This window comes from Paramacrobiotus metropolitanus, unplaced genomic scaffold, assembly GCF_019649055.1.
Source record: "Paramacrobiotus metropolitanus isolate TYO unplaced genomic scaffold, Prichtersi_v1.0 Parri_scaffold0000017, whole genome shotgun sequence".
Taxonomy (NCBI): domain Eukaryota; kingdom Metazoa; phylum Tardigrada; class Eutardigrada; order Parachela; family Macrobiotidae; genus Paramacrobiotus; species Paramacrobiotus metropolitanus.
Window position 1 is genome coordinate 203893 of NW_026570237.1, and position 70556 is coordinate 274448.

The 70556-nt window shown below is 43.2% G+C and overlaps 6 protein-coding genes across 6 annotated transcripts; 5 read left to right on the plus strand and 1 right to left on the minus strand.

The window, feature by feature from the left end:
* Positions 1-13308: 13308 nt before the first annotated feature.
* Positions 13309-22822, minus strand: LOC129585527 (zinc finger MYM-type protein 1-like). Its single transcript, XM_055478241.1, has 6 exons — positions 22348-22822; positions 21766-22280; positions 21264-21704; positions 19966-20193; positions 13454-13537; positions 13309-13398 (listed from the first exon to the last, which is right to left on the minus strand). The coding sequence occupies exons 1-6, from the start codon at positions 22820-22822 to the stop codon at positions 13309-13311; spliced, it is 1833 nt and encodes a 610-aa protein (XP_055334216.1).
* Positions 22823-25206: 2384 nt separating this feature from the next.
* On the plus strand, positions 25207-27869 carry LOC129585528 (uncharacterized). The gene is made up of 5 exons (XM_055478242.1): positions 25207-25340; positions 26876-27001; positions 27085-27465; positions 27544-27663; positions 27729-27869. Exons 1-5 carry the CDS (start codon positions 25326-25328, stop codon positions 27867-27869), a joined length of 783 nt encoding a protein of 260 aa, XP_055334217.1. The 5' UTR covers positions 25207-25325.
* Positions 27670-30693, plus strand: LOC129585596 (uncharacterized). Its single transcript, XM_055478339.1, has 3 exons — positions 27670-27852; positions 28261-29169; positions 29241-30693. The coding sequence occupies exons 2-3, from the start codon at positions 28469-28471 to the stop codon at positions 29716-29718; spliced, it is 1179 nt and encodes a 392-aa protein (XP_055334314.1). The 5' UTR covers positions 27670-27852; positions 28261-28468; the 3' UTR covers positions 29719-30693.
* LOC129585529 (uncharacterized) lies at positions 30223-31975 on the plus strand. Its single transcript, XM_055478243.1, has 2 exons — positions 30223-31499; positions 31588-31975. Exons 1-2 carry the CDS (start codon positions 30223-30225, stop codon positions 31973-31975), a joined length of 1665 nt encoding a protein of 554 aa, XP_055334218.1.
* Positions 31976-32383: 408 nt separating this feature from the next.
* LOC129585595 (uncharacterized) lies at positions 32384-34807 on the plus strand. The gene is made up of 4 exons (XM_055478338.1): positions 32384-33151; positions 33241-33444; positions 33522-33600; positions 33675-34807. The coding sequence occupies exons 1-4, from the start codon at positions 32391-32393 to the stop codon at positions 34122-34124; spliced, it is 1494 nt and encodes a 497-aa protein (XP_055334313.1). The 5' UTR covers positions 32384-32390; the 3' UTR covers positions 34125-34807.
* A 910-nt stretch (positions 34808-35717) lies between these two features.
* LOC129585530 (uncharacterized) lies at positions 35718-37235 on the plus strand. The gene is made up of 3 exons (XM_055478245.1): positions 35718-36388; positions 36473-36586; positions 36713-37235. Exons 1-3 carry the CDS (start codon positions 35871-35873, stop codon positions 37233-37235), a joined length of 1155 nt encoding a protein of 384 aa, XP_055334220.1. The 5' UTR covers positions 35718-35870.
* Positions 37236-70556: the final 33321 nt, after the last annotated feature.

The following is a 70556-nucleotide window of genomic DNA, read 5'->3' on the forward strand; positions in this document are numbered from 1 at the left end:
ACTTGTCTAAACACTCTCTGTGTACTATCATTTACACGGTATTCATAACCTGCGACCATCGACTTGCTTTGACGATCTGCCTTTTCGTGAGCTCACTCGGATGACCAGCAAGACATCGAGCAACAGATGCGGCCAGGGCTGACCGATTCATGAGTTCATTCACTTTCAGTTATGATCACTGATGCGGAAATCCTATTACAAATTAGGGGAAAAACACAGAGAAACATAGAGAACACTACTACTGCAAGCAGAACACTACTACTGCAATCCTTGTCGTAGTTACGGTCACCGTCTGGGTATCTGGTGTTGCGGCTGCTAGTGGTGCTGCTTGGAACGGCAGGAAGGCAAGTTACGTTGTTGTTGTCGTATGAGCTCCTGATGATGTCGGCTGTTGCTCCTGATAAAGGTGTGGTTGTTGCTTTATAATGCGACCCATCACTTGACAATCGTGTGTCGGTAGTGGTGGTGGTGGTGGTTGAGACACTCGGGTGTTGAGAACAGCTGCGGCGGGTGGCGGCGGCTTCGCCGATAGAAAATGCTCTGGGACACCGAGATGAATCCATTCCTGAACAAATTTAACAAAAGCTGAAATCACAGTTGAAAGGTGATTGAAATTTGCAGCTACGCGTCGTGAGCAGATTTGAAGAAGAATATCTGACTGACTGACTGACCGAATTCTGAATGTTCAGCGTGCAGGGCTTTTTAAACATACAAACATTATGAAAAATTTGCATCTGCGATACAAAGGGTGGACATACACAGGCAGGCAGGCAGCCCGGTATATATCAGGTAATGGTTGCGTGATAATGTTGTTCCGCTGTAATTATCTCAGATTGCTATATAATCCACTGCACATAAGCTTTTATTTTAAAACTTCGTTTCCAGTCTGTTAGCAATGGATGTCGCTACCGTTGATCTGAGTGACAACATGTGCACTCCGAATGGCCGCACTCTCAGCGACAAGGACGATGAATTTAACAGCAACAAAGTGATTGCTGCAGTAGCGGCAGGTGAGCCAGTTCTTCAGTCAACATGGAAAAGATATGTGTTATTCCCGATAGAACTAGACGGAGCCTGGCAGCTATACAAAAAGGCCGCAGCCTCTTTTTGGACGCTTGAATAGATCAACTTTGCGCATCACGTGCGACAGTGGCCGTCCCTGCTGGACCATGAAAAAACACTAATTCGTAATGTCTTATCATTTTTTATTTCTTCGGACGGACTAGCCATGGAAAATCTAGCGGAAAATGTTCTTACAGAAATACAATGCCCAGAGATTAGAACATTGTATGCTTATCAAACCTTTATGGAAAACATACACAGCGAAACGTATTCGCTTCTTATTTTAACCTATGCCCAGGACAGTATTCAACGGTTACAGTTGCTGCAAGCAATTATTAATAATAAAAATGTGGTTTAAAAGGCGGAATGGGCAACCCGGTACATAAAAGATCGTCAAAATCGGACATTTAGCGAACGTTTTGTTGCGATTGCCTGCTCAGAAATGCTGTTTTTTTTGCGGAGCATTTGCCGTTATCTACTGGTTTTAGGAACCTTTAGCAATGCTTGAATTTGCATGTTGGTTTTACCGTTAACTCCTGTACAAAGTTCCAGCGGAAAAAATCTATGAGATGGTACAAGAGGCAGTTGAAACCGAATCAAGGTTTTAGGAAAATGCGTTTCTCATCCGCTTCGCGGCCTCAACTGTACCATTATCAAAGGCTACGTGCAATTTGTACCTGATGTACTGTTAGAGATGCTAGAATTGGATGCTATTTTTCACACACCTTTTTTATGAAAAACATCTCGTTTGAGGGAAAAAGCGATTTTTTTGAGCGTCGTGTCTATGAATACCGCAAGGCGGATGTAGGAAGCAAGATGCAAGAATCAAACCATACATTTACGTCGGATGCTGAATTTTAAAATAGTTTTTTATTCAGTCATGTTTTTAAACGCCTCATTTTGAGATTTCATTAGAGATTTCACAACCGACAATTTTGGGCTTTTGCTATCGTAAGGAAAAACTTTATAACGATGTACTCGACCATGGCTGTAATTCTTGAGACAGTCAACACATCTAATATCTTCCCACTTTCTTGTCCATGTGCAGCCAGGATGTGCGCACTGGTTTTCTTTGGTGGGGTAATAATCTTCCTGTACCAAAAATTCAATATCTTGGAAATTCGGCAGGTCGGAAAAGGTGCGCATACGGTTGGGGTGAGTGCGGCGGCGTGATACGTGCCGTTCATGAGGATCAGTGTTTAACAGTGAATAAGCTTTCATATCCTGACGTTCCCGTTTAGCATGATGTAGGATAGATCTTTCTGACCATGCAAACAGCGCACAGCGCTTCTGAAGTTGTAGCCAATGCCCGATAAATAATAGCGTTTCCAGTGTGGCAGGTGGAACATGACGGTGTACATGTGTCGCAGGCGGTCCTTCACCGGATTGCTGTAAATAAGCGGGGCGTCTTTGTAGTCATCATGATCGTGAACGGCTTGGTCGTCATCGCTGTCACCGCTTGCGTTGCTATCACGACGATTATCCTCCTTGTTATTGTCGTTACCGTCGTTGTGCACGAACATATGCACGGTTAAACGATGATGATGATACGGCACCGCCGCTGCCGCAACTGCTTGCTAGAAGAGGAACGAAAACAAACCGAACCGAAGTAAGGGGATCCATTATAGCGCACGAAACCGATTAGCAAATAATAAGACCGCTTATCACTGGCGTTTATATGCAGCCACACTGGTAAATGATAATGACGCTTGCAACAGTCAAATGAGAGGAACGCACATATGCAAACATGATTGATTTAGTGATGCGTTATGGAGGCGGAGCAAGTTAAGTGAGCTGACCATCCGCCTACTGACCGCCTACCGCCTACCCAAATTATACCGCGCAGTTAAGCAGTAATTTTTGTGCATTCTGCTGTAACTAAGTTCCAGTCAATCACGTAGAGATTCGTTTAAATGGTTAAATGATGGTCCCTACAAGCATATAAACCCGCCAACAGCCGGCAGAGTTTAGTTAGTGCAGGCAGCTGCAAACAATTGTGCACTGCGTACACCTGTCTATGTTAAGTGTAATTTCAAGAGTTGCCTGTGCCATATTTCTAGTGATAACGACAACGTTAAAAGTTTTAAACAAGCGCGCCGTTGAAAGATTCTATCGAAGTTGTGCTATTCTGCGTACTAGTTATAGCATTGCTACGTTATTAGCAACCACATCAGCTTGAACACATTGTTTCACGCTAATGATTTGTCAATAACGGAGCAGTAGCACTCTTTTCATAACAGCACTACTAAAAATAGACAAAAAAACAAAGACTATTTCTTATTACTGTTTAGTGCCGAATGGAAGTCTAGGGAAATCGGCAAGAAGCATGCGATTATCGTGAACCATCCGCGGTTTTTTAAAAAGCTGTACGGTGTTTATTTCTTGGGTTTTCCCGTCCCGCTTTATGAACTCCGGAAAGATCACTTTGACGTGCTCGTCCTTTCCATCCAGCAGGCGCTTCAGGGCATCAAAGTCTAAAGTACGACCGCTTCGAACAAAAGACTTTTCCACTTCATCAAAATCAAGAATGTTTTCCGTGTACCCATTTTGTGCAATCCCTTTTGCCTGGAACAAAACCTAATTATTATATAAATTAAAAAATAACGCACGATATGCTCAATTTCAGCTCAATGCGCCCAGTGTCAGTCTTGTAACTGTAAACCTTTGGTCCACACGACACGGACTTCACGATGCGGCTTCCTCAGGCCAGCAATTGATTCTCCCAATCACCGAGAATGCTTCCGGTCTCTGGCAACCAGTCCCCGGGACGCTGAATAAATACGCCAGAATCGGTGTCATAGTACATCAACTGGTCACCCAACTTTCCCATCAAGTCCAGCAAAACATGTCGGGCGCTGGCTGTGGTGAAGGCGGCGACAGCTACATTAGTGGAATTGTTGCCTTCGTTGTAGTCTTCTCCTTGCGAATATGACACCATTAGACAGTCTTCGTTAATTGCATAAACTTCCTGAATTTCCACAGCATTTGTACGGATGAAATCCAGGTACGGCTTGATCTTGTGCAGGAACTTTGTTACAGAAAAATTATCCCTTTGACCCAGCTTGCCCCATAGAGAATTTAGACAGTTTTTGGCTACATTGCGCCGGCCTGCATCATAAATCATAGCTTCCGGATCCAGATCAATGCCCTCGCGTTCTTTTACTTGTCGAATGTATGCGTTTTTCTGTTTCTGAGTCTTGCACCAACTTCGCCATCCACTGGCTTCCATCTTGATTTTTAAGAACTTGTTGATATATTTGGCAAACAGATCAGATTCTTTTTCGTACCAGTGGTACACTTCGTGTACTTTCTGCACGGTATATTTCCGGTCCATGGCGTGGTGAAGTTCCGGTGTAGTCCATACCCCTTCGAAACAGCGATTCCCAACACCGTGCTGACAATAGTCGTTATTCTGAGTATCAGCGCAGGTCCGACACAAAGCAAAAACAAGGTTCTTGTTGATGGTAGCGAGTAAGACTGGGTACAGACACTGCGGTCTTGGAAGGACTTTACAGTATACAAGGCCAAAATACTTTCTAACGTCCTCCAAGTCCGAGAGAATAACTGTTGGGTGTCCGATCGGATACGCTTTCGTCTTGTTAACAAAAGGGTACAGGCTGACCACATCAAAGTGAAGGATTTTCTCTCCAGTTTTCACTTCATATTACAGTCGACTGGCGCTAGTCCGACCGCCTTTGAAGGAATCCCTAGGGTTCATGGGATTGTAAAGGCTTTGCTTGGATAGGAAATCAGCAATGTCTGGTTCCTTCCGCTCTTTCTTCCAATGGCATTCCCACATTGTTACCGCTTTGTAGTTCTCGTCCTCCAGATTGCGCACACGGCCCACGTACACTTCCCATACATCACGCATCAGCTTTCGCGAAAAATGTGACCGATCCTCCTGCTCCGCACACTCAGGGTGCCCATGGAATACGCAACCATTGTACTCATACACAGTACGCGTTACCGCATCGTAGCCGTCCACGTAGTACGGACCGATGTGCACTTGTTTGCCATTACGACCATGTTGAATGCGACCGCCCAAGTCTCGGTAAAGCGCTTCCAGCCACTGCGTTGCCTGCACACTGGTGCGCCGGTTACGGAGACGACCATGTGCAGACAAAACGCCCAATTTGTTAAGTTCCAGATGGAACGTACGGTAATACTTCTTGCGGGCGGATGACATGGTGATACTGGCCAGAGGGTTCAGTGACGGGAGACCCTGAAAATCCTGAGCAAACTGTAAAGCGCAACGGTGAAGGACAGTGACATCGTCGGAACAATAGGCCATGATTTCCGCTCGGAAGTCGAAGGGATTTTCAGACGCTGCCTTAGCCTTGGCATACCGCTGCAGGAATTCTTGCTTGTGCTTCCCTTTCAAACAATCAAAGAAATACATTTTCGGTTGTCATATAGAGAATGTATTTCCGTGTCACGTCTGTACATCTACATAGCCTCTTGTGTTATTTACCTAAATACCTTCACTCTTTTACTCGTATTTAAACGCTACCGTTTCTCTCATACGAGAATTCATGCTCTCATCATTCTACGATCATCTCGATGCTATTTCTCTACGATCATCACCGACTGTACGTTTACCATTAAAGCTATTTAGTATCATCCGCGTATTCTCAATTACTAGTAGAACCCTGTATTACAATGGTGGCTCCAGGGGTTGTCTAAATTCGGTTTAGACACTGTAGCTTTCATGTCATCTAAGCCAAAGCCGGACAAACGCAAGCACGCTGACCTTTCCATCTTACTGGATCATCAAAGGACATCACCGCAACAAACGAAGTACCAACACACTGACGAGCCTTCATCCGACAACACCGAGCACGCACTCCGTTCAACACACCGGATACCAAAGATCACTGGAGCGCAAGGATACGCTGCACTCGACCTTGCCGAAGGAAGAATACGAATCAATCGGGATCGCCCACCAATTACCATTCAACCTTCACCGGACACTCGAAACCCAGCTCCTTCGACATCCACTCACAGCGCGCAAGCCACGGGTCAAGAAGTATCAGAACGAAACCATCAGCTATTTAAAGATAACCTATCAAATTCCAGCCAATCATCGACTTCCGGGGAAGAATCCACACACTCACCACCACCTCGAACATCACCACTTCGGACAACTGCGCCTCAGATATCATCGCCCCGACCATCACCACCTCGGTCATCACCACCTAGGGTTATCCAGAACAACTCTCCAATCAAATCCACCATGGCATCCTCTGGCTCAAAATCAAATGAAATTGATTTGGTCAAGTATTTCTCGCGTCTTCATCTACTAGCTGCTCATTATCCGCTCATCAGGAGAGTAACGTACGATAATCTTCTGGAATTCCATCTGACAATGTTGTTCATATCGGCCAGTACGGATGCAGCTGTTCGGGAAGCAATCACGAATCGTACATTACAGTTCGAGCTAAACGAAGCGGAAGCGAGAGAAGCAAAAAGATTAACCGCAGATCTATCATACCGTCAGTTGGAGGAAAAATCCAGGAGATCCGCAAGCAACGTTCCTGTGCTAATGCAAATAACACCCAAGGATATGCCACACTTTGGGGGGGAAGAGTTTGAAGACGTTCGCGATTTTGTCAGCAGGATCGAAAGTTTCGCTAAAGTCTACGACTGGGACAACACCAGCATTCTCAGTTATCTCAACCTGTCCTTTACCGCCAACGCGCTGAGATGGTACGAATCTGAACGATCAAAACACCAAGTTTGGGACACTCTTCGGACAGCACTTCTCAAAACGTTTGGTCCAACCGACCTGGATTACGACCTTAAGAAAGAGCACTTCCAAAATTTAACTAAGAAGGATCCTGTTTCGTATGTCAGCAAAGTACTAAAAATGTACGAGGTCATCAACCCGACAGCAACGGAAGGAGATAAAGCGACTGAGTTATTTCGAGAACTACCGACCCGGATGAAGACCAGTTTTATTTCAAACAGACCAACGAACGTTAAAGACTTCCTTGAGAAGCTAACAGTCGAGTCCAAGAAAATCCAGTACAAAAAGAAAGCGGAAAGAGAAGAACTAGAAGACCAAGAAAAACACAAACCGGCATTTGCAGTTTCAACCCAACCGGACAAGATTGCTGAACTGACCCAGAAATTCGACCAGGTGATGACGGTGATCAACAACATCAATCAAAAGCAAGACTTCCGTTCACGAGGCAAATATCAAAACAACAACAACAACAACTGCATCGTCTGTCACAAATGTCACCGACCTTGACACCGCTTCGCCGACTGCAATTCAAAATGCCATAACTGCGGAAGGAACGATCATGTTACCACCGACTGTCGACAATCTCGGCAATTCAGGTCAAACGGCGTACAACGCGGAAACAGCTACCAGCGCGGAAGGTACAATGGCCGACCCCAAAGACGACCGACCTACTTCACGTACACGGATGGGGAAGGAAATGATGAAAGTGAATACCTCATGGAAGGACCGTTAAACTAAAACCCGCGGCGAAAACGGCTCTTTTTACCGCGGATTCATCAACCCTCGTATGCAACGTTTCATCCGGCGCACTCTCTTGTTACGTTCGAATCAACAATGAGCCAACCGAAGCCATACTCGACACTGGATCTGGTGTTTCACTTGTAAACAGAAGTTTTGTGAACGAAAGAAATTTGCGCACACATACCTGGACAGGTACACGCGCTACGTCAGCTTCGGGGGATACACTGAAGATAACAAAGGCTTGTCGATTCGCAGTAGATTTACTTGGGACACGAACATATGTAACGGCCGCGATATTGGACGATTTTCCGTTCAAACAGCTTTTGGGAACGGACTATTTAAACAGTACGCCATTTGTTGTGAAATTTGGAAACTCAAGGATATACAATCCTGTGACGAAACTTGTGACTAAAATGAGGACTGTCGCAGACACTCCAAGCACTTCCGTCCAACGACAACCTCCCAACTTCTCTACAGGGACTGATCACCTCGGTAGGGACACAGGGAATACGGATACCTCTCGTCTGTACAACGTGAGGCCTAGTGCAAAAGGGACAGAAAGTGCGCACCTGTACCCGGCGGCATGTCCTGAACACGCGCGTGAACAAAACAAACAAGAAGAAATGGAAGAGGATGTTAAGGGAACCCCCATGGATATGGGAAACCCCATCGAAAAAGATAAAGACGCGTACGACGATATTGATGGTCAGTTAAATCCGAACGACCTGCTTGGAAATTCAGCTAAATTTCCGGCCACCGACCCATCGTTCGAAGAATTTAAAGAGACGTTACAGCTGGGCCCAGAGCTGACCACTGACCAGAGAGCGGCATTATTGAAACTACTGTACAAGTATCGACACGTGTTCCCTACGAAAGACAAACCTATGGGACGAGCCAACTGCATCAAACACACGATTAACACCGGCACGAATCCTCCGACAGCAAGAAACCTACGCAGATACTCGCAATGGGAAAAAGAAGCCATGGACAAGCAGATTGAAGATTGGATAAAACTCGGCATTATCAAACCCTGTCAGTCAAACTATGCAGCGAATTTGGTCCTAGTTCAACAGAAGAATGGGATAAGGACATGCGTTGACTACCGGGACCTAAACGCTTCGACGATAAAAGACAAGTATCCGCTCCCTCGAATAGACGACTGCCTGGACGTCCCTCGAGGAGCAAAGTACTTTTCCGGATTAGACATGGTCCAAGGATACCTTCAAGTTCCGATGGATGAGGAGTCGAAAGATAAAACCGCCTTCCTAACACCCTCAAATCAGTACCGCTTCGAGGTAATGCCGTTCGGCTTAACGAACGCTCCCGCAACCTTTATGAGAATGATGACTAAAATTTTCAATGGAATTACGTACAAATTTGTTATTTTCTACTTGGACGACATTAACGTATTCAGCAAAACCTTCGAAGAGCATCTCGCTCACCTGGAAGAAGTTCTACGTAGACTTTCCGAATCGGACCTGAAGCTAAAACCCTCAAAGTGTACATTTAGACATACACAAATTGACTTCTTGGGACACGTAGTAAATCCCGACGGCATCAATCCTAATCCAAAGAAGGTTGAAGCGATCACTAAACTCGAAGCTCCGATGAACAAGAAACAGTTACGATCTTTCCTGGGAATGGTTGGTTACTATGGTAAATTCATCCGTGACCTTGCGACGCGCTCCGCTCCTCTTCACATCCTGACTTGCAAAGAAACGCCGTACTTATGGACCTCCGAGCACGAGAAAATTTTCCAAGAACTGAAGAACTGCCTCACGTCCAACCCGTTACTGGCTCACTTCGATCGAGACTTACCACATGTAATCGAAACGGACGCTTCCGGACTTGGAATGGGCGCCGTTCTCCACCAGATGGAACCCGACGGAACCAAGCGCGTCGTCGCCTATGCGAGTCAATCTTTGTCCAAATCTGAGAAAAATTACAGTGCGACAGAACAAGAACTTCTGGCCGTTGTGTGGGCCTTGGACAAATTTCGCCTCTACATCGGTGACCCTAACCGACCGTTCGAGGTCATTACTGACCACAACGCTTTGAAAGGCCTGATAAACGCCAAAACCCTACCGGACGACATGCCAGATGGATTTTGCGGCTACGCCAGTACAATTTTACGATCGGTTACAGACCCGGAAAAGAAAATGTAGTTGCGGACTGCCTCTCTAGATATCCTTTTGACTGTCAAATTACCCCTAAAGGTCAACAATTCTCAACGCCACTATTCAACATCACCACAATCAATCTCAAGAAAGAACAAATGAACGATCCATTCTGTCAAAGAATAATCAACATCCTCAAAGGGCCTACTCACACTCAAGCGTATCGTTATCGCCGTGTGCGATTTACCCTCATTTCAGATCTTCTCTACCGAATCGCCTACCGCAACGACAAAATGACTTTTCTACTGGTCGTACCGAAAACTATGCATGCCGAAGTTCTTAAAAACGCGCATGACCTTTCCGGCCATTTTGGCCAAGAAAAAACATACTACAATTTACAAGATCGTTATTACTGGCCTGGAATGATTGAATCCGTATCCCGACACCTCGCATCCTGTATTCCATGCAACGTTAAAAAGCCGCCAAACGGGAAACCATCCGGATATTTGCAACCGATTAAAGTCCACGGGCCGTTACATACCATCGGGATTGACTACCAGGGACCCTTTACAACATCAATAAAAGGCAATCAGTATTTACTGGTCGCGATCGATCATCTAACAAAGTGGATCGAAACCAAACCGGTTCGCAGTGCCACCGCCGAAAATGCAGCAAAATTCCTCATGGAAAATGTGATTTTACGACACGGAGTCCCGTCTTTTATCGTTTCCGACCGGGGTACGCACTTCTGCAATGAGCTGTTATCCCAGTTGACTAAGCTAGTCAATTGTGAACAACGGTTCACAACAGCTTATCACCCCCAGTCGAATGGATTAACAGAGCGCGCAAATCAGACGATTGCCCAAAGCCTTTCAAAATATGTGGATCAGCATAACAGATGGGACCAGTTCATACCTTTCGTCACTCACGCCATCAACACCTCACTCAGCAAAACAACAAAATTTTCCCCATTTGAACTCTTATACGGAAGAAAAGCCACAACTCCTCTCGACGTTGCCACTGGTGCCACTGAGCGACAAATAATAAACGATATGGATCAATACATTAAAGAAACTCAAATTTTTCTCCGCGACGCTCAAGAAATCGCAAAACTCCGCTGCAATGCTGCTTTCGATCAAAATGCACCACTTTATAATCAGCATCGAACGACCGTTGATTATCCAATCGGTAGTCTCGTTTACCGTTGGAATGTGCCTCGAGTTGTTGACAAGACCGGCGCGATCAGGAAAACAGAAGGAAGATTGACAACCAAATTACTTAAGAACTGGCATGGACCGTATAAAATATTAGAGAAAGTCAGCAATGTCAATTACAAGATTGCCAATGTTAACGGACGGCGTAAGATCGACCCTGTGCATGTTTCGCAACTTAAGCCTTGGTACAACCATGCCGACGAAGAAGTGAACGTGCAACAAACAGAACAGCCCCAGGCGGAACAAGATCAGCCAGCTGAAAGTGAAAGCGCACCGCAACCACCACGCTACAACCTGCGCCAGCGAAAGTGAAATTCATTCTACACACATCATGATCCCACTATTCCACCATAATCTCTACGAGATTCCTTCAAGAAGGGGAATGTCATATAGAGAATGTATTTCCGTGTCACGTCTGTACATCTACATAGCCTCTTGTGTTATATACCTAAATACCTTCACCTCTTTTACTCGTATATAAACGCTACCGTTTCTCTCATACGAGAATTCATGCTCTCATCATTCTACGATCATCTCGATGCTATCTCTCTACGATCATCACCGACTGTACGTTTACCATTAAAGCTATTTAGTATCATCCGCGTATTCTCAATTACTAGTAGACACTGTATTACACGGTTCAAGCCACGGTAAAATTTTTGTCCCAGTTGTTCGGATGATTCAAGTGATGCGGGAAGTCGCCCTTTTTCATCTTCAATTCTAGATCCACAGCTGTTGGCATACTGCTGGGCCGCATTGTAAGAAATTTAACGTATCCCGTGACGTCATTGCTAACCCGCGGTACCGTAGTTCCAGGAGCTCGTTGACTCGCTTGATTACTTCCACACCCTTCAACTTATTGTCCATGAGATACTTCAAGATGAAGTGCCCGTCTTTTCCCCGGAAATTATGTGCGACAATGGTATGGTTGCGGTGTTGCTCCGAAAACAACCATTCGCCGAACTGGTGTCCGACTTCTTTTGTCATCGGCTGGCCGTCCGCCGGAAACCGGAATTCCGTGCCGTTGACGTACTGGGCAACAACACAGGCAGGTGTGTGTCCATAAACAGGGTCGTTGTACGTTTTGTTGTCGAAAAAAATGTACTTCTGGGGCGGTGCTGAGTCATCAGCCGGAAGTGGCAGCTGCTTTGATGAAGTCTTAATAAAGCACTTGTGGGTAGCCTGGAGCACCCATTCGCGGCAGACTACACAATACATTTCTCCGCATCGGTTCTTTCCATTTGGGCGGCGTGTCAAGTTTACCAAATGGAGGCAATCTTTTCAATAAAAAATCTGGTCGCAGGACGTTGTTTCGTTGCGTCGACCCTTTTTGTGTTTAATGAAACACTGTTGATTGTTGAAGCAGCGGCGGCAACGCGGACAGCGAACAATAGCCCCACGTGCACAAACGGACACAGAGCGGAAACACATAAATAGTTTTCATCGCAACGACCACGCTCTTTATTGCTGTAAGGCTTGTCATAAGTGGCGTAATAATATGACGAACAGTGGAGACCGGTAACCGTTGTCACTAAATCGAAGTGTTTTCTCTGCAACCGTAGATATATCACCTGCATCTGCGGCGTCTTCTTCTCCGGGACACGGGCAATTATAGCGTTACCGTGATCTGCGGAGATAATCTTGATTTGATACTTTGGGAAGCATTCTTCTTGCATGGCGACCAAATGTTCCAGGTCGTAACAATGTCCCGGGGGGGTTAATCGCAACGCTAAACTGTCTCGTACGCGTGGCGTTTCAGCTTTCTAACACCTTTCTTGCTGTACAGATGCTGCCATTAGCTCTTGAACTGTTTTTGAACGTCGTTGATAAGACGGTACTTGCCCAGGTACAAAGCAGCAGATAAACAAAGATTCTCGCCGACGTGCACATTCACTGTGGATTTGCTGAAGCTTCTTTCATCGCGTTCAATGTGACGGTGCTTGCACTTCCACCTTCCTCCGCTTGGCATGATGGTACGGAAATCACGTACAGAAAACGTCTCGTCGAGAACAGTACGTCCGGAATTGGCCTTGGCCTAAACGCGGCAATGAGATCGTCAATGTTAAAATCCGACAGTTTTCGCATTGACAAGTAAATCGGGTTATCCAGTGTCTTGTAGTGAACGGAAATGTTGATCGATCGGAGGGATTAAAACTTCCCAAGCATAGCTTAAGCACAGCCTCAAGCAGTAAGGGCATGAGTAGCACTGTCTACTCCTTGGAGTATACACGAGGTAAGGGGGAAAATTGTATACGATACTCGTGTCTGTCGCTGTTGAAATTTTTGTACCGATGCTCCTTGACTTTGTGCAGACTGAATAAACCGGTGAAATCCGGAATATCCGAGATGTCAGCTGGCGCCCTTTTAATAACAAAAACATCTTTTAAAAGTCAATTTTATAAGCATTTAATTTGCTGTTTCAACTCACCTATAAAATAGAGTTAGTTCCTTTGTCCATTTCTTCACCCTCCTCTCGGTCAATATCCATATGTTCCAAGTCATCCGCTTCCATTCGTTCCTGTTCAATGAGTATATTGCAATATTGACAACTACATGTATGCCAAACGAGTTACCGTTATGTTCTCCGCTCCGCCAACTTGCTCCATATAATCATCGTCGACTTCCATGTACTCGTTACCGTCAGCGTTGAAGCCCCTCTACACAACACAAAGGGTCAGACACAAAAATAAACCTCTTATGTCTAGACGCCTATTGTTTGCGACTGTCGTTAACTAAAAGATTATGTCTGGGAATCTATTGTTTTTACTGGCGGTAGGCCTTTCAGTACAAAGGGTCAGGTACAAAAATAAACCTCTTATGTCTAGACGCTTATTGTTTGCGACTGGCGTTTAGTAGATCATTATGCTTAATTAGTCGAAAGCTCATACTATCAGAAATTGATTACAGAAAAAATTATCATTACATAAGTAGTACTTTAAAAATCACTTACAAAATCATGCCGATCCGTTGAAGATCCATCCCACTGACCTTCGGCAAAGATGGCATCAGTATCTCGACGAACCCTGCGGCATTCCAAAGATTGGCAGACGGTATTTTGGCTGGTTTTAACTGGAGAACTAGCCTGAATTATCTTGATGATATTTTAGTAACAGTATTGGGGAAATTTTGAGGAAAATTTGAGTCGATTAAAAGAGGTTTTTGACCGAATTCTACGTTCCGTTTTGGCATTAAACCTGTAAAGTTACTAAAATAACTTTAGTAACAGGGGAGCAGACGCCGGTGCCGATGGAGGCCCCGTAGACGATGGAGAGGTGGGAGAGGAGGTGGTTGTGGTGATGGGATGGTTGGAGCGGATCACGAAAAATCCAGATCTCCTTACCATGACTAAGAGCATCAACAGCGAAGAGACGGTGAAGTTAGGCGATCTATCAAACAAGCAGGTAGAAAACTGACACAGAATGAAAAAAACAAGGCCGTAAGAACGCAACGCACTAAATTCATCACAGACAAGCTGAGACAAGTTACAACCATGCACAACTAAACTCGTGTGCAGAGCCAAAATATTTACTACCAAATTTTGCAGATATTTGCGCGTTCCCCGCTGTCGTTTCGTATCCGAAACTTTGTACAAACTGATCCCGAGTTATACGGGGTAAGACAAGGGTCTATAAAGGATAGTGTTTGCGGTACAGTCTAACTCCGTTTTGCTGCAGTGCCAATTCATGTCTCTTCTACGTAAGATTTTCAACGACAGATGGTGTGAAGTAGTCAAATTTGCAGGATCTAGCAGAATCCACCACGATACAGCAGCTTCCCATGGCGTTCACTTTCCGACGGATGTGTTTCATGACAGCCACTCTGAGGACAGATGCGTGAATCAGGCAGTGACTAAAAATTTTGCAAGTATTCACATGCTCTTCGCCGATGACTGTTTCCGACGCTATAGACGGAAAGAAGAAAGAAGACTGCATTTCGTAAAGAATTCTGCGAAATGCAGTCTTCTTTCGCAATGTCAACATGATGCGCCCAATGCCAGAAAGGCACTGTGAGATTTAATACTGAAAAAGCGGATACACGTCCACACGGAGTTGATTATGTTGACACACCAGGATGAACGGTGGCGTATCTAAAAGGTGCAGCAGCTAAGCATGCTGATTAATTGCCGAAGGCGGTAGTCGTCACCTTCAAGTCTGGGTTCGCCTGCAAGTCTGGGATCAATTGCAGGTGATCTCACTTGCTACTGACTTCCATCGTCACGAAAAGTTTGCGTTCTCAGTAGTTTGGCTGAACAGCCTGAACAGCCTAATTTCTTTGCCGCCGATAAATCATGGGATATATGGACAACATCAAACCCCCATCTCCGCGTGCCACCATTCACCACTAGCACTTTAACCGTGTTGCGACATCTGTGATGGATAAGCGTTTGCTTCTATGGCGCCCGTTCGTCGGAAAACATTTAACAATGGTTGTTAGCGGCATTCACCGTGAACCGCTCAACAAGAATGTTGACTCTTTACGGACGATGTTTCCTCGCAGCAACGGAGGGCGGGTTCGACTAATATGTATGAAAGTTAAAACCCTCACTGGTAAAGGGATCCAAAATTCGTCTTGCTGGTTTGCCCGTTCTGTCCCAGAAAAGGCTGCCTAGAATTAGAATAGCACTAGAATGGAGCTTTCGTTATGATTTAGCTATTTTTTCTCTTGAAGTGGATTAGCTATTCTGACACGAGCTCTATTAGGTAGCTGCCACCCATGTACTTCAGGACGAGATTGGCAACTTTGTCCTGTTTTTCTTTTTCTCTGGATGCGGCCTGCCGGCCAGTACCAGTTTAATCGTAACACTCCAAAGGTACTTTCGTTCCCGCCACCGCTACCGCCGAAATCATCGACAACGTCTAGATGCTTCAAAATGCGGCGATATAAGTTACAGTAAACGATAAAGGTATTATACTAAATGTACCCATGTAAGGGAAAGAACAGCTCAAAATCGCCTTTTGGACCGATGACAAAAAAACATTCCTCGAGTCCAAACTAAAGACAGTCTGTGTTCTTTTAAAACAACCGCCGTCATCGATGTCGGTTATCTAAGCATCTTTGGCTTCCATTTATATGTTTTTTTTTAAAAAACGAAGTAACGTCGTCCAAATCTGCGCTCTAGCAATTATCCGCCCTCTTATTCTTTGGGTAATTTAATCCTCTCGTGCAAGGAATTACTCAAAAATTCTTTAAAAAAGAATTGTGAACATTTAACAGCAATCAAGCACCAAACATTCAAGAGAGATACAAAGGTCTGACGATATTGCCCGTCCGGCATTTATTGCAGTTATCTCGTTTATGCTATTTCATAACTTATTCACAACGCATTTGCCTGTCCGCAGATGCACAGCAGGGAAAGCCGACCGTGTCGGCAGTTTCTTCCTTTCGCTGGTTATGTAAATGGTGGTAAAGAGCGCCGGCATAGTTTGGAGAAACTGGTCGGACATCCGGGTGCCTGACCTAGCGATAATCAGACCCAAGTTGTTCTTTAATTTTTGTAGGACAATAGTACATGTTGTGTAATTTCCTTAAACACAAAAACAACACCATAAAAGTAATAGTTTTTCTTCGATCTTGTTTATCTACATATGATTATGTCAGGAGACTTTCCGCGTAGTTTACTGTTGTGCCGCTCGGTTTTCGTCCAAAATCTCACTCGGAGCTGTCGTTCTCGTTCGGTTTTGTTGTGTTTAGTTATGTCCTTTTCCAGTCACAGTCACCTGGAACAAAATGTGCAACGGCCCCATTAATTTTTTTATTTTCTGCCAAACGTGAATGTACAGTCACTGGAAGCATGGCCGGCTAACTTGTTCGTTAGCTAAACGGTTGTCAGATATATGTTCATAACGATCCAGTTAAAGACAGTTGTTGTGTCAGCGTACACGGGCAGAGGAAAGTGGGAGTTGTATTTCCAAACGTTCAAATGATTATAAAGCACATTGTTGTGGTTCGAACACAAAATTTTTTGGGTCAGATTTATCTCGCACTGCAGAGTGTCTGTATAACCTATCGGCATCGAAGCAGACAAGAGGACTGACTGTTGTTCATTTCATTCTGGTTAGAAGCGCCCGGGCCATACCTAAAGTGGCCCAGTTGCTTGCAAACAGGGACAGGGTGCTAGCTGAAACGTACCCCTTGCGCATTCATATTATAATTATTATCATATTATAGTTATAGTAGGTATTGCCTGCATTACGCATACCGTACGTGCAATATTTGCAGCGCTTCCGCGTTAAAATCCCGATAGCTGACAGAAAGACTTTACGTAGATGTACTATTACCGTATGCACAGACTACTTTCCTTAGAGCCTATACTATGCTTTTGGGTGCAGACAAACGCTGGGCCACGTACGAGTTTGGTCAGCTAACAAAGATGTTTCAGTATCTAAGTCGCATGCAAACGACAAAATTCATTGTAAGCCAAAGGTCAACTTACGCATGTAATGAACCACCTGCAGCTGAAACAGAAATAACCTGCAAAATCGCGGTTGTTGACAGCCGATCCACAGTCTGTCGTAATTATCTTGTTATGTACTATTTATTAAGTTGCCTTTCGCGAAAAACCCACAATCAACCAAACGGTACTGTGGCACTTTCGCTGTTGCAATATCTGTTAGCTGCTATCTCAAAAATATGCCACCTGGTTTCATTATCGTTTTAAACACGTGCACGTATAAAACCTTCCTGGAGCGGTAGAAGAAATTGAAGTGCGGCCATTAGTAATAATAAAAATAATAATAATTAAAGTAACACGGGATTTAATGCCTGTTATCATACGGTGTTTGTTTGGATTGTTTACGGATTAATCCATCGTATAAATCCCATTAAATCGGCATGTCTACCACCGACAGCAAGGAAATCTTCAGCGCAGCTGTTTCCACTGGGCGCTGCATCGTATTCTGTTCCAAGGCATTAGCACAGGAATTCTCTACCATGACAGTAGGAACCCACGCGAAGCCACCGGTGTTTAAAGGACAAGCTGGCGAAGATGTTGACCAAAACGTTTCAAGATAGTTGTGACCGCATTGGAGTGTGACGAAGCCAGAAGATTACGCCAAATCTCAGTGTACCTGGACAGCTTCGCCGCCACCTGTTGGGGAAAACTCAGCGGCGAAGGCCGAAGAAATCAAATGCCACTTTTGACCTGCTCCTGGAATCACTCATTGAACGGTTCCAAACAGAAGTATACCGTAACCAACTGAAGCAGCAACTGCGAAACCGCAAGCAGAGGCGCAGTGAACCGCTGGAAGAGTACTTCAACGACATTGTCGGTCTGTGCGATAAGATCAAACGCGACATGGAAGACAACGAAGTCATCCACAAACTGCAGCGATCAGTGTAAGCTTGGTACTCAGGACGTCCAGTACTAGATCCCATGATCCACCGCACAAATCAATCAATTTTTTCCCAACAGTCTGAGAGTAGCCATTAAATTAGACTGGGATAATAAACAACGAGTGTTCATTCTCTCGAGCTACTTAGGAGAGCCATCGCGCAGATTTTTCGAAGCTGAATGATCAATACCGAGAATGTGGAAGAACAGGGTGAAGCATTCTGGGACCCCCCGCAAGGGAAACGCATGATCCTGTACTGGCTTGGTGGACCACACGGTGAAAATTCCCATATCTCGCACAAATACCCGAAGCATTTCTAGCACAAATACCCGAAGTAAACGCAGCATTTTCATTTTGCTCAACATTTCAGTGGAGTCAACACTCATCTTTGCCCCTGAACAGCTTTTATCAGGACCATGATCCAGGTATTTTTCAGTCTCACCACTTTTTAATAGTCGTAGACATTCGCCATTCACGAACAGTCGTGTCCCAGTTTCTACAACCCATTTCTTCTTCTAACAGAGCTTTCTGATGTGGAAGACTACTCACGTTTTAGTTTCAATTGTCATACCTCAGACACCTAAGAAGACTGCATATTTCCCTCATCCAGTTCAAGTGTATTGCGATTCATGTGGGATAACTATTTAGTGGGGAATAAGCGTCAGCAAACAGGCATTGAACCACGGAAATCTGATGTCGTTATCTTCTATTCTGGCGAGGAATCCTTCGATACCGAGTTATTGAAGCATACAGAAGATAAGCAAGATGATTACTAGTTTCGCGGTGCCAGAAAAGGATCCAGCACCGTGAAGATCTTTCCGATAGTAATGACAAAACTGTTTGTGCTCCTTCCGTACATTTAAATTTGTTTAACATTGTTTGATCAAACCGTTAAACCATTCTTTTACAAATTATTTTGCAAGAGCTGCCTGGTAAAGCCGCATAAGAAGGTGCATTTGGTGATGTTCATGTGGGTCCTCAGTTTTAAATATGTACGGAAGGCTACCTGGCTGTTGAAAGAAACGGTTATGAGCAGGGGCGTCACAGGTCTGGCAAAATGGGGGTGTCAAATTTTGACAGGGGGGCAAACTCAATATAAAAAATCAAAAAAATTGACGGGGGGCAAACGGTTTTCCGAAGCCAAAGTAATTTGACAGGGGTGTCAAATGACAACTTTTAAATTGATAAGAATATTGATTTTTTGAGGCGAGGTTTACCCGAGAAAAATTTCAAATCTACCGGTTATGCTTAAGAATTTCTCTTATTAATAAAAAAATTCAAAGCGCAGTGATGTTACATGTCACCGCCCGGCGCCCCAGCACCTCATGTCATTCGAAACTTTTCAGGCTAGTGCTAGAAATTTATAAGAAATTAGATAACAGAGACCTCATACATAAGTACCGTCAGAGTCGTCAGATAACACAACATTTATTATAACAATATCCTTTTAAATCAGTGTATTATCATATTATGGATTTTTGGACAGCAACCACCTGTGACCTATAAGAAGTATTTCTCGACTTATAGAATGAAAGCAATACATTATACAATATTCATTTCAGCTAAATGCTTATCAACTTCCAAAGTTATCATGATTGTTATGTAAGGTACTCAATTTGGCCAAGCGTCGGGATTCGGCCATACCCTCTTAGGTGTCGCCTAGACCAAGCCAGCGTGAACACGGCGATTAATAAAACAAGACCGACTATAGAAATAACTACTGTTGTTGAAAGTCCACTTGTATCACTGTCAACCGGTATTCCAAGTTGCTTTTCGATAAAAGTAAACCGACTCTCAAGTTCTTTCAGCTCCCTCCGCTGTGATGTTCTAGGCGCATCCCGCTCGTTTGCACCGTATGTTATGGCTACAACAAACCAGTGAAATCCTCGTCCAGTTGAGTCTGTATTCAGTATATAATACCGAGTTCCGCCGTTCTCACGCAGTTGAACCGCGTGCTGCGGGTAAACCGACTGAATAAAATGCTGTACGCTGCTGACAGCAACCAGTCGATGTGTTTGGCTAAAATTTAGTTGCAAACGATAGCCTAAGAGGTTACCAATGTCCACTGAGTCAACCCATCGTCGGCTATCAGGTAACTCGCCCAATACACCTCGACCAATTGCAACTGCAACTCTTGTGTTTGCTTGGGCAAGCTCGGCGTCCGTAATTAAATCAATGGGTGTTCCCGCATTTCGGAGGAAGCTAACCACTTCAGCAGCAATTTATTCCCGCAAGACCAAGAGTCGATTTGTCCGGTTGTAATTGAGTTAATGACGGTGGTACCAACTGCGCGCAACCATTCACTTAGCTGTCCAGGAACGGGGCTGCGGCCGTAAAAGTCAATAATCCTTGCAAGATTGTTATTGCTTTCTGCCGGCTCCGCATTGTGGCCCGCAAGAGGGAATGGTGGTAAACTTTCCGCAAAGCCGTCCACTACATTTTGAGCTGGCGCTGGGCCAATATCTGCTGTCACGGCCTGCAGTATGTAATCTTCGTCGGCCTCGTCTGCTAAATCGGCATCAACATAGTCGACTGCTACATCGGTGTCATTAAAATCAACAATTTCACTGAATATTTCTACGTCCGCAGACATGTCAATTGCTCCAAATTTGTCTGCGCGATTGCGAAAACGCCGCGGAGGACAGGATTTTTTGTTGGGAACAGGATACCTTTTATGGGGGTACCGTCGAAAAAATTCAGAAACAATATCTGCTGGAACAATCTGGCGATCCCTACTTGTAGACATCAGTGTTAGACCAGTTAAACGGTTGGTGCCCATTGTCGACCTGTGCTCTGTCTTTATCCGTTTCATAGCGGAAAAGACGCGCTCGTTTGTTGCAACTGTGACCGGTATTGTGCCGAAAATTTCAAGAAGTATTCTAATACTTGGGAATAACGAATCAGGGCAATTTTTAAGAGCATCGCTCACGGATGATGGAAGTGGCTTTTTCGGGTAGAGACGACGAAAATTTCGCCAAGTTTGCACCCAAATCTGAAATTCTGTCCGGAAAGAATTTCGATTTGGTAAATCGCTGGCGTAGAAGTCAAGTACCGTGTCAAAATCTCCAGCAGTCGGCTGTGTGAGGTTTTCGGCTACAAGAACCGAAGGGATAAGAGAAGACAACTTTGCCAAAATGGGTGACCTTTTGCCGAACCGGTCATCAAGAGCCGAAACAACAGAATTGATAAAAGGAGCCGCAAGGACTCTTTCGTAATAATCAAATGGATCTGGCTTTGTTAGATTCAAAGATGCCATTTTTGCTTTTGAAAGCCTTGGTATGCTCGGGTTGACGTTGTGATTGGACAATAAATCAACTGTACGATTCCATGCGCCTCGCAAAAATTCATTGCGTTCGTCGGTATACTGCTGCAGTCTAGCGACTGAATCTCTAACCGCCCGCACATTACGCATGGCCATAGCGTAATCGTAGTTATTTTTCGTTTGCAGGGACTCGCTCAGTCTTTTGGTTTTCCCTAGCACTTCATGAGCTACCTAAAAAGTTAAGATGCTGAATCTAGATTTGCTGGTTTTTAAAATTTTTCTTAAAACTTACGAACGCGGAGAGTATATGCTCAAAATTTAAAAGTTGTTTGAGCAGATTCTCGGCTCCTCTCTTGCTCGCGACATTGTTGTCCTTAGCTAAGGTTTTCAGTGCTTCGATTAAGGCGGGAAACATGCATAGCATCCGGTTAGTGTTCATAGCGTAATTTGTCCATCTCGTTTCGCACACTTTAAGCACAGTCCGTCCTTTCGTCTTCAGCCTAACTGCTTCTTTTTTAAGGGCATCCGCACGCTTGGCCGATCCAAAATAATTGGAAAGCTCGTTTAGTAGCATAAGATGATTTCGTATTAATATATTTTTACAACTGGTAAGAAGGGCTAAATTGAGGCTATGTGCCCAGCAATGCACATACATTGCTAGTGGATATTCTCGCTGGATAATTGCATGGGCACCTCTCATCCAACCAGCCATGTTGGCCGCTCCATCATAACCCTGCCCCCGAAGACCTTCGATTTTTAAATTCCAAAATCGTAAACGTTCCAATATGATGTTGCTTATTCCCTGCCCTAAAAATGTCAGAGTATTATCCTCATGCAAATAACTATTAATTTAAAATGTTACTGTAACTCTCACCAGAGGTGTCATTGCTGATTGAGACGTACTCAAGAAATTCCTCAACAATTATATTGTTTTTGTTGATGTATCGCAATACGAGGGCCAGTTGATCAATTCTTGCTACATCGGTGGTCCCGTCTGCGAGCACGGAAAAAAACCGGCTTTCCCTTACGTCATTCAGTATTCGTGCTTGAATATTTTCTCGAATAAGATCGATAAAAACATTTTGGTGGGTAGCGCTACCAAAAATCACCGGTGACATCTCTAAATGATCTCGAAGGGCGTTGTCACCGGAGTCCAAAAACGCGTACAGAAAGGCATTAAAAAGCCCTTCTCTTGGATTTGGCAGATCGTAAACGTTGTTGCTGGGCTGTAATGTTCTAAATTCCGATCCGCGTAACGGCTTTTCCATTAAACCGCACAAGTAGATAGCTTTGACAAAACTTGCCAAGCCACCTTCAATTCTGGCGCGTATTCGTTTCTGTATGGGCATGTTATCGACTCGGCTGGTTTCGTTATCAGTATAATTTGGATCATGCTTTCTAAAGAAAAAGTACATAATACAAAAAAATTTCATTTTTTAAAAAAAATTAAGTTTTTATGTTTCTCAAGCTTACAGTCTCCAGGCAGCAGCGTTCGCCACGGCAGCATTATGGATGGACGATCTGGAATGCTGGCGTAACCGTTCGCCTATTTCACGGAAGTTTGTTAATGTCCGGCTGACAAGCTGCCAGTCGGTACGTTCTTTTTGAGCAGCCGATATCTCGCCGTGAAAAAAAGGACAGATTTTGCATATTGGGCCCTTATTTTTTTTTGACCAAGCCAGCCATTTGTGCTCCAACAAATACTTTCGGCTGAATTTCCTAAGTAACGGTCGTCCCGTAATATTGCTTTGGCCGTAACACTGAGGTTCAAAAGTATAGTTTTCTGGCGGTATTGGATAGTCATCTAAAATTTCTAACAGAACGTCGGAAGGTATGTCTCGCAAATCTCTGTTCTGCCAGTCAGCTATATCAACTTCACCTTCAGTACGCTGTTCGGGTTCCATATTGTCGCATCCTGGTGGGCGTGATACATCGACCTCCACTGGAATACACTCTGCTGGATGGTCTTCGTTCAATGTGTTCGCTGAATCGTTGACGAACAATGGTTTCGGTGTTGTTGGATCGTTGCTTTCAGAATTTTCTGGTAAACTTTCACCTTGTGGATTGCCAAGGAAAAAATAGGATGTAATTGTTTTCTGTTTTTTCGAAGTTTGTTCAGTGTTATCTTTTGCTTTTGATTTCCCTCGCCCGCCTGCCATATCATAACAGCCTTCGGGGATTTCTTGCTCGTTACCAACAACATTTGGGGCTTCGCAGGTGAGCTCTTTTTCAAACAGAAGATTGGAAGAACCAGGTGTAGGAATACCATATTGGAAAACTGATTTATTTTTCGAATCAACAAACCGTGACATGGTTCTATCATAAAGCTTCCAGGTAACTTCCTTGAAAACACTGGACGTTCTCGGGCACATGCCACAGTAGAATGGTATGTTTTCCAAAAGTTTAGGCTGTTGGAAAAAAGCTGCAGCCGGAAATGGTCTGTGTAGGCTTTTTTGACCAACTGGCGGGAAGTAAGCATTCTTATAAAGCGCCACGGAACCTTAAAAAATTACAATTTTTGTATAACTGTATTTAGATAAATTTTTTTCGAAACTCTTTTGATCCGTTGTTAGTCGATTTTTTTCATAGAGTTTTGCAATTAATTTAAATGTTTTTAGTGTTTTATTATGTTTTTATTATGTTGTGTATTATATGAAAATATTGCAATAGTTTACCTAAAAAACTCTCGGCCGGCATCCATTGATCACAAGAATCGTCTGCGACGCGATTTTCTCTTTTCAAATCAAAAGGACAAAGCTTTATTGCCTTATAATCGTAAATTCCTTCCGTAAAATTTGCATGACTCAAAACCAAATAATTTTCCTGGATATTGCCCTGTGCCAGCGGTAAAACTAATCGGGATTCCATTTTTGTTGCATCCCAGATTACTAAATGGTGATTGTATACGTCAGTGCCAATAACACTGCGCCGCTGTTGTCGATCGCAGAAATACTCCAATTCCACGTAAGCATTTTCAATATATAGCTCATTGGCGTGCATAACGGCTGTATTACAATTTATTTCCGAGATTCTCCAGTTACATATAGACATACAGACTGTGACCTGTGCACACCAGAATAGATTTACGAGTACACTTGTACGAAGGATAATCCACATTTTGCATAGAAATTACGGAGGTTTATCTGCATACATAACAGTAGTAATATGCCTGTCTCGACCGGCTTTTAGATGTGGGACGCTGATAAGAGCGTCCCGGGATGACGTCCCGTTTTTTTAAAAATAAATTTAAAAAATCAGAAAAAATCACTGATAATCAGAAAAAAATCGCTTAAATTATAGATAAATACATAGAAATTACCTGCTGGAAGTAGCACCGCTGCCGTGAAGCGATTCGATATCACCTGCTGGTAGTATCACCGCTGCCGTGAAGCGATTCAAAACGGGCACAAGTTCCCTTCATGCATCAAAACGAAATTTGGCGAACAGACTGGCAATGTCTGTTAATAATAGCGTAAAATCAGTATGTTCCGATGGTATGTCCGCTACTCAAACTGTGTGTACTGAAAGCAATAATATCCTTCAGATTTGCGAGCAGGGCCGCCGAGCACATTAACAAAAACCAAAACAAATGTCGCTCTGTCAGAAAATGTGCTCGCAGCATGACTGTCTGGCGTGGTAAGGGACTTTGATCCCGTACCACTTTTTTCTGTATTTGAGCGTGGCAGATCGTGTACTGTGTGTGCTTGTGGTACTCCATCAAGCACGCACACAGTAATTATACACATGTAGCGCACAGGAACCCACGCATTCATTCGGCTGTCAATCTGGAAACCGCACTGGACACCCAGCATCCGTTCCCGCGTATAGAACTCCTGCTTGCCATACACAGAGATGTCGCAAAACGAGGTGAGATAACATTTTAATTATTACTGTAGTGCAATCACTGTACTCTCTTGAATAATTGTTGTTATGCTGTGTACTATAGTTGTATGAATAAAATATCAGTAAGTTATGTATGCTGTATGCTTGCATCGTTAATGCATTATCATTATGTATATACTGTAATGTTTTACCATAACATTGTTGTATGTACAACTATGCGCTGCTGTTCCTGCGGTAAATTGTAGCTGAGTAACTGGACAATTCTAATTCAATTTAACCAACATATGAGGATGGAAATTTTAGCGTGATAACGATACGTTAAAATTTTACCTGCTTATATTAATGGGTACATTTTGCAGCGGACTGACAGGGTATAAAAATTATTGAAGCGTACATACTGGTATGTAAATTTTTAAGCTGTGCGTACTAGTACGCAAATTTTTCAGCGGGTCAACCGGGTATAAAAATTTTTGAACAGCTTATGCGGGTATGTAGATTTTTCAGCTGTGCGTACTAGTACGCAAATATTTCAGCGGGTCAACCGGGTATAAAAATTTTTGAACAGCTTATACCGGTATGTAAATTTTTCAGCTGTGCGTACTAGTACGCAAATTTTTCAGCGGGTCGACCGGGTATAAAAATTTTGAACGGTTTATACCGGTATGTAAATTTTTCAGCGGACTAATTGGTACTAGAAATTATTACGCTGCTTATGTTGACCCGTAAATTTTTCAGCGGACTAATTGAGGATAAAATTAATCAGCTGCTTATACTGGCATGCAAATTTTTCAACGGACTAACTGGTACTAAAATTATTAAGCTGCGCATACCCGTACGCAAATTTTTCAGCGGACTAACTGGTACTAAAAATTATTACGCTGCTTATGTTGACGTAAATTTTTCAACGGTACTGGTACTAAAATTATTCAGCTGCTTATACTGGTACGCAAATTTTTCAACGGACTAACTGGTACTAAAAATTATTAAGCTGCGCATACCCGTACGCAAATTTTTCAGCGGACTAATTGGTACTGAAAATTATTACGCTGCTTATGTTGACCCGTAAATTTTTCAACGGAGTACCTGGTACTAAAAATTATTACGCTGCTTATACTGGCACGCAAATTTTTCAACGGACTAACTGGTACTGAAAATTATTAAGCTGCGCATACCCGTACGCAAATTTTTCAGCGGACTAATTGGTACTAAAAATTATTACGCTGCTTATGTTGACCCGTAAATTTTTCAACGGAGTAACTGGTACTAAAAATTATTCAGCTGCTTATATTGGTACGCAAATTTTTCAACGGACTAACTGGTACTAAAAATTATTAAGCTGCGCATACCCGTACGCAAATTTTTTAGCGGACTAATTGGTACTAAAAATTATTACGCTGCTTATATTGGCACGCAAATTTTTCAACGGACTACCTGGTACGAAAAATTATTAAGCTGCTCATATGGGTACGCAAATTTTTTACCTGACGTATTAGGAATAAAATTATTTACCTATGCATACAGGCATGCTTATTTTCTCATCTATTATTGTTGTCTTCTAGGTGAAGGCTGAGTGGAAGACGCTCTATCATGCCGGTAAAGACAATGCCCAGACCACGAGGAGAAAGCTGATGAAAAAGATTAAAAAACTGGATGAAGAGGCTAAGCAGTATCTGTACGAGAAAGCGGTACGATTTTCTATACGATCAGGAACAATACATTGGTCTGTATTGTACCGCAATGGATAACAAAATGCATTTGTTCTGTACAGGTTGCGCTGTTTAAAGAGAATCGCCATGTAGAAGAAGCAGCTGCCGCCGTACATCGCACTGTGCTACAGTCCATTGATGAATGCACCCGTGAACTCCGTGAAGTCCAGCTAGGGCTGAATGAATTAAGGGAAGCGGCGTCCAGAGCCCTAGCGCAAACCACGAAGCCGAAGAAGTCAAGAGACTTGTTGCTCACTGTCCTGCGTAAGCGAACGGAACACCGAGAGCTGTACCGTCGGTCAGTGGAACGAGAACCGGATCCGTTGATCCGGAAGGCAGGACAGAAACCGGCGAAGAAAAAGAAGAAGGTGGACATCCTTGATATATTCCAGCCAGACACTTTTAATATGGATTCCGATTTGGACGACAAAGAACTGGGCAAAGTACGTCCCGGTTAAGTAACCTTTTGCAATGATGAGCTCGTTGGGACTAATTATTTGTTATGTTCGCATTGTTTGCAGCTGATGCAACGCCATCTGAAATCCTTCAGGAAAATGACAACACAAGCGTTGTGCCAAGCACCAGTGCAATCAATGTTTGCGCGATTGATGAGTCAAACGGACAAGGTTAAAGGAAATTACGCAAGACGCTGCGTCCTGGGTTGTTTAAGAAGGGAAGCAAGAACCCAAGACGCGAGGTCATGCAGAAATTCATCGAACTCCATGAAACAGGGTTCAAGGCTGACAAGGTCACGGAGTACAAGGAAGCCTTGATGGAAACAATTAAGAGAATGAATCAATGGAGCAACGGTTATGAAAACGGATTGATTGGTATGCTAGATGTCTAGTAGCATAATTGTTGTGGCGAAAACCATGATATAACACATTAAAGTCCACATACTAGCCGCATGATACTGATGCCATCAGACTAATAAACTCTGGACTAATGTTCTAACTGTTATGCCAAGTAATTGTAGTCCGTTTAATCAAGATATCTACGTAAATATAATGAAGGGAAGAGCCCTGGGAAGAAAAAAAATTAACAATCAATACCGTATCAAGCCAATCAAGTGCAAGCTAGCAATGCTATACAGCTAGGTATATAAAAGCACTCGACGCAACGCACGAACGTCTCATTTCCAGTTTTTGTAAGTCGTTCGCTTATTAAGTCACTACAATGAAGCGTAGCATTCAACTAGAAGGTTCTCCTTGTAAATATTGCAAGTGTGTTCATGACAGCGACGAAGAAGCGCAGATTGTTACGGAGGCGTGTCCCGAATGTCAACCGGTGCCGAAGGAGGTGTTCAAGGATTTCCAACTCCCAAGAGTTTCCAACCGCTTTCCCCACTGCTTCGATCACCAGTTGGAGGATGTACTGAAGTGGTACGCCACGTCCCCCCGGAAGCGACCCAATTCAGCCGGAGAACCAGGCGACCTTGGTTGTGCGATGTGCACATGGAGGGATGGCGTGGAGACGGTGTATGCCGGCAATGCAGCGGACAGTCTTGAAGCGCAAGGCGCCAGGGACATCTGGACGTCGGCAACACCCACCAGGAACTGGTTGCGACAGTACACCGAACCGGATGGATGCGGGCTTCCATTTTACCAGCAGGACACGATGAAGTACATCGTTTCCTTGATGACCCCCATTGACTTATATCATCTGAAGCGGGTTTCATCGGCGTTCAACTTCTACGCAGAAGAAGAAATAGCTGCCCGAGCTTCCAAACCCGAGGTCATCTTCAAAGCTTCGGATGTGGATAACTACACCAATGAAGGCATCCATCCTCCGTGTGACAGGTTGTACTGTGAAGTTCGAAATTTTAGCAAGAAGCTGTTTTGCGTAGTGTCCAACCGCACGAAATGCATCACCTTTGACATGAGGGAAAGCAACGGGGCCTACATCAATCATATGCACGACCATTTCTGCACGGTACTGCTGGTTCTGCAGGACGTTGCACCGGAGCTGCGCCATATCACCGTTAGGGGAGGTTTCATGAGTGTTAGGGCGATTCTGGAGACCGTGGAATGGATAAACACGCTGGAGTTGGAGGACGTCTATGTCTACGGATTCCGCCATCTTATTCCTGGATATGTGCACTCGGACATGTCGTACCTTGAGTGCGGGTGGATGAGAACGGAGAAATCGTATGTATCATTCTTTTAAGCTTTAGTCATAGAGTCGTGCTGCGTTGTACTAATCGCTCTGTACGTTGTAGATATCTTAAGCTTAATGCTTTGTTCGCTCGTGGAGCAAACCAGCCTCACCATGTCATCCATGTCGCCGAGGAATTGCTGGACACTTTCCATCTGACCTCCAAGGATCCACTCCCCCATCTGAGGACTACGCCTCATCTACGTACGGTTTGGCGGACAATCTGCGAGTACTGGTTAACACGCCTGGACTGCCGCGGGATCGATGCAGTGGAGAGCATCATGCGCAAAGTGACATCCAACGACGCGTTCTCAATCTACAGTGCAGTGCGTATTTGTGGAGACGATATGAACATTGGCTACCTCAACGAATTTCGGTACTATATGTTACGTTTACTACTAGCTGCACGCGGTATGGCTTTTCCACGTATGATTAACTGTTTCTGTAAATTGTGTCACCAGGCACATCAAAGGTTGTTGATAGACGCAAAATCTTGTTTTGGCAAAGGAACTAGTTTACGTATGCTTGATTATGCTTTGTAATCTTTGGTCACAAACTTTGACTTCTGTTAGCTTTCTTCTTTTTTTTTTCGCGGGTGGTGGGTAGCCCTTGTTTACGATTTGCTGTTAGTCGATAAGGCGTGTTAGAACTTGACCGATTTTAATAAGAATAACAAGTATATAAAGCCGTGAACGTCATTCAGCAGGGTAATCATAATTCGAAGGAGTCTCTTGAGTTCATTAGCTGTGTACACATTACAAGTTGTGTTTATTGAGCGAAAAATGGATGAGCATTCTGACAACCACGAAGAAGAAGAAGAAGAAGATGGCTTAGGTAGCATCCCTAGCATTTCAGAAGATAATCTGCTACTTGAGCAGGTAGCAGATACTTATTCTCAGAAATGGAAAACTGCACTTGCGGTTTTTCAGTGCCGCATCGCGCCCGAGTTGTTTGATGTTCCGTTTTCACGCCTCTGTGGAGTAATAGAAAGCATTTTTGAAGAACTGCTTAACAGAATTTTGGTAGACAAAATTCAGCCTTGGTATATGGTACGCGTGCAATTATACAGCGATCATTTGCGAAAGAAGATTCCTATTTGGACACCGTTAATGCGGCGGGACGAACTAACTGTGGATCGTATCATGGCGCGCGTGGAACGGGTGATGCAAAGTTCAACAAGCTTTCGCTTGGATGAAAGCTTCAGGATTGAAGTCCAGTACACAGAAACGCCGGATGGTGGAGGTAATGACAATCTAGTGATTCCTGAAAGCGTTAAAAGGCTACTGAAAAACAAGATGTCTATCGTGCGCATAAAGAACGACGATAATTTATGTTTACCACGGTCCCTAGTAACGGCTAAAGCCTTAGCAGATGACGATCTGCAGCTGTATTCAACGCTACGTGACACCAGGGCACATAAGCACCCAGAAAAGCAGCATAAGGATCAGCAGACATTATTGGCGAAACAGCTGGTAATAGCTGCAGGCCTGACGGAGCGGCGCTACAGCCTGGACGACGTAGAGACTTTTCAAAAGTTACTAAGCGATTATCAAATCATAATTGTTGGACTGGAACAGCTTAACAGCATTATCTTTGCTGGCGAATTCAGGGAAAAACGCTTAATGCTATTGTATTATGCCAACCATTTTGACGTTTTAACATCTCTTCAAGGGTGGTACGAAAAAAGCAAATGGTGTTTTCATTGTAATCAGGGGTACTCTCACGAAGGTGATCATCGCTGTAAATATACCTGCAAGCTTTGCTTGCGCGAAAGGTGTGAGCTCGAAGCAAACTTTGCGCGATACTGTGCGGGATGCAATCGAACGGGCTTTAGAAACAACGAGTGTTTTAACCACCACCTTGCAAAGACAGCGAAAAGCACAAACCATAACAAAAAGAAAAGCATTTGCGAAAAATTCAAGGTCTGCATAGATTGCTCAGCATTCATAAAGACGAACGTGAAACGAGGATACGGGACAGACCATGTATGCGGCGAAATTTATTGTTCGGTTTGCCTGTGTTATGTATTACCGGAGCACCATGACTGCTATATTAAACCCGAGAAACTTGACGACAAAGTATTAGCCAAGCACAAATCTGCTAGTTTCATGTACTTTGATTTCGAGACGTACCCCGACGGTAATGGAAAGCACATCCCAAATTTTTGTGTAATACAAGTGCAAGAAGATGGAAAGCCCATTGAAACCCGCCAATTTCCCGAGGACATCAGCAACATTGGCAAAGACATTGCAGGCGATGTCTGTGAATTTATTTTCCAAGAAAAGCATGCTGGATTCTTTTGTTTGGCACATAACTTTAGAGGGTAAGAAATTTTAGTTCTTCTTCTGTTTCACACAACATGAAATACGTTGAAAGTATACAGCTTACGGATAAAGTGGTGGGCTTTCTAGGTTCGATGGCTATTTTATTTTAAAATGGCTGCTTCAGAAAGGTCAAGCGCCTGACGTTATCATGAAAGGTTCCCAAATCACGCACCTGCGCGATCGGGAGTTTGGCATTAACTTTCGGGATACGCTCAATTATGTTCCTTTGTCATTGGACAACTGGGCGAAATCATTCGCCGTTGAGGAAACTAAAGGTAAATTTCCACATGTCCTGAACCGACCACAATTTTGGAACACAGTTATTGACTATCCGGACATTGAAAAGTTCAACTACCGATTTATGAGCGATAAAGAAAAACATGCATTTATGGAATTCTATAATGAAGACAAAGCTTTAAAAGAGGATTGTATGACGTCAACAAGGAACTGGCTGCCTATTGCCACCAAGACGTGACCACGCTACGTTGTTGTGCAATGCAGCTGCGCGAACTTTTTTCAAAATTACGGATGGACTATGTATTTTTCAATCCGGTTTAACCCTTCCAAGTGTTTGTCATTATTTTTGGAGGTCCAGGCTGCTAAAGCCTTTGGAAGTTGAGGTTATTCGTATGCCCAGCAACAGAATATCCTCCAATAAAGCCAATTCATGGTTACAGTGTATAAGTCAGAGCCAAGGTATTGAACTGGAGCGAGAATTCAAAATTGGTGCATTATTCATTGATGGGTACCATCTGGAAAGTCGAACTGCATATGAATTTTATGGGTGCGTGCACCATGGCCATCCAATATGCACGAATCCAAGTACACGCCACCCGCATCAGGACGCCACAATGGGTGAGTTGTACGAGCGAACCGTACGGCGCGAAGGAATGTTGAAAAAGCTTAAAATCAATATTGTGAGCGTTTGGGAATGTGAATATGACAGTCGCATTAAAAACGACGCTAATTTTGCTACTGCTATAAAGAACATACGGATTGTTGAACCGCTTGACCCGAGAAAAGCATTGTTCGGAGGACGAGTAAATGCCCTAGTGTTAGACTATAAGGTCAAGCCTGGAGAGAAGATAATGTACTTGGATGTTGTATCCGAATATCCATATGTCAATAAAAACAAGCGCTATCCGGTTGGCAAGCATAAAAGAATTACTAATAATTTTAAAACCTTGGATAACTATTTCGGAATTATGCATTGCAAAATATTACCGCCTCGCAACCTGATGATACCGATATTACCGGCGCATTTCGATAAACTGATTTTCACGTTATGCCGCACCTGCGCTGAAGAAAAGAATCAGCAAGTTTGCACGCACGAGGATCCGGAGCAAAGAGCTCTGACGGGGACTTGGTGCACACTAGAACTACAAGAAGCCGTGAAAAATGGTTATGAACTAATGGAAATTCACGAAGTATGGCACTATCCCGACAGCAGAGAGCGCTTTTTTGCTGATTATATTGATTTGTTCCTGGCGCTTAAAGTGCAAGCTTCTGGCTGGCCGGCTGATATTAAAACTCCAGAGCAGCAAGATGCGTTTCTGGACCACTTTTTCCAAACGGAAGGCATCCGGTTGGACGGTTCCAAAATAAGCTGGAATCCGGGACTGCGGCAGCTCGCTAAGTTGTGCCTGAACAGGTTAGTGCTTGATTTTTTTTGTTTGTTTGGTGTCGGTCATACACTAAGAGTAGTTGTAGTATTAGTAATTTATGCTATGGTGTTTACAGCTTTTGGGGCCGGCTGGGAATGAGAAATAACCTTCTCAGCACAGTTTTCGTGAACACTGTGAAGGATTTTCTGCACTATTTAACGTCTTCAGAATTCGAAATCCATGATTATGACGTATTTTCGGATGACGTTGTACAAATAATGTACACGAGGAAGGATGCTATGGTTCCGACTAACCCGAAAACGAACGTGGTTCTAGCAGCGTAAGTGATAATAGTTTCAGTTTTAGTGCTTCATTTAAATCAGGTAAATTAGACTTGTACTTATTTTTTGCTGTCAGGTTTACAACGGCACACGCAAGATTACATTTATTGAAATTCATGCAAAGAGCTGGCGAGCGATTACTATACTTTGATACGGTAAGAGCTAAAGCATTAGCGTAAAGCATATGAAACTAGAAGAAACGAGAAAAAACATAGTTTTTAAATTGTAGGACAGCATTATCTTTGTTCAGCGTCCAGGTGATGAGCCGTTTGAAACCGGGTCCACTCTGGGGATGTTAAGTAATGAGCTGGCCGAGGACGACTTCATTACGCGCTTCTGTAGTACTGGTCCAAAATCTTACAGCTACGTTACGGCATCTGGGCAGGAGGTCTGTAAAATCAAAGGATTTGAAATTAATAAACTTACAGGAACGGTGTTGAATTTTGATTCGATGTTGAAAATCGCAACCCAACCTCTCCAAGATGAGACCGCCTCCGATAGCGCTCATGGTAACGTTCAGCCCGAGTCCCTTTCCGTCACATATGGTAGTACTATTCGCCGGAAGAAACGGACATATGAAATCCAAGATGTGCCTATGACAAAGCGGTTCAAAAAGACGTACGACAAACGACGCATCTTAGATGACTTTACTACTGTGCCATACGGTTACGTACCATAGCCCTTTGATCATGAACTTGAATGTTGGCATTGTGTCGTTATTGAAAGTAAAGTCCAGGGTGGTGTTGGCTTCGTCGATACTGGCGGCGGCTGATGGCCGATAGGGTAGAAAAGTGGTGACGGTTCCAAAAGTAATGCCCGATAAAATCAGAACAAGTGCTAGCAGACTACCAAAAAAAGCAATCGTAATGACAACGCATATCGCTCGACGCCTTTCCTCAGCAGGGTCCATGGTAATGCAGGATATATAAACGGACGCAATTTAGACAGCTAAGAAACAGTTAGGGAAAACGAAACGTGCAACTGAAGTTTTGTCAGTTTTGCTGCAGTTTATATAGTAGTCGATAGAACATGTCTGGATGTGAACCCGAAAATGTTCGTTTATCATCAACATCGACATCGCCACCACCATCGCCCGGAACAATGGATGCCATTCAGCACATTATCTGGCAAGGTGACTGGCAAGGTGGATTGCACGATAGGTTAAAAGGTTGCCTCGTGGGGAGTGTTGTTGCCAGCAGCTTTGGTCGTCTGTTCAATACACCCTTCTACAGAAGCCATTTACCAACCTTGAGAGAAGTTCATGAGCGGTGTGCTGATGTGGCCAAGGATCCTTGTTATGTGCGTTGTGGGTTTAGTGGAACAGTTGCTCTGGTGGTTCTCGAAGTAACTGTAGGTTGCTATACAGTCGAGCGTGACTATATAGCCGATGGACTGGGTAAAGCGTTAGGATCATCCAACTACTTTGGGGGTAGTAAGCACATGGAGCGTTTATTGAAAGAGTTTCATCGGCGATGGAATGCTACAAGCAGCGAGAGCAACTTTGCTCTTCGACGAGATGACGAAGCTTACGTTTGTGGGCCTGCAAGAAGTGCGCACGGTGGGCAGGGCTCTCACGGGTATCACGGAGCAGTGATGGCTGCAGCGGTGGCTTTGTACTACTGCCGCGAACCTAGTTGCTTCCTCCGGAGAGAAGTCGAGAAGTGTGTAGCCATCACACATGCGCATCGTTTGGGGATTGATGGAGCTGTGCTGTTTGCCTTTGGTTTACAGGAAGCGTGTGATAGCGCCCGCACAGCTTCAGTGACGACCTTTTTGAAACGGCTAGAGGATTATGCTTCAACTCTCGAACCACCATTTGGAGAGAACATGATAGCTGCCAATGCGTTATACGTAAACCATAGCGTACTGCGTTCGCCGGCAGACATTATCCGACTGTATCCGAATGTTAACTCGCGCGCCGCACAGGACTTTGTTCCGCTGGCTATGGTCATGGCATTCGTGGGTGGAAACCTGCAGTGGTGGTCTGGATATAACATCATGTCACCTTGGAAGCGAATGGTCCAGAGCTGCATTGCCCTTGGAGGTGACACGGATGGTCGTACGTTCATGGCAGGCGCATTATATGGAGCTTTCTATGGACTTTCGTCTGACCAACGTGAGTTTGAGGCGATGCCCGAGATAACGGAAGCAAACAATGCTAGTACTTTAGCTGATGCATTGTATAAAGGGTGTCCACCCGATGACTAAAAACAAAAGCAAGAATAAACATGCTGCTGTTTTAACCTATTTAGTTGGCTATAAAATGAGTAGGTCGGCTCGTGTTTCTGATGTTAGTGCATAGAGTTTGCGTATTCCTGCCTCCACTTTGATTTAGTTGTCCATTATTCTGTTTGTCTGCTTTGAGTTTAAAGCGTTATCGTAGCGTGTTACCGTTATTTGTGAGTATTTTTAAATTTTCACCGCAATGGCTGCAATGCGAAGCGTAGATAGTGTATCAGGTGATAACAGTGACCTTTTGGCTGCCTTGTCGTCATCACCATCGTTGTCGACTATTCCGGCATCACTTCAGCCTGTTAGGGCATTAACTATTACTGGTACTAAGAAACGTAAGGTCACCGCGGACTCGTATAAGCCCAAAACCGATGCAGTTAGCTTAGCTCGGCGTGGGTTTACCCAGGGGCAGGTTGCATTTCAGTACGAAGGTGGGCCGGTAATTAAATTTGGAGGAGAAAAATTCATTGCAGTTTACTTGATGAACAACCGTTTGCGATACATTATTGGGGAGTTTGATAAAAATCAGGAGGGTCAGTGGGTTCCGAGTTTAGCGTCCAAGCATGTCGAGTTAGATGCGAAGCAGTTTGCCAAACTAATGGGTTTACAACTGTGTGGACAACTGGAAAGACTGATCAATTATGACGAAGGCTCTACACCCATTACGGCAATGCATGACCTGGGCGGAGGTTACTTCTTTAACTGGGGATGGTAAGAAAGTCATTCATATAACAACCTTGTGCTTTTGTTTCTATGGCACATTATTATTATATTTCTGCGGTTGCTTCTCCTCAGGCTTGACGAAGTACCCATTGCCAACATTCGGGTTTACCTTGAAGCAAACAGCCTGAAAGAACCGGGAACAAAGGTGGTCATCGGCTCACCCAGTGAGAAACGACTTGCGATGAAGTGAGTGTTGTGTTCTAGTGATAGCAGCATAATTAATACCCAAATTTACTTATTTTTTTGGTTATTTCATAACCGTTTAGCTTATTGATATTATTATTATGGTTGTTGTGGTTGTTGCAATTGTAGTGAAAAGAACTGGACGGCGTTCTGTGAACTTTTGGACAACGGAACCATCCTTAAGCATACGTATGAGGTGCTGAAGGGACGATCCGGGTACCCTACCATGCAAGTCTGCCAAGCCGACTACCAGGATATTTTTGAGAAGCTACCGTGGCCTATGATGGAGCGCTTTTGCAAACGCCTGACGCAAGAATGCAAGCTTTGCCACCTTATGGAGGATACCTTTGCTGATCCGCTGCAACCTGGAGCTCATGATGGCCATACTGCATGCCGCTACTCGGATCGTATACAACTAACGGACCGTATGCGAAGCTATGTCTGTAAGGATGTGGAAAAGAGTCTGCTGGGGTTGTTTCTCAAGCAACTGCCGTACCGCTATGCTGACGAAGCAGCGCACTCGCATCATAATGCGGAACGCAACTTGCTGGAGGCGTACCACTTCAAGCCGGACGAATTTCTGGTAATGCACGGAGATCGACTGTGTGCTGAAATGCTGCAGCGTTTCAAGGAGCAGTTCAAACTGAACTAGTATGAATGTTTCTGTGTATGTGTGTGGTGTGTGCCTGTTTGGTTTTTCAAGCAATCATCTTAGCTCGTTTAGGTAATTTTAATCGCTATATCATCAGTTTCAGTATATTCGTAATCATTTATTACTGATGTTATTTGTAAATATTTTTGATTCGCGTTGGCGGCCCCAAGTCGATTTGTCATTTTAATTGCCACGCAGGCCTCTGCAAAACCAAAGGTGTGTGCGCGCACCTCCCTTGATTTTGCGAGGCAATATTGCAATTTAATTGTTAGTAGAATGCTTCAAAATTATAAACACGTGTTTTTGCATTGAAAAAGTCATTAATAAAGTTACGAACCATCAAGTCGTTTTGAAATTGATTATCAATTCGATATAGGTTATGAATGATGTAGGAATAGGAAAAGCGACATACTGATCGCATTACTATAAAAAACATGCAGTGTTGAGCGCAGGTAGTGGACAATGGCTGTTGTAAAACAGCTCGCTGTTCGTATAGGGGCAACGGTGGTGATGACGCAGGCTGGCCGATGAGTTGCGTTTTCAGAAAATTTTCAAGTGACTGACTATAATAGGCCACGGGTTTGCCGTAGGAATCGAAAACTTCAATAAATGAGGGGCACTCAACGTAGACGGCAATCCAATGTGTTCCGGGTTCGCTGGCTGGATCAGTGTTTACAATAAACGCAGCAGGTAGGTCGACCTCTGTAAGATGCTGCTGCTGTAGCTCATCTAGGGCGTAAACGCCGCGAAACACCGATCTCAGCATGTGCGAAGCGGGGTTGTACTGTGACCACATGATATTCCGAATTTCCTGTTCGTTCATTGTGACGATTTGTTGTTTAATTACGACGCAAAGTCGCAAATAACCTGGCGTAAATTGGTGAATTCTATTAAATGGTCGCACGTTATCCAAGCCAGCATTTGATAGGCATTAGTTAGTGGTGTGTCAAAGTTACTTCCAGGCCCACTGTCCCTGATCGAATTAGCGTCATGGGCCCTAAGCCTGTAGCCGTTGGCGTCAGGTCAAAAGCGAACACTGTGTATCCTTTTGCGTATGTATGACGATCCAGAATATGGGCTCCAGCTGGATGGTTTTTTGATTCAAAACATCCAAGAAGCCGTCATAACACTTTAAATAGCGGTTGTTTGGAAAGTCACACATGTAGGGTATCGTTGGGTATTGCTTCCCATCCACATTAATACAGATTTGACGAACGCGACAATGATCAAATACAAACGGATTGAGGCTTGTTGTGCCATGGAAGCGGTCCGATTGCACAAAAGCAATAAATACCACCTTAGGTAGTTGGCCGTACTTGAGGTCAGAAAAGGCTATGGTTTGGGTGCCAGCAGGAATAGCACGCGCCTTTAATTCTGCGCGTTCAATGTGGTATTTGGCTGTTGTTGTTTGTAACTTTTGTGTAATAGCGTTCATGAAATCCGGTGATGGGATATAGCGTCGTACGGTTATGCGTGGATGTTTCATAAATGCCTTGTATTCTGTTGCAGCCGCCGCACCAGTATTCCATGATCGTAAATAAAATTCTGAATTGTTAAAGTATAGGCTAACGTGCACGGGCACGCCTGTGAGCAAAGGTTTTGATTGTACGCATAAGTCCGTGAAAATCTTTCCCGATAACTGAACGCTAGCACTTAAAGCAAATAGCTCCTTGCGCTTTGCTTCACCAGTGTTCTCTGTGGCATGTTCCATCTTGCCTGGTGTGTCGAAATAAAATCCGCCGCTCGTTAGCTGGCTTTTCATGGCATCTTCAGTATAACTTGTTAGAACCTCCATTATAGCGCGATAGGGATAATAAGGTGAACAGTCAGAGATCACCTTGTTCGCCACAGTAAAATGAATTTGTTTGAACAAACTATGCACAATATAATTAACAGGCGCTACGTTATCATTGTTCTCTAGGTTCACCCATGCATTTGTGGCGTTCTTTTTCTTTATACTTAATTCACACTCAAAACACGTATCCGTGAGCGAGAGCAGACCGTTGGATGACGGCGGGATAAAGAAAGACAGGTTACCGCTTAATGGTGAGTCTTCCGGAGGCGCCGACTCTGGTCCATACTCTTGTGTCTCATAGCTGAAACGTTCCGTTAACGATGCCGGTACGGAGAACAGGTTCATGTCACTAGACATGGCCGGCTCTGAGTGTGGTAGGAGATATTCAGGCATTTTTGTAGTTTTTTTTAGAAAATATCGGGATACTTATCAAAAGAACCGTTACTAGTACGGTGCTTTCGTCGTTTCGTGTTTTTTCTCTTTTTGAATGTTTAGTAGGGCGTTTGCGTTTACTTCCGCTACCAGTTTGCTGTTTAACAGTCACGAGTTGAGGGGCTTCAGTAGAGGTTACTGCTGCGTCTGAAGGCTGAGCTGGCTCCAATATTTTCCCTAGCTTTTCAGTCACCTTTTCCGCAGCACTGGTGGCTACACTTTGAGCGGCTTGCTTCAAGTGAGGTTTTGCTGACTCTAATGCTGCTCTAGCATGGGGTAGAGCGCTTCGAACGAGCGGTGCGGTGAATTTGGAGACGCGCGAAAACACTGTTCGGAAAAAGTCTGCTAAGCCTGAACCGCTTTGTAGACCTGAACTCCGATATCTGCCTAATGGACCATAACCAATCTGATTCTGTTCAAACAGCTCCTCAAATAGACTTGAATCAGGTTCAAAGAGCACAAGGTTATGGGGCGCAGCCATGATAACAGCTAGAGCTATAACGTTTCAACGAACAGGCCTAAAATGCAGTTTCACTAATGATTTTCCCGCCTGAAATTTAAAATCTTCGTCTTCGGAGCTCAAGTTGATTTCGATGGTTTCGATGAAATTACGTACTAGTGGTACATAATGTGGTTGGTCGAATCGTTCCGTTATGAGATCAAACGGTTCTCCTTTAATAGGCATAGAACGTAAAACTTGTGCGGTTTGATCGCCTAACGCTGAAAACTCCACAATGTCCGAATAAACATACATTGTTGTGTTGTTATGTTGCATGTTGGCAGATTTATTGGACGCTACCACCATTGGTACGTCCAACGTATCAGCATTCAGCGGTTGTTTTCTTTTAAGTAGGTACCATAGATAAGGTCGAGGAGTAATAAAAGTACTAGGAATTCTTCCGAACGGTTCAGCTGGCGTCCCATCTTCTTCTATCATTTCTTCAATATAGTAACGAAATTTTGAAGGAACACCGTCAAGATCTTTAAAGTCTAAAGGGTCTATATCGTGTTGAGTCTGCACAAAACCAAGTAACCCTTTCAATCGGTCATCGTTTTCGGAAAAACGCAGCTTGCCACGCAAGCTATTAAACGTTACTTCCGTCTTGAGCGTTACAGGATTATAACGTATATTGAACACCTTTGTGGTACTGTTATTTGTGCGAAGGCGTGAGGGAGTAACATTGCGACCTTTTAAGTCTACCGAGTTTGGCGACTGTCGCTCAATTACGTCAATTAGCGCCTTCAATGTATATAGACCCGGTGGAATGATGATCGTATTCTGAACCGATGACAAGGAAGTGTCACTGATGACATCGTACTCGTTAACAGTTAGTTCTTGCTCTTTTGGTATGTTGTAGATTGAGTTTGTATATTGCAATTCCACCAAACCCACTTCCCACCGGCCCGATAAGGAAATTGGAATTTTTAGTTTAGTCTTCCACATTTGCGCACTGTTCTTGGGATACATGTCCATTGACGCATCGCTTGGTAATGTTACGTAAAACGGTGTACTGTTTCCAACAACACTAGCCATTTCCGTCAGCTACTTTTGATAGCTCTTGCTCATAAAACTTTCCAATTACACTGGGTCCACCGTCGGCAGGTTCCACTTCATACACAGGTACGCGATGCTTGATTACCTTATTCACTCGATATAGCTTTTTTGTGTACTTCACATCAGCGCCTTTCTTAAAAAGCTGCTTTTGCAAACGAAGACGCACTGTGTCTCCGTCCTTAAATAGCGGTACCTTAGCTTTGCTTTTGTTATTACTGTTGGACTGTAATCGCTGAAACACTAAAAGCGAATTTTCTCGATTGACGTCATTCGGCGCCAATCCATGCGCCGTGTGAGGTGTGCTGTTGTAGCTGTGAATAATGTCCTGTAACTTGTCATAATATTTTACACTCCCATCACGAGCGGTCATCAGTCGCATGAGACGCTCTCGTAACGTTCGGATGAATCGTTCTGCCATGTTAGCTTTAATTTCACAGTTCTCTTCAGAAAACATAACGACGCCGTTCTGTTTCATGTAGTCTTGAACTGGTTTGTTGTAAAATTCACGCCCTGTGAACGAATAATACAGTTAGTTTGCGACGCTTACGACGGTTCCATCCTATGTGTGTGTGTGTGTAGTACCTCTATCCACTTGTAAATACATAGGTGGTCCATACAAACGAGAAAAGGCTTTCTCCAGGGCAGGAAGAACGTATTCACTGCTTTTTTTTGTCAGCATTTCGCATGCTACTTTTTTGGAAAAACTGTCCACAACAACCAGCAGAAATTTTTTATGTTTATTCTGCTTTGCGTAACGGGACACATCCATCAGGTCAGCCATGTATTGTTCACCGAACTGTATTGAAACTACCGGATTTCTGCGGAATTTCCGCCGAGACGGCTTATGTAAATTGTAGGCGTCAATTCCTTGCAGAAGCTTTAGGGCTTTGTCATGCTGATTAAGTTCGCTTGACACGGTTTGATGCTTCCGGAATCGTTCCACTCCCCCCAGGCTTGCCACTTGCGCCGCACTCACGTACTCCGCTTCTCCCATCTTTAGTTAGGTCAACTTGGACACTGACGTCAACTTTGTTTTGTTTTGACCAAAGCTATTGTCTTTACTGACGTTTGAGTCTTCCGAATCTTTATCCCCAGCACAGCATGATGAAATAAAGGTCAGCTTCATACCCTCTCCAAAGTTCAGGCTGACTGGTATGCACCCCGCCATGCCTGCTATTCTTAAATAACTAACCACTTTAAGCGCTTGTGTTGCTGAAGTTTTCTTTTCCAAAGCCCAGCTGTGGATCATCATATTTATTTTCAACGGCGTAATAGTCTACCCGATCTCGATTTCTTAAATTATGTATTTTGTTTAACGTTGTTTGAAGTCGTTTTTTGATTTTGGATGGCCGATTTTGCTTGGCGTGATCATGTCCTCATACACTTTCCGTTTTCCTTGTGACCTTGAAAGGGAACTTGCAGGCGTTGCGTACTGGCTGTTTTCACCGCTTAACGGTTGTTGGCGCACCGGTGTACCGGTACCTGCTTTGCCAAATATACTGGCGGCATGCTTTTTTAAAAGTGACTGTTTTCGTCGAGCTGAAGTTCTTTTACCATCTGCTTAAATATAGGTTTTGGTTTACGAATTTTTTCAAAGGCTGGGATCCTTCCTGGGAAATATTTGGATTGGTTTGGCTACCGCTCGTATCATCTAAAGCGTACGGCCGCAGCGCTAAAAACCGCTGCAGACTAGATGAAAGTAATTGTGCTTTCTGATATTCCGATAGGCTTTTGTTAGCCAAAGTTTCCGTTGTCAGCTGTTCTAGAGAAAGGATTTTGGAAGCTTCTGGGGTACTTGGTTTAGTGCTAGCTCAACCTCCGTGCGCCGTTTCTCCGCTTGCCGTTTTGGTATTAGCATATAGGTTTCCATGTTTTTTTTATATGCTTATTGGTGGTTTGCTGTCACTGCGCTTATAACGGCTGATGCTAGTAATGGTAATAGAGCGGGTAAGAATCCTCCTCGTTGTAATAGTATACGTTTTTTCTTTTGAAGTGATACACTTGGAGATGCTAGAAGCTTTATGGGAGTCTTGCACTTTTACACGCTGTCAGCTGATGAGGCTTTAAGGGGACTCGTCCTTTAATAAGGTTCAAGGCAAGCTCTTGAATACCCCTTATATGGTGTTTATCGCAACACTGCTTCAACAGTGCTCTTCGTTGCTTAGGCTTTGCCCGGTTAAGGGTAAGCAAAAACGGGGCAATCTCCTTCGCTTTACTTGCCATTTTTTAGGCTCAGTGATGGCAGATGATCAGTATAAATTCTCATTGTCTCTTTAGGAAACAAATGCGATCGCAGCCTTAAATAAGATGGACAAGCTGGGGTAAGGTCAATTAAGAGCGGTTGATAGTTTTCTGACGTGCAAGCCGCGTACGCTTGCGCAAGGCACTTTAGTTTTGTTTGACGTTGTAAGATATCGATCTGGCCGAGGTCCCGAGCATTCTTAAACAGCACCATATACTGACAATTTAGTGTTATATCACGCATCGCTTTTCCTTGTTTGTACAGGTTTTGGGTAATATAAATAACGCTCAGGTTTTTATGGTGAATTCCTTGCGTGAACAGATTACTGGCCTGCTCATTTTTTGCCATCTCGTGTGCCAAATCATCCACAATCAGTAAATTTGTCACCTCTTTATCGAAAAAATCCTCGTCCGAAAAAAGGTCACTCAGTCCTTTCACAAACTCTGTTTCTGGACACTGAACTTTCAAAGCATCGTATCCATTCTGCCACTGATTGTATGCATATACCACTCTTCTCGGAGTCGAAGTCATCATTTCTTTTCGTTGCTCGATTAGGCGGAAGACAAAAGACGATTTTCCAACCATTGTAGGACCGCAAATCATCATTCCAAAAGGAGTTACGAGTTTTGGCTGACTTTCCAGCTCCACGAAATTGTTTTGAATTACTGCTGTCATGGCGGCATCAATAAAAAATATAGTCGCAGTTGGTAAACTGAATTGTGGCTTTGATCTTCAAGATATCGCAGACCTTCTCCAGATCCCGTACGATCCCAACATTTTTTCAGGACTTACTATTCGCCGAACGCGTCCATACAAAAGTCACTGTCAACTATACAGCAATGGTCGGATTACAGTAAACGGAGCTGTTACCGAGCGTAATGCTGAAGAGCTTCTCGAACTCTATTGTAACGATATGCACATTTTAGGCTATACCGATGCGTACGTTACGGACTTCGAAATAGTTAATGTAGTAGCGTCTTGGGACATGTATCGACCATTGAAACTAGATAACGTGTTTAAAAAGCTGCACTGCTACCGCCCGTGTTATGAACCTGAACTGTTTCCTGGTCTAAGCGTCCATCTACCGGAAGCAACTTGTGTAATTTTTACCTCTGGTAAAGTTAATATTTTGGGTGCAAAGTCGGAATTGGCTGTGCGTAGTACGGCAGCCGAACTTCGCTTGCTACTGTTTTAATGTTCACATGAATCTTATCAAAGTTCAATTTGTTTGTTTTTTTTGACTAAGTCTTCTCCGCTTTAATAGACCACTGCTCTGCCATAAACTAATAAACATACAAAAAACGATATTCTTTTTTTTTTAAAAAAAACAAAACCGTCAGTTTTAACATCAGTTTTCTTGCGGCGGGCGATCTGGTCTGCAGGACGTTCCGCTATGCCAGTCATGCTCAGCTTGTGGGTCGTCATGCGGCTCCCAGTTTTCTAACTCTAGTCCACAATGAATACACTTCACTAGGTCACGCAATCCCGTGTAAAAGAAGCCGGCTCTCGCAAAACGCGCCGCTGACGGTGTACGCAGTGTCCAGTTCCGGTGTTGAACGAGTGCAGACGGTATACGAACCGTCTGAATTCATGTTGCAGCCGATAGCCTGCTGCAGCACGCCCAGGAGTCGCTGTGTCCGTTCTTCTGGTAGGCGCTCCCGGGGGATCCAACCAAACCAAAGTGTATCCACTCAAAGCGCCCAATGGTAGACGATACGGCCTATCCGCCGCAGGCGCTGAAGTCGACGCAGTTGCTGGTTCTGGCCGTAGCGGTGGTTGTGGCGGAGTTGGCGTGGCTGGTGACGCTCCGGTTTCAGCGCTTGGTACTGAAGCTGAGTCCGGTACTTGCGGTGGAACAGACCTTGTTGAGCTTACTGGAGAATCTTGCAATTCGCCATCTTCAACCAGAAGAGAGTCTCCACCACTATCGTAGTCTTCGTTGACTTCAGACATTTTTACACTGCCGTACTAACCGCTTGCATGTTTCTCGGTTTATATACCGGCCATCGGTATGGTAGCGTTAGGGTCACCTTTATAGGATCGATACCGTTCAAGGATCATTTCCCACCATGACTGATAACCAGCCCGACGCGATACTATTTTACAGCAGTACTGTGCGACCTGCATGACTTTCCCAACATACAGGCCTAGGTCAGAGTCACCGTTCACAGGTCGGGGTAGCGGAAGCCGATAGCGACCTCTCAAAACTGTGGCTCCCACCAGCTTGAACAATTCGGGTTAACTGGTAGACTAGAAAAAAATCTTCTGGCTTCTTAGGCTTGGGGACTTCATACCCCACGTGGAGAATTTTGCATAACCAGCCATCGACCATGATGTTCATACCCGGTGCCAAATCTAAACAATTGTTTTTTTTTATTTGACTTTCAGACGACCCTCTGTTTTTATATTTGTTTTACCGTGAATTTCCTTCACAACGTCCCTGACAAACATCTCAGTGTCACTATTAAAGGTTGAATTATCACTTGCCAAACCGCCGAACACCGATGGAGCACACAGGAGGAAAACAATCGTCTTGAACTCCATGGTTGTTTTTAATAAAAAAAAACGACGTTCTAGAAACTTGCAGGTCGTTGCCTTATACTCTGAAACTTGAACTCCTAAGGCCTTAAATAGACTTTACACCCGCAGCCGTATCGGTCTCTAGTGCTATCTTAATTTCTTCCAAGAAACCGTGCAGTATATGATACAGCATATACTGGTCGTAACTCTTAAAGTGGATGGAGAACCCATGAGCGTTGACTAATGCCATTCTTGAACAATCCAGTTCGTACTCTATTTCCAATGTCCAAGGTGATTCCGGTTGTGTATCTTTAAATTTTTTAACCATTTTGGACTTTTTTAATAATTCATGGATGTCGTATGCTTCTGCAGCACCAAACGTCCAGGAAACTCTCGCCCCTGCCTGTTCGTCCACAAGTTGCAATCGCTTAAAACGGCCTCCCTTGCCCGTTATGATATTAACTTTTGTACCTCGTTTCAAATCCCAGCTCGCTTCGCATTCTCCCTGGTCTAACGGTTTAATCACCGCTCCGTACATTATATCTGATGTAGCGTCCATTGTGTTCGATATGGCGTTCGTTTTTGTTTTGCAGTGTAAAGATATTCTCTGATTAACGATATGGTTTTTTCTGTACTATATACAACAACCACCTTAAATAGACTTTATTCAATATTGCCATCAATAACAGCTAGCCAGCACACGCTTCATTTATTTCGCGCTCATACGCCTGTAGAATGTTACACAACTTCTTTTGGGCCAATAAAGGCAGCTCCAGCACCATCTCTGGATGATTTAACAATAACTTTGAGCAGTATGTTGTAGCTTCCACTTCCATGTCCCAGCTTAATCCTTCGACGGACTTCAGCCGGATGGATGTCTTTCGCGGAGTCAACGCTTCGTGTAGTTTCTTTGCCTCCATCGGTAAGAGATGGATGAATACTAATCGCTCTCCTGTTGACCTTCAATCTCCATCCAATCAAACTTCCCTTGAACGTTATCACGTTGGCCTTTACATTTCCAGCCAAACTCCACTGCAGTTGGCTATAGGAACCTGCAAAAGGCAAAATCTCGGCCTCGTACATTACCGCTAATGTGTTGTCGTACATCTGCGCCATGGTACTGACATGCTTCATGGTAGCCACAGTTGCAAACATTTCAGCTCTTATATACCAGTTACAACAAAGATAGTATCTGCCATTTCCGGTCAGCAGTTCTCAAACATGGTATATAAAGCCCAATATTTCCAACAGCAAAATTCAGTCGTCTTCCGTTCTTGAACCAACTTTGGTGTATAAAGTGGTTCAGAGTTGTTCGGTGCCAGTTGGATATTATGGCCCTAGCGACCTTGTCTCGCCCGCCATTCCCCGTCACGGTATTGCTTGGATATTTTAGATCAGTTCAAAATGGATTGACCAAATCCTTTGGACTGACTACGATTACTAAGCAGGACCGTCAGCGTCGTGACCTTTGGGCTCCATATTTCTTTTTTACTGACCTGAGCAGGGTTCATACTATGACCCTGCAGAGTTTTCACTTGTTTATTTGTTCATATATACGGTATTGCTCTGTAATCGTGGTTGAGTTAAACTGGATTGATCGAATCCATGTAGCTTACTACGACTACTGAGCAGGACCGAAACCAGTTCAGTTACCAGGAACTGCTTTGAAAGGAATGTGATCAAATATCTAATCTGTTACTATCCGTAATTCCCGTTACACTTTTGTGTGAGTTGTACATTGCGCTGGTAGTAATGGACATCACCGTAGTTTCTATTGGTCATTTCCATTGCGACTAGCTCCATGTTCACCTCAATGCGATTCAGAACTCAAGGTATAGGCTTCATAAATAAGTCGACGGTCTGTAGCAGGAGCCATAATGATGGACATTACCGCACGTTGGTCATATCCATCATTATTATTGGTTCTTTGTACGTCCTGCAGTATTTTTGAATGTTTGACAGACTTTTATGAGAGTTGATACGTAGCGCTGGTAGTAATGGAAATTACCTCAATTGTAATTGGTCATTTCCATAGCCACCAGTTCCATGTACACCTCAATGTGAATTGGAACTTAAAAGTATTGGCTTTGCAAATATAGGGAGGACGTGTACCACGGAACTTCAGCAATAGACGTTACCATATCTTGGTCATGTCCAATGCTGCTTGTTCCTTGTATGTCCTGTAACAAACTTGAATGTTTGACTAGCTTCCGTGAAAGCTGATACATAACGCTGGTAGTAATGCAACTGCTCTTAATAACTATTGGTCGAATCCGTCGTTGCCGGTTCCTTTTGCGCAGAGTGCGTTGTGGATTTCCAGTAAGTAATCAAATAGATGCAAAACTTTAATCAACTTTCACCAGAACATGTTGTGGCTTACTCGTAAACTAAACAATTTTATAGGATAAGGTCTGGGGTTCAATCCCTGGTAGCTTAACATAAAACAAAAAAAATTTCAGTAGCAAGCCACAGCTTGTTCTTTTTTTTAACAAAAATACACTGGCAAGATTTTTTTATGACGGAACGACACATTGGGCAACCATCACAGTCCTTCACACAACAGTTGCAAACAACAAAATGACCACATGGATATAGAACCTGCGTGATGACATTTGTGTAACAAATTTTACACAGCTTTTCGTCTTTCACTTCGGCCAGATGATCTGCTGGAGAACGTAGGAATATTCGTCGCCAATGCTCTTTTACTGCCCGCAGATGTTCCTCGCTATTACCCTTCATTCTCGCATTTCTGTTAATACCACAAAACTGATTTACCGTTCAGCAATGCAGGGCCACTATATAAAGCCAATAACCTTTCACGCCTTTCGCTGTCCCGGCAACCCTGTTCAAGCCAGGAACAGACCAGGGAAACCCCAGCTCCGACTGGGCCATGATTCTCGCACTCGGACGCCGGCGTAAGGCTTCCATCACGTGCTCCCAACTATAGAACTGTAAAGCTTGTAGAATTTTTTCTTCTTCGGCCACGTTGTCTGGCCACAGCAGCGCGTCTTCATCTACAATATCGAAAGCTTAGTTGTAATACGGTATTTACTCTTTTACTGCCAATCTAACCTTCTTTAGATGCATTTCTATATTTGTTCTGTTTCTTCTGCTGAATCGTATTTATAAAACTTTCCCCTTCTGCTCCATCAAATACGGACACTGCGGTCTTAAGGCAGCATGAATCTCCCAAGGGTCTTCATTTTCTCTCCAGCAATCTCTTCCCATGCCACAGTAAAAACAGCGTGTCAGTATACAATAGTTTATAAAGTAAAAACCCGCTGCAGCCATTTCTTGTGGATGTTGATGTGGACTGCTTGGCCAACGAGCAAAAGTAGCGAAGCGGCTTTCATAGGATTGCATTTTTGGGCAGTAAACCTTGGTAATGATGTCCTTGCTGTACACCTCGAATCCAGCAAATTCCTCCTCACTAGCCTCTCCATCATAAACGTCTGCGTCCGCTTCGGTGTCACTACAGCTGGTAACTTCACTTTCTGATCTCGACATTTTACAATCCGGAAAATAAATTTTATGTGTTGCAACCGGTGTACCCTTTATGTTCCGTGCACTAATAGTTCCAAGACAATAACTACACGTAATTAAGTCCTCATAACCAGTACATTCAAAGCCAGCCTTAGCCAGTTCCAAAGGGGTCCAAGATGAATACCCCCATTCAAGGAACGATAATATACGATTGTACAAGTCCATCAGCTAGTAATTAACTTTCCGTCAGTTCCTATTTTGGCTATAAATACCACCGTTGCATTCAAGCTTTCATGTTCAAACACGTTTCTCTATTTAACACATATTTACCCTATTTTTACGAATTTTTCTAGGTCATTAGGAATTTTTTCAGAATTTTCTAAATTATTTTTGAAAAACGGGACGTCATCCCGGGACGCTCTTATCAGCGTCCCACATCTAAAAGCCGGTCGAGACAGGCATATTACTACTCATAACTGACAATATTTACTGTAAGCATAACCCACAATCCGACGTTTTTAAGTTTTCTGAATTGCTACACTGCCTGGTGCATACACACTAATCGGCCATCGGCTATATAATCAAGCAAAAGTGTTTGGCGAAGGAAAACACCTAAGGCTAAAAGAGAAAAGTGTTACGTAAGTTATAGTAGCCGGTTACAAAAACAAAATTTGCTTCCCGGATATTTTCGCCCTGGCTTACACGATTTGGATTTAACAAATTCCTGTCAAAATATGCGTACATGGTTCTAAAATTTCATAAACAAATAAATTATGCTTCTGTAACTGCTTGTTGAGTCATGACAAATAACCCGGAGTATAACTGTTTTCAATTTTGCAGATCAAACCTAACCTGGGGACGTTTTCTGGTTCCAAAACAGAAAATCTGGGCTATCTCTGAAACATAGTATACCATATGACATATAAACAAAGTATAATTAAAAAATAGTTTCGTCTGCAGAGGCTCAAAGGTCATGGCCAAACAAAATTAATCAGTACGCAATACTGCATACTATTCGTATTGCAGTACGGTTACGCAATACCCGTTCAGCAGTTGCCTATTCGTATATTACTATAATTAGTAATTAATAATTTAGTATAATATAATATTCCCCTCATTTTCGCATTTTCCCCTCATTAATTTCAGTTCGATTTGACCAATAAAAATTATATCATATATTATTATATATATAAATCTGGAAAGTTTCATAATTATTTTTTGTAGAAGCCGAAGCGTAACATACAGTAGCTGAGTAGCACCAATCACCATAATACGATTATTCCCTGTTTACTGTTGATTTTTAAATTATTAATTACACTGGCAAAAGACGACGACACACTAGAAAATCCAGTCGGTAGCAGACTAGCAGCCTTTATTAAATAGCAGGTAGCTGCAGTTTAGTGCGGTATTGCAACAGTGCATATTACATACTCAGATACTGCCAGTCTGCCACTGTTTTTGCATTCGGGATTTTACTTTTGTCACTTGGTTGTCCCAAAGCTTGTGACAAATTTAAAAGTGAAATTTTACTACGCTTTTTTTTAAAAATCTGCTCTTCATTATTTTTTCCCGACATGGGCATTGGTTTTGCCCGAAAAGGTAAGCAGGTTAATTTTACAACACTTATGAATTGATGATGCTGGTCATGGTGGTAAACGGCCTATTTTTGCCTTTCGCTGTCTGCAGTGTACTGGCTGCCGGAGGCCACCACAGCTCACACCCAGGCCACCAGCTCCTCCGCCGCCACGGTTATCTTGAACACCACCATGGCCAGCATTGACGGCGGAGGACAGCATCCCAGTACGGTCGCAATTGTTGGCATCGTCATCGCCGTCATACTGGTGCTCGTTCTGCTGGGGGTGCTGTCGCGATGGATGTGGAAGCGCCGACGCCAGCTGCCATCGCGAGCTGCTGGCTTGGGTCATGATCCTGGCAGCCCTGTCCCATCCCCTTCTTCCTCCACAAATTCCGTCGGCGACACCGTTGTGTTCTTCCCGAAGGAACACGCGGTGCACCTCCACCTGCGGCGACGCAGTGTCAGCCAGCCGAAAGAACGCGCAGCCGAAGCCCTACCAATGCCAGCCTGAGACGTCAGGTTCTCTCCTTTGGCACATTCCCCTTCAACAGTTTTCTGAGTGGATTTATCTCATTTCTCGGCTTTATCGGCCGCTTGTTATTTTGTACCTGTATTAATTTTTATGGTGTATCGTTTGAAGTGTGATTTTCAGTAATGAGATTATCAGTGGACAGTGTTAGTGTGTATGAATAGTAATTGGAATTTTGAATATTTGTGACTAGTGAGCACACAATAATGTGCTTTTGAAGTTTGAAAATTTCAAAATTTTACTGTACATTTTAGTTTTTTTTGTACGGAAATGCATTATACATTAAAGTGATTAAATGCTCACGAGAAATCGACTTAAATCTGTCCTGTCTTGTGATTGTTTACTGGTAACTGATTAATAAGGCCTCGTCCCGCATTTGCATCGAAGATTGTTGCGATACAGCAACTCCACCTCGCGAGGTGGCTTCGCGTACCGTATCTGTAGGAGTGGCCACTGGATACAGCTACCTCGTGCGGTTGAGCAACCGTACCATAACGAGATTGCTTCCAATTCGAGACGACGCCTAAAAGTTTTTGATTCAGTAGATTTGAGCACGGTTGTTTCCTAGTCGTACTGTAAATTTGTAAATTTAAATTTCTTATCGTAATTTAGAAAATTAAATAGCAGCAGCTCAAGCAAAATGATTTGACAGGGGAGTCAAAATTTGACAGGGGGGCAACTGGCTTCCAGAACCTCTAAAAAATTGGCGGGGGGCAACCGGTTTCGAAAAACAGGGGGAGTCAAACTCCGAAAATTTGCCGGTTGACACCCCCCCTTTGACGCCCCTGCATATATGATTATTTGTTGTAATTCTAATATGTTTTTGCAGGTCGACCAGCAGAAGTGTAAGGACGTTATTGTCGAGCTGACTTTCGCGATCCTTGCCATCGGACAGGGGAAGCTTCCGCGGATTATTCCTGAGTGTATGAAGCCGATTGCTAACGCCAATTACACTGCCTGCTACTCGGAAGAAGCCAATCAGCTCCTCGACACCAACAAGAAGGTCATGATCTGGGAAGTTCGTTGGCATGTTGTCGTCGCCGCAGTCGAACTGTTTCGATGCAGCAGCTTATGAAGTTAAATGTTTTAAATACAGAGGTTATTTTCTTGTTCGGTATTAGATTTATCTTCGCAATGGATGTGATAAAGGGATCGAAAATTAACGTGCTGTTACTGGAAGAGAACGGATTCAGCCGAATGATTCTGATTCGACAAAAAGAAGGAGTGAATATTGTCTTACACGACACTGATTTGACAATGATTTTCGTCTAATGACGTTGTTGCAGTCCTAGGTATTTTCTATATATGCAACCGTAACAATCCAAAATATTCGGACGTCCCGGACGTCCGGCGGATGTTTTGAACGGTTACAAACGTTTTTGTCCCGGCGTGTTTGAATTTGGCTTATATTCGTTGGTGAATCAACAGAATCAATCTGATGCGGGAAAAGGAGATGTAGAATAATGCTCAATTAACCGCCGCCTTTTCCGCTAATCCCTTCGATGAGAAGCTCGGAAAGGATATTGAAGCGGCACTGAAGCGAGTGAAACATCTGCAAGACCAGATGCTCATCCTGTCGGTAACGCGGGCGGGTGACCCCGGCGGTGGAGATTTGTCCGGCCCGACATCTTTCGCTAACCGCCCATTGCCGCCCATCCCCACCGAGATGGTCACTTAAAAAATCATGTTCAAGTGGTTTTTTTTGGAAATTAACTCAATGACCGAAAAATATTGGCTACGATTTTTGACTCGACGACGCTTCATGTGCGACGATCTCCTACACAGCCCTAACTCAGTACTGCAGCTTGTAACTATTTGAGTAGACTGGTTAAAGGTTTAGGGATGTCAGGAGTAAATCAGTTCAACTTAGCACATCAAACTGCATATATACAGTGGAAACATTGGTGGCGACCTCGGGAACCCAGGTTCGAGGTCACCGGGTGTATCAGTTTCTAACACCGCCTCACGTTTATGTATACAGAACTCTTTGACTCTTACAGAGTTTAAACTCTTACAAAGTTTGACTCACCATGTTGAGTTGGAGAGGAATCATAAAAGAAAATTTTCGGCGACCCTAAGGTCAATCAGCGACCCAAAGGTCATGGATACTCTCCGGTACAGAGACCAAGAGACTCAAATGTCTTCATTTAAAAGCGCGGGCTCGTTTCGCTCGTCAGCTTGTTAAAGAAAAGCTCGCTTCGCTCGAGTGCTTGGTTACGAAATGAACTAAATGTAGTTTATAAGTAAGTACTTACTTTTGAACATAAAAGCGTTGCATAATTATAGCATCCAAAATCAAACCTGCGGAGAAAATCTAACGCAAAATTTTTTTGTAAAGTGGGAGACTAGCACTAGAAGTATGTTTGAAGCTATTACGCGGTAACAGCTTCCGGAGGTGATACTGGAAAAGTCTGTTTTGCTCAAGTATTGCTTGCTCTGCACTTTTTCAAATTTTAGTATCGCCCAGATTCCCTTCCTTTTCTTACCATAGAAATTTCCTCCCTCTTTTTGACCGCTCGAAATTCCTTCTTTTAGTCTTCCCTCCCTCTTTTTGACCAAAGGAAATCCCTCCCTTTAATTTTCCCTCCCTCTTTTTGACCCTGGCTGTATCTGATGGGCGCCAGCATATTTCCACAGATCCTGTGGATGAAACTGTCATAAAAGAGAGTACATGAGTGATTAATGTTTTTACGGCAAGAGGCAGTGTGTTGCAAGTTGGGAACTAATAACCTATACAGAAGAACTCGCTGGATTGCGGGTAGACAAGTAAGTGTGACCTTACATAGTTAACTTTGTTTTCTCAAGCACCTTTTGGTCCTTTCGTCTTCGCCCAAGACCGAATACATTGTCTGATAGGTGAAATGTGTCTTCGTCGAAGCGCCTCGCGGTGCTGCCGCCACCATGGCAGAGGCGAAGAAAATCATTACATAAACACAGATATTTACCGCGATAATTGCAGTTTGTTTGCTTTGGTTTTTGAACAATGGGCGTGTGTAGCAAAAGGCAAAGTGTAATATATCTATCTGCTTTCGGTAAGATGCTTTTAGAAAGGACGTAAGAGAAAGGGTCCTCTCAGCTTCTGAAGCAGAGAATCAGTGTTGCTTTATTGCGAGGTAACGCTGTGTGTGTTCAGGAAACGTTCTGTACCGGTAACAGACTGCATGAAGTGTTGAAATAATGAAACCTGCGTAATTTTGAGTTTGACAAATGTTAATTTGAATAACCCTGTGAGCGGAAAAACGGCTGACGTACAGCGATAAAGTCTTTCAAAGGTTGTATTGTATTGCGCCGTGGTACAGTGGTATTGTTTACGCGGTACCCGGGGTTTGATTCCCACATCGGCACCTTTTTCAGCCGTACCTCGGTTTCCAGTTGATAGCGCCCTGGTTTTAATCCAACAAAAAACTCAGTAATACGGCTAAGGATTTCAGCCGGCCGTTAGCCGAAAAGCCAGCCGTTTATCCGGCGGCATTCCGGCCGTTGCAATATTTAGAGATAGTATAAAAATAAGCATTACGATTATGTATTTTGATAACTTAGCAGTTATAGATATGTTATGATAACAGAAAAATCTTAAGCAATACAAGCCGAACAGATTTATCTGTGTAGTAGTTGCATGTCATGTCACATATAATCCCAATCGCCGTTGCTTTATTATGTCTGAACTTTCTGTTGTCTTGTGCGTTTTAGCTCAACTCGTCGGAATACGGCGTTTTTCCATGTAAATTAGGTAGCCACTTTTTTTACTGATTGGTCTTAAAAATATATTTCTTACACAACCTCAGGAGAGTTTACTTATTACACAGCATCAACTGACTCCTGCGGCCTAATCACAGAGAACATTTGATATAAATTTGCTCCCATCGGTGCCGTTCCCAGGATAGATGCCGCATTGCCTCGTTGGATTTCGATGCTGATCCGCTGGCGCAGGAATTCTGTGGCCCGCTTTTCGCCGGTTTCCTCTTGAATCTTCCGTCCAACTACTGTCATCATGCGGGTTGCTTCTGGTCCGGGCGGTCCAACCGTCTCGAAGCCCAAGGCGCTGAAAAGGTAATTTGGAGTGATGTCCCGGTATTTTTCCGCCTTGCTTTGCTCGGCCTGTGCTGCCGCCGCTCCCGCACGTGTAGACGTTGCCACGATATGCGAAATGGCCATGGTGTTAACACACGTGGCATCCCATGCCAACATTCGCCCTCTTTCCCATGGTGTCAGCGTAACGCCGTCAGGGCGCTTGTTATTTGTTGGGCAGATACCTGGTGGCTCCACTTCGCTTTCGAAGCCGGCGGAGGCGAGACTGCGCTTCCAAATAGCGTTCAGACATTTATGGGTAGGAATTCGGTGTGTTTGTGACGTAAGAATTAACGCAAGCAAATTCAGCGCAACCGCAAATAATTTTATTACTACTCAATTGATAAACACGCGCTTGTAAATTCAACACTTATTATAAAAAGCAAACTTACCAAAAACAACTCAGTTATATGATAACCAAACAAATTCAGCGTACTTTGGTACAGCCACTGAGTTCTCTTCTTGTGCAATCAGGTACTCGTTTTCATTCCTCCAGATCATTGTTCCTTCGCAGAGGATATCATCCTGATAGTCTAGCTCTTCATCTTCCGTTAGTTTGAGGATAAGCTCGATCAGTTCCATTTCACGCAGTGTAACGCCATTCTGGCGGCTTTCCGCTAAGCCGAAACTGTCCACTAAGACATTGTTGCCGAACACCACCTCCGGTTCTTCGTATAACCAGAATATGGTCACATCACCGTTGCGGTAGCCGATAACCGGATCGTTTCCGGGATAGTCAACGTACTTCAGCATGATTACTGGATCGTGCATGCAAAAATAAGGGTATGCTGTATCGTAAATAAAGAATTACTGTACAACTACCAGTTCGTGCGTGATGATCCACTATGCACGATAGGATGGGCTTTCCACGGGAGGAAAATATTGAAACTTTGGCGATGCAAAAAGTAATCTCCCCTTTAACGTGACGTTCTGAAATGAGCCGTTTAGTGCAGCTTTTTCAGTGGTTGTTAAAGTCGACAGCGAGACACCGCGATTGGATATCGTGGAAGCCCAGCTTATAACACCCCATATTAGCAATCCCCACACAATCGTATAGACTTATACCATACCAAGGTACAGTATAATTTCTCCTCGCTTATCCATTGTACATGTCGTTTCCAATAACGGCATTTGTCAAAACAGTCTTTAAAAGAGCTTCCGTGATATCTTTGGAAGCCTTAACATCGATCTCCGTTACGTTTTTCGGTCCCTTAATGAAAAGTAGTGTATATGAGGACACTACCAAGCACAGCATGCAAATTGCCACAATAATTTTTAGTACACGCCCCAGCACGTCCTTATCCATTTTTTAAAAGCTGACTTATAAATCCCTGGTCACGAAGACGTGTCTTAAGACTAAAAAATCGGTTAACAAATTTGCAAACGAACCGGTCGTTCCTTGTAGTATCTTTCGTCAGTGCTGACATTACATCCTAGTATCTTTCGTCAGTGCTGACATTACATCAATGCTGACATTACATCAAAATTATACGACCTTAATAATACAAAAAACATACAGAATCGTCCGCACACTGTTGTATCCCCACTCTGTAGTGTTTTGTTGTGCATGATTAAATAGTCGTTTTCCATCCAAACAGAGATTTCTTTAGCATATTGTGTCGGTTGCTGACCAAAAGAATCGAAATATTCCAACTGGCCGGGCGCAACACTAAAGAATGCGATCTAGTGCTCGCACGGATGACCTAAGGGCATGGTATTAACTATGTACGCTCCTGGGTACTCTTTTGGTGGGAGTGTATCGGCCGCAACTACACCCACAAATACGTCTTTTACACGGGTGTCATGACAGAGAGCGTTTTCGATCTCTCGGCTATCCATTTTAAGGTGCAAAATCGAAAAGCAGCTGACGATTATTGTTGATCTCAATTACGTTGTCGAATACGAGCATCGATACGCAAACAACGTTATCATCCAGCGGTTTACCGAATTTCATGTGTAAATTTAAGTGTCCGTGTCTCGTGAGCGATAATGCTCCTCTCCCGGTGTCACCTCTTGTAAAATCGAATCCGTAGAGGCAATAGCCACCTTTATTGTAGGTGAGCCGATCAAAAGGCAACTCGCCGGCCCCCTCATTTAAGCGCTCCAAAACATCAAGGAGGCCCTCGTGTCCTTGAATGCTGCAGCCGTTTGTATAATCCATGTTGTACCCTTGGGTCGGGAACAACTGCCCATCAATCTCGGCACTAATGTACGTAAGATTGAAATGCTGAAAATTCAGTGGTTTGGTCTTAAAGTCGCCGGAAAAAGCCTTACTAGAGATCATACCAAAAATCGTAATATTTGGCAGCTGCCCCATAACAATATTCGACCAAACAGCCTGTTGTTGTCCCTTTGGTAGTGCGTGTTGGCGCAAAGCAACTCTCTCAATATGGTGCTTGGCCGTAGTGCCCATGAGTTGCTTGCTCATGGCGTTGAGGAAATCCGGGCTGGGTTCGTACTTGCGAACCTTGAGTCGTGGATTCCGGATAGCTACCAATTTTGGAGCTGACGTGTCTGCATCACACATGAAGACAACTTCGTTTTTATTTCTTATTAATTTTATGGTAAGCTCCACGCCGGGGATAAGCGGCTTATCCTGCTGAAACAGGTCACAGTGTAGCTTCCCTGTGAGCTGCAACGGGGTTCCCGATAACAAAAACTTTTGACGCTTTTGGGCCCCTCACTAATGAATGTTTTTTTTGGTAAAGGTCTTTGTTCCGTCTTTAGGATCCTTCATTTGTTCAGCTTTAAAAGTGGTATCGCTGTCCAGTTCCGTATCCAAGGCAAATCCTGATATGGAAAGCTGAGATTTTTGAGCTTCTCTGGTGAAGCCAAGCAATGTTTCTAAATACGCACGAATATGATATAATGTGCTTGAATCTGAAATGCTTCCCCACCTAGCGTGACAGTCAGAGTGAAAAAGGCTGTGCAGCATATTGTTAATTGGCACTAAATAGTCGTTTTCTTCCAGTTTTTTTCCTTCAAAATTTGTCACGTGCAAGTCACAACTGAAACGAATGTCTGCCAGGCTAACCAACTCATTCATAGATGGCGCTATGGTAAATGAAATATCGTTAGCGTCGTCAAAAGTGGCCTGAGCTGGGCCTATCTCGTGATCTTTAGTATTCCAGCGCTCCGTTAGAGTGGCTGGCAGGTAAAACAAATGACTTTCTAGGAGCATAGAAGGCTCAGAACCCGCTTCAATCATGGCAGTCATGTTTTAAAATTTATTTTTTATTGCGTCTATCTCTCTTTGGCGCTTAGTTTTGGCCTTAGTCTTTCGCTTGCGACGCAAAGTTGGAACCTGTCTCTTACGTCGGAGCGCTGTTTTTCGTTTTAAACCTCCCTTAATGCCCTTTCCACCTTGTTTTTTTTCTTTTAGTTTTTCCGTAACTTTGTTTACAGCATTATCAATGACCGACTCAATTGTTTTGGTCGCCATTTGTTTAAAATGGGGGTGAGCCTGACTGACCAAGCTGGAAATGTACGGTGCTGCTTTTGAAAATAAACCTTTAGTAAAACCGATAACCTTACCCCAGAAGCTACCACTAGCCATTGGCGTGCCGCGGTATTTGGGCATACCGTAGCCATGTTGTTTTTTAAACAACTTGGTGTAGCGCGATTCGTTAAAACTGAAGGGCTGGAGAACCATTTTTAGCGTTTTTTAAGCCTGAAATGTAATTTTACCAGGGCAGTCCCTGCATGAAACTGAATTTTATGTCCTAAATCATCGCAAAACTCTATCTCGATCGTGCTAAATGCATTTCGCATAACCGGAACGTAGTGGGGATTTTCAAAACGCAGAACGGTACCCTGATTTGCGTCTGGCATAACAGAAAGGATCCGCAAACACGGTGACACGGAATCCCCAATAAGCTGGTGCTCAATTATATCGCAATAAACATACAACAGTTGACTTGCAAACGTCGTTTTAAATTGGACTTTATCCGAATATTCAGGTTTATTTTTCACACCTAATGCATTGCTGTGTTGAACACCATCAAAGATAACTGAAACTCCATCGCTTGCGCTTGCTAAGTGTTTTTCTATTTTGAAGCACTTTTCTGTGCCTTTTCCCGTATAACAACCAGACAGGTGAGATTCGACTGCTGCCAGCAGAGCACCTTGGGTTGGATAGGTGTTTGGGTAAATCTCTTTTGTTAATAACGGCGCAGTGCTGTTCCGCTTAAGGTGTATCTTAAAAAACTCTTTCAAATTTATTTTCATTGGAGGCAAAATGACTTCAGACAACCCGACTTCCCAATGACCATCGAGGTCAACAGACCTAGAAAGGGCGGTTGTACACTTACTAGTTTTATTCCCAGAAAAAGCAGCCGCCGATGCGGTACTAGGCAGCGTCATGTAAAAACTCATGATTTCAAATCGTATTTGTATTCCCAGGAATCATACGCCGGTCCATAACCATACCAACGCACCAAATACTGTTCCCGTCCTTTATGCTTACGTGTGCAAATAATTTTTGAAATTCTGTGATACAGCCTTTCTACCATCTGCACCTTTGATAATTCTCCCTTGTAAAATAGTCCATTGACAGCCTCTCACCCTAAGTCCTCAACTGCATAGAGAAAGGTTTTTCCTTTTCCAGCGACACGTGTTACTTTGAAAATTTCTTCTATAAAATTCGTTTCATAACCCTTTTCAAAGGTGAGTTTATTTTTAGCTATCCTAACGTGATCTCCAACATTAAACACTGGTTGGGTTTGATCCTCACTCTTCATTTAAGTGATTAGTTTCTGTCGAATTGCGCGGGCTTCATTCTCGCCTACTTCACTGGGTGAATACCCGGTTTCCGAATGGACAGAGTGATTGTACGATTTAACCACACTAGGTAGTACATCAATGTCCCGGTACGTGTTAGTTTCCGTCATGTACACATACAAACTGTCCTTCAAAGTGCGGCTGAATCTCTCTACCATTGCGCACTTGACGTCATTATTGCGCGTTGTAAAAAATTTTACATTACATTCACGGAAGAACTGACGAATCTCCTTACCGACAAACTCCTTGCCATTGTCACTCTGGCAACGAACTGGTGGCCCTTGCTCTTTGAACACTAAAGACAGAGCTTGTAAATTATCTGCTGGTTTTTTCGATTTTACGGGGGTCGCCCATGCAAACCGTTAAAAACAGTCTATGGCCGTCAAAAGATACCGAAACCATCATTTGCACTTGCAAATTTCTGCAGATCTGCCAAATCAATCTGCAGTTGGTCGTTGATATCCACAGTTATGATTTTCCGCCGTTTGAACTAGGAACGGAACTGTCTGTGCTGGGTATATCCATCCTTGGACTGTAAATATCGTTCAACCTGTTCACGATTAAACCTATGCTTGCTGACTGCTTTGTAGAGACGCTCAATTCCACCGAAGCTTCCCGGGTTCGCTAGATTCAGATAAGTATCGTCTAAAGACACCATTTTATGCATATGTCAACCAACCTCCGCTCTGAATATTTGATTCATTCTGCGGTTCTGGCGACTTTGTACGCGGTTTTTTTATCGGTCTGTCCTTAGAACTGCTCTTTGCACGCCTTAATGCCGGATTGACAACTAATTGCTGAGGTGAATATTTATTATTTGGAACCTTGGTTGTTCGTGCTGTTAACGATTTTCTTGGACCATCAGCTGCATAAGTATTTGCTTGAAGTTGTGGTAGCGGGGCTGGTGGTGGCATTAAAGCTTTAAATGTTGGTGGCGGACCCAATGCCGCAGTGGCTGGCCTGTGCGTGGGCTTGGTGCGGTATGTTAAAGCAGGTAGCTGTTGAGCAGGGGGCAAACGAGCCTGCTCGTACGTCAAAGATTTCAGCTGTTGACCAGGTGGCAAACTAGCCTGTTCGTACGTTAAAGACTTTGGCTGTTGGATTGTGGGTAAAGCTGCTGACGGATGACGTATCGATGGTATGTCAATACTGTCTTCGTCGCTATCATCTGGAAATTCCACCATACTTATTGGTGTTGCATTCGCTAAAGCCAAAAAGTTGGGGGATGGGCTTCGGAAACCTAAATAATTCACAGGTATTGATGGTGGTGGCTGCAACGATGCTTGATGTTGTGGTGGTGGTTGAAAGTGCATTGGTTGAGGAAGTAATGGCTGGGACGTTATTGGAGAGGGCTCGTTGTACGTTAAATAACCATCGACGGGAAACGTTACTTGGCCGGTCTGTCAGTGAGCGCAGGTAACGGTGGACTATTATCGATCTCCATAAGCGAGTTTGTACCTTTGTGCGCTGTTCTGGGTTTTAGCGCCGGTTTTTTTGTAATGGTTTTCGGTTTAGGTGCTCGGTAAACATGCTTTACAAGTGGTTTTCCTGGTACGGGAACATACTGGAGAACGGGAGCATTGGGAACCATAATTGGATCTGATTGCACATATTCAATTTGAGGATCTGTGTCTTTCTGTGTGTGCTGATCCATCATTAGCTGTTTAGGCGTCGGAATATAATGTGTGACAGGTTCTGTGTCGACCTGCACCTCATAGTCTCGAGTTCGCACGGTATGCTGTGGTTGATTATCTAAAACCGGCTGAACACCTGCGTTAGTAGGTTCTTTCGGCTGATAAACAGGGGTCTCGGGGACTGGATTATGCTGTAATTGTTGTCATATTGCGTCGCTGACATGACAAGATTTGGTCCACGGTGTTGGACGCCGCTTTGTTGTCAGGATGGCGTACTCCGCCTCCGGCACCAATATAAAAGTTTTCATTTTGAAGAAATAAAAGATGTTAACAAGTTTCCTAAAACAGGTAATAACACGTTCAAAAATCCACCTTTTTGTTGTAAAATCTTTAATTTTTTCTTGCAATTTACGTTATTACTTGCAAGGCGTCTAATGCTTAATGCATATTTCTTGACTTGTCGGAGCTCTTGTTTAGAAATTCCAACTGGATTTTCGAGCAAGTTGAGGCAGGCCTCTTCAATAGCTTGCATTTGTTTCTTATTATAATGCAAAAAAACTTTCCTGCGCTGTATTGGCGACAGCTGTGCAAGGCCGAGCACAATTTTGTGCACTTCATCCGGCTTCATTCTACATATATATGCCTGTGTGTCAAAATGTGAGACTGAAGACGTAGTTTATCAGGTGTTCGGTCGTAGGTTTATCAAGAGATACCCATAAGGCTCCTTTATAGCCTTTTTATAGGCTTGTTCAAGGTGTTTCATTCCCAACTGCCTCGCCAATACCTGAATCTGCTGAACGTCACGAACAGATTTAAACACTATTACATACTGTGCGTTAAGCGCAATGTCGCGCATTGTTTTCCCTTGTTTAAAAAGGTTTTGTGACAAAAATAGCACTGTCACATTCTTATGATGAACATCACGCGTAAAAAGGGCGGACGCTTTCTTATCATTGGCAAATTCTTCCATTAAATCATCAAGAACTAGAAGGGTGGGGATGTTTGGCTGAAAAAACCCATCCTCAAAGACTTTTTCAAGATCTGCAAACAATTCCACACCAGCCGGCAGCTCATTAAACGGTTTCTGTAACACCCCGTACGCGTACACTATCCTCACGGGTGCTGGGTAAAAATATTTTTCTAGGTTTTTTAGTAACTCTAAAGTCAAAGTGGATTTCCCAGACATGGTTGGGCCGCTCACGTAAATAGATCACAGCGTTTTAAACCGTAAATCAGTAGTAATGCGCTCCATTTCGATTTAATTAATTATAACTATGTGCCGTATAAGAATGTTCTGCCATCCTTAATACCCTCTCGAGAAACAACCAGAAAACACACAGATTTATTGTTTTCGATCCGATTTTAGTACCGAAAAAACAGTCCTTGACACAGGTGAAAAATTTTACATGAGAACAGGACAATTTTTGAATTGAGGACAGGACAACTTTTTTCCGTTTTGTATGTTAAGTCTACGAGAAAAAAAAACGAGTACAGGACATTTTTCGACTCGAGCAGAGACTGTGCTTGCGAAAGGTATTTTTCAGCCAATTCGTTTCGAATTATTTTCGTTTCGAATTATTCCTCGATAGGGCGTGACTTCAAAATCGCAGCAGTGTCAGCTTGTCTGTCTCATATCATGGACAAGCTAAGACTGCCACGAATTTGGGGTTGAGACCCGTTATTTTTTTCTCCTTATCCATAAAAAAAACAGACAGTACACAAAATAGTTTATTTATATGTGAGACAACAGCTAATAGCACTGACACCATCATCAGAAGAAACAAGAATTGATAAAATAATAGAAAATTATTGATGTTCGTATTAAAAGTTAAAGCATTAATGCAACAACAACATAAAACAATACTACTACTACTGCATGATTATTTTCTTCATCAAACACATAATGCTGCGAAAATTGCGATACATCAGGGTTATCTGACGGTCTTCTCGCTCCAGCGTAACTGTCCGACCGAAAAAGTGGGTGTTCGTCAGGCGGATATCGATAACTTCTTTGACACTGTTTTCCACGAACGCGATTTGAGGCTTTCCGATAACGGTTGCTTTATCCAACGCTTTGCATATCTCACCATCATCCACTTTCCGTATCAGCGCCGCCACGCCCGTACTATCAAGAGGAAACCCGTCATTTGTTGCTTTCTCAAATCCTTTCTTGTCCGCCGTTGCACGCCCAAAAAGGATGGAATTAGTGGAAGAATTTAACCACATGGTCGTTTGCCCTGTAATTTTGTAACATTTAACTGGGCCATCTTCGTAAACCACTTCCAGCTCTTTGAACGTTGCCATTTCTATAAATCGAATAGAAGATACGGAATGGGTAAAGTCGGTATGGATGCACATCCTATATTCCACAATAACATATATAAATCCATAAGGATGTGCCAAGATGTGTTTCTAGACGTAGCATGCGTCCACAACGTCGTCGCCACAAGTGCAGAACATGTCGAAACGGACAACTTGCCGACTCCATCGGATGAGGGTCCACTCGTCACATTCTTTTTTATTATCTTGAATATTATTTATAAAATCATTGCCTTTAACATGGATAAGGTACTGACAGGTTGGACTCCAAAGGGCATGTTGTATTTGAACATCTTCAAGCGGTAAGAAATCCTCGAATCCAACACCACAAGAAAAACAATACAGCCGTCCACCCCATGAATGATAAAATCCACTACTTGCTAAACTTTCGTTTTCTTGTCCAGGAAATACTTTGGACTTCATCAAATCCAGGCGAGCTGTGTATTCAATCATACCCATATGATGAATACGATCCATTTTTTTGTTGTTGTATATAAGATTGTAGAAGAAGTGAAATAAAAGTGTCCCATAAGCTTTCCTTTCAGATTGCTGTGCTCCTTAATGACTTTTTGGCTTATGGAAATCAAACCAACGTGCGCTTTGTTCCAAAAGGGATGGTCGTGAAACCCGCTTGAAGGACACGCTTATCGTATACTTCTGCATGTTTTACTGCCAAAGAACCTAAATAAACTGCTAAACCATGCGGGAATATTCTGTTGTCTATGTTGCTATTAAGGATAAGCGCTGGTATATCCTCTTGTTAATGGAAGGATGCTCATGCTTAGTGGTCCTGGTATTGTGGAACGCGTGTCGTATTGGTGTGAGAGACCAAATACGGTATACCGTACTGTTGTATACGGCATTCTTTACGGTCAAACCGTACGAAACCGTATACGCAAAAGAATACGCTAGATAATTTGTCGCACGTAACCGTTAGCCAAAAAAAACGGTTTTACAACGGGTTAGTCGTACACGATACGGTCAAACCGGTTATTCTGCCATACCATGCCGTAGGTACCGTAACAAAAACCGTTTCGTAGCATGCCGTATAAACCGCAACAAAAACCGTATGTAGCCGTACACAAATTTACTACTGTTTTACGTCTCTAATTAGTATAGCCATTTACTTATTGTGACTTGCAATATGCCACGAATTACCTGTGGCATTTCCAGGATATATTAAAATACCAATGCCAGTTGTTATTGTTGAAAATGAAAATATGTTACGTGTGCGTAATCCAATTAACTGACATATGAGTAACTGGTCTTGAAGCTAACACGTGAGTATAACTTCTGCGCGGCACTCCTATCTTTAACAGACATTTGATTGAAGTGTTGACTAATGTGCGAGTATTATGTTACCAACTGTGCTATAAAAGCGAGTATTTGTGCAGAAATTCGAAGAAATTTTATAGACACCACTAAAAAACATCTGCGATCTGGCTGAGTGTGGTTAGGACAGTAGTAAGCTATACTTTTTTAAAAAGTATACAAACCATACGTTAATGTGTACATTTCCCTCACTTACGAAACAAATAGCTGAATGAATCATAAAAAAAAAATCATTTCAAAAGCTAAAGTCCAAAATCAAAGTAAAAATTTATTGCAGTTTTAAAAAATCGTGTCAAAACGTTATATAATGTAACAAATTTGACGCTAAATGAACGCTAAAAGTGATACAGCAATGTTAAAAACAGAAAAAACGTGTCAAAACATGCCAAAAATGTAGAAAAGACAAGCAAATACGGGCTCGTGATCAGTTAAAAATTGGACCGTTCTCAGTTTGGTACCTATAGACGTAGCATATAAATTGACAAAAAAACTGCCCTGTCCTCAGTTGAAAAATTTTCCTGTTCTCATGTAAATTTGTAACAAGTGCCAACAACTGTTTTTAAAACGTTAGAAAGGAAGCAAATGTGTAACTTTGCGCCATGTTGATGATGCTTTTTTGCACGAATATTTAGGATAGGCGGTGTTTCATTCCCCCACTAGTGCACATGTTCCTGACCAGTCAACAATTTTTGCTGAAATTTCAAGGATATGAGTAGTAAAAAATCGTTTGTAAAGCAACATAGCTGAACTAAAACATACAACATTATGCTTCTTGTGGAAAATTTTAATGCGAATCGGTTTTAGTGTCAAAAACACTTTCTGGAAAAGCACAAATAATAAATGTCAAAATGTCAAAACCGAGCTAAGAATAATAAGAAACTGTCCTAAAACAAGCATGTAATAAAGTGAAGACACCTGATTCGGATTTTATCCCGACTCAAAGTTATTATCTGCTTTTATTATTTTGCTAACTGTTGTCTTTTTTGCGATTAAACAACATTCGGTCTGTATTGGTGTTTGGCTGGTTTTTACTAGTGTTGATTTAAGAAGCGGTGGAAAATAAATACCTTGTATTTTTATCACTTTTGCGCAAGTATTTATGATTGACACCTGTGCATGCTTTGTTTCTATTACGAAATATTCCTGTCCTCGGTGTAGTTTATATTTACTATCCTAAAATACATATAAAATAGTGCTTAAATGCTGTAATGAATTATTTAAAGTGGTTTACATTTAAAAATGCACGTTTTGCTTTTATGGCGCAGATAGTTAATTGAGCGGCTGTGTCGTTTGCTCAATATGTTTGCAAATGCAAAGCTTAATAAATCGTTTATAATCCATTCGCAATAAATCGTTGTATCAAATATGCATCGCACAAGAAAAACGAACTTAATAGTGATTGCCGGAGAGAGCAGTTGAAGAAACTTTAGCAGGAGATAGCAGTTGAAGCAGGGGAGAGCAGTTGAAAAAGCAGTTGAAGCAGTTGAAAGCAGGATAGAGCAGTTGAAGCAGGAGAGCAGTTGAAAAAGTGCAAACAACAGAAAAAGCCAACAGACGGGAAGGGCAATGATTTTAACACACTGTTTAAAGTTCCCATTTTAAGGTGGATAGTTGACGTTAAGAAACAGTTAAACGACGATTACCGAGCCAGAGATTTACCTGGGAGGACTGAAAAGGGCATAAAATCTTCCAGCATAACTAATATATGGTAAATTTTTATCTTACACAGAGAACTGCAAACAAATAGCGCATACAAATTGCTGGCAGTTCGTTCAGTTTCATCTGATTATTCATCAAAAACCTGGTAACGGTTTTCACCTAAGACCCAAAATTATTTAGGTATCGCAAAATGTTCAGACTATAATACATACATACGAGAATACCAGTAAGCAACAACAAGAGAATCGCTGTAGAAAACCGAATACGGCACGACCTGAATATATCCCATTCGGTGATTCAAAATGGACAAAAACCCCAGGCAGTACTGGGTTCCACTGATGATGATTCCGGAATACTCTGTGGCTTTATGGGAGCTGCAATAACCGTAAGGGCTCCTGCAAAAGTAGATAATGCGTTACCACGGAATTTCGAGGAACACGTAACCTTGCCGTTCCCGGCTTGGGGGAACATTTAGAGCAGTATTGGTCACAGGGTGGCATTACCGATGACATTTTAGGTGAACAGGAGTTTTGGCGATCGCCAGCCTGAGTGTAGCCATACACAGTTATTACGAACAGTGTTAGAATAGGATGTATCCCCATATCACAATACATGGATCAGCATATTCCGCTGCTCAAGATCGTAAGCGAGTGTGTTTCTCATCTTGGTGAAACACAGGATACCAGTAAGCAAATTTGGAAGGTTGTATCCCTTTCCAGTTCCGCCGAATCCTTGTGGAATGAGTACACCGACGACTTGTAGACCTGTATTTCAAGGGACTCTGAGCATTTAAATACCTGTATAATAAGCGTAGATTTTATTAGCAGGATATGCGGAACGATTGGGTAGAAATTCGGGAGAAATTGTTCTGTATGCTGCCCAGCGAGCGATTAAAATTAAAATCGGGGGTTATACATATTGTAAATAGCTTATTAAATTTTCACATTCTTAAATCCATAAATTCGGAAATCAGAACAAAATTCCCAAAAATTATCTGATACGTACGCATTAATCGTTATTGGATAATAGCTGTGACTTTGCAGGTTGTTGACTTTTAAATGCAAAACCCTGTCTGATCAATCCCTGCATCATCAGTTTCTAGAGATTTTGCGCTTACGTTTATGGCTTAACACTGTTCGCTTCGGATTTAATTGGCCCTTTTGATGTTATTTTGACATTTTGCCCTCTGATTCTCACCTGTGTTATGGATCCGAAACGCTGGAGTTCTGATTCGCGTGGTAATTGGCATAAGTATCCGCGCTTCAACCTGCAACAGGAAGAAGAAAGCAAGTCTGATGATAAACAGTAGCAACCGCGATTTTGCTGCAGTAGACCCGCATGTTAATCAGCCTGATTTTGTCATGAAGATCAGCGTTGTTTTCTTTCCTCTCCGCACGGTTATCCATATATATCCGACCACAAGACCATTGACTTGCGATGAATCTAGAAGAAAATACGTTCCGATTCATCATTTCACGCATATGCGCTATATTGGACGACTGTATCAAATTGGTTAAAGCATGTCAATCGAGCGTTACAACAGATACGTTCATAACTTAAACATTGATGATAGTTATGCGCCTTCCCACCTTTTTATGGGCAGATATCAGCTTTAAGCGCGTTTTGGCGCAGATCATGAGCTCGGCCGAAACTTTGAGATAAAGTTGTGGAAAACCCAGAAAGCATTCTAACCGCAGCGTGATTCAGTCCTGGCCAGAAAGGTAACGGAGGCGCTACAATCACGATGAAGGACGCGTATGGAGAGTATCATTATTCGCCCAACTTTCAGACTGATTACCACGAATTGCGATGGAAGCGAATGGAAGCAGATAGGCGCAACCGATTTATGGCACAAAAGCTGGAATTTGAAACCAAAGCTGAAAACCGTTGCGGTCGGCCAGCAGATGCGATGGCTCGTAAGCATCGCCATGGAGACCGTGATGATCGAGATGGTATGCATGCCGTGGTTCGAATGTGGACCGCAAATTAGTGTTGGTTGTTGAGGTGATGCTGTTTGTACAGATCTCTTTCAAGTTTTATGCTATAATAATACAGTTGCTTTTTGAGGTTTTTACCTGGTTTCAATGATAATAAACATTTTCGTTGTTTTGAAATCTGAACGTTTTAGTGATATTCGAGTTCTTGCCGTATACAGCATTGCAATCCATGATTCTTTACCTTATACTGTTCTTTGGCTCACCGTTTTTGCCTACAGGAAGTCTTGTTTCGAATCGTTAAATCCGCTTGTACGAGATAAAAAACCTTTATTAAAAATCAATAAAATAAAGAAAACCAGTAATGGGATCAGAATTTTCAAGGAAATTCAAACAAATCAGAGAACCAACGAAAGCATATTTCAATGGTTTAAATGCAGGCTTGTGGTGTCGCTGTGCCAGCCGTCGTGTATGAGCTGAAATGGTAGGACAGCCTGCTCCGACTGCCGTGGGGCGGTTAAATCAGTTCCGGTTTGGCTATCTGCATTTCAGTTTGCCGTCAGCTTCAAAGTCTAAACTGATGACTTTATTTTTTATCTGTGATCCTCCGGTCTTTATTGTTTAAACCGGATAATTTAAAATATTAAAGATGGACGTTGGTAATTTTGAGCATCGTCAGATGATTGAGGAAACCATACACGAAAAAGAACGCCGGGGATATGCACGGAATGAGGATGTGGATGTGTTGGTTTTACTTGGCGGAGAGCTTTGCACGCCTGAACAAACTTGTGGATCTGTGGCGCCAGTATGATCTCCAATATCTATCCATCGCGGAATTCCTGGCCGTATCAGAGAAGAAGATCCCTATTTTGGATGTTAGGAAAATGCAGCCAACCGGATCTCAGGTTTTTTTTGTTTGAGGCGGAATTTTGAATCTGTCGTACGGAGCTTAACTGGGTTAAGAACGGCTTTCTGCTGCAGCCCTGCACCTCTGTCCGCATTACTGCAGCGAGCAACATCCATGCGGAAACGAGTAAGATCGTATGTGTGCGCGTTCCAATGTTAGCATTTAAAATAAACTGAGAACTTGTTGTAACCTGTGTGTTTTTGTATGTGCGAGCACCTATTAATACTATGTAATGTAAAGCGACTTAACAACTGAGTGATTTTCGTTCATCTATTCAGCAGCGCTAGAAAAACAACAATAGCAGCGGAAAACCAACCAACGAATTACATTTCCAATTCCGCAGAATCCTGGGAGCACGAGTTGCTACATGATACATCTCCCAATCCGGATCCACGAATAAAAACAATTACAAGCAACTAAACAATAGTTCAATGCAAATTTTAAGTTTACCTTCCAATGCCTGGACGGCGCCTGCCATTTCTTCCAAAACCTTGGTGGATTCCTTTTCAAACTCTGTTGATAAAACAAAACAGATTGGAAAACATGACATTTGTACT

Coding starts and splice junctions, on each gene's coding strand:
- LOC129585527 (XM_055478241.1), bottom strand. CDS start 22,822: ATGCCCATACAGAAACGAATACGCGCCAGAATTGAAGGTGGCTTGGCA. Junction 22,281..22,347: donor AATCAGCAATGACACCTCTG/GTGAGAGTTACA, acceptor TGACATTTTTAG/GGCAGGGAATAAGCAACATC. Junction 13,399..13,453: donor GCGGAGCGGAGAACATAACG/GTAACTCGTTTG, acceptor CTCATTGAACAG/GAACGAATGGAAGCGGATGA.
- LOC129585528 (XM_055478242.1), top strand. Junction 27,466..27,543: donor ACGACAAAGAACTGGGCAAA/GTACGTCCCGGT, acceptor CATTGTTTGCAG/CTGATGCAACGCCATCTGAA. Junction 27,664..27,728: donor ACAAGGTTAAAGGAAATTAC/GCAAGACGCTGC, acceptor GAGGTCATGCAG/AAATTCATCGAACTCCATGA.
- LOC129585596 (XM_055478339.1), top strand. CDS start 28,469: ATGTGCACATGGAGGGATGGCGTGGAGACGGTGTATGCCGGCAATGCA. Junction 29,170..29,240: donor TGGATGAGAACGGAGAAATC/GTATGTATCATT, acceptor TGTACGTTGTAG/ATATCTTAAGCTTAATGCTT.
- LOC129585529 (XM_055478243.1), top strand. CDS start 30,223: ATGGTACGCGTGCAATTATACAGCGATCATTTGCGAAAGAAGATTCCT. Junction 31,500..31,587: donor TTGGCACATAACTTTAGAGG/GTAAGAAATTTT, acceptor TGGGCTTTCTAG/GTTCGATGGCTATTTTATTT.
- LOC129585595 (XM_055478338.1), top strand. CDS start 32,391: ATGTTGAAAAAGCTTAAAATCAATATTGTGAGCGTTTGGGAATGTGAA. Junction 33,152..33,240: donor GCTAAGTTGTGCCTGAACAG/GTTAGTGCTTGA, acceptor TGGTGTTTACAG/CTTTTGGGGCCGGCTGGGAA. Junction 33,445..33,521: donor ACGAACGTGGTTCTAGCAGC/GTAAGTGATAAT, acceptor TTTTGCTGTCAG/GTTTACAACGGCACACGCAA.
- LOC129585530 (XM_055478245.1), top strand. CDS start 35,871: ATGGCTGCAATGCGAAGCGTAGATAGTGTATCAGGTGATAACAGTGAC. Junction 36,389..36,472: donor TACTTCTTTAACTGGGGATG/GTAAGAAAGTCA, acceptor GCTTCTCCTCAG/GCTTGACGAAGTACCCATTG. Junction 36,587..36,712: donor GAGAAACGACTTGCGATGAA/GTGAGTGTTGTG, acceptor TTGCAATTGTAG/TGAAAAGAACTGGACGGCGT.